This window comes from Eumetopias jubatus, unplaced genomic scaffold (assembly GCF_037043125.1).
Source record: "Eumetopias jubatus isolate StellerSeaLion01/CBP00866 unplaced genomic scaffold, mEumJub1_p1.0 scaffold_86, whole genome shotgun sequence".
In the NCBI taxonomy this organism is placed as follows: Eukaryota; Metazoa; Chordata; class Mammalia; order Carnivora; family Otariidae; genus Eumetopias; species Eumetopias jubatus.
This window is the reverse complement of record NW_028274892.1, coordinates 443052-515140: the sequence shown is the minus strand read 5'-3', so window position 1 is coordinate 515140 and position 72089 is coordinate 443052. Positions and strand designations below refer to the sequence as shown.

The following is a 72089-nucleotide window of genomic DNA, read 5'->3' as shown; positions in this document are numbered from 1 at the left end:
AGCATGTCAGAAGCATTATTAGCTTCTGACAACTTAAGTACTGAGAAGACTGGTCTTTTGTAAATCAAAAATGATGAACAAGAAATAGGTATGGAGTAAAGTAAATTTCCTAAGGTAAACATTAACTCAGATCCCAAAGAAATCACCTCCTATTTTGAAAAGGTAGGAAGAATAATCGCTGTTTGCATGTCTTTTTCATAGAACTACCATCGTACCTACAAAGAAATCTCAAAGTGTCTCACTGTTACAAGACAAAGGTAATTTTCAACAAATAACTTGCTTTCTCATGCTTCAGTGTACTGGGAGGCATTTGAATATTTGATGGATATTTTGAAAACAAGGTTTTCAGATATAATCTAGAAAGACGTGAGTCAAAACCAGAAAAGCTTATCACAGACATGCTATATATCAATTCGCTAGAAATGATACTGGGAACTGTATCTTAGATTCCATTTAATCAGAGAAGAAAAGATGGAAATTAGTGCTTGATTTCAAGTAGGAGCCTCAGCCTTAAATAATGTTGTTTTAAAACATCATATGTCTTGGGCGGCCTGGGTGGCTCAGTCGGTTAAGTGTCTGTCTTCAGCTCAGGTCATGATCCTAGAGTCCCGGGATGGAGCCCCACATCAGGCTCCCTGCTTGGTGGGCAGCCTTCTTTCTGCTCTACCTCTGCCTCTCCCCCTCCTTGTACTCTCTGTTTCTCTCTCAAATGAATAAATAAATTCTTTAAAAATAATTATATGGCTTTATTAAAGTATACTAATCAGAGTGTTCTGTGGAGGGAGAAACTCTGCACTACAAATACAATTTCTGAAAGATTTAGTAATTATTCAAATCATTTAAAAGGTAATTCAAAACAGCAACAGAATATTCCTTTAGATAATTTTTAAAATTTTTATTGTTATGTTAATCACGATACATCATTAGTTTTGGATGTAGTGTTCCATGTTTCCTTGTTTGTGCATAACACCCAGTGCTCCACGCAGAATGTGCCCTCTTTAATACCCATCACCAGGCTAACCCATCCCCCCAACCCCCTCCCCTCTAGAATCCACAGTTTGTTTCTCGGAGTCCATTGTCTCTCATGGTTCGTCTCCCCCTCCGATTTCCCCCCGTTCATTCTTCCCCTCCTGCTATCTTCTTCTTCTTTTTATTTTTTTCTTAACATATATTGCACTATTTGTTTCAGAGGTACAGATCTTTGATTCAAAAGTCTTACACAATTCACAGACTGGAAGGGCTGTTTTGTTGTGTCGTTGTTATTGTTTTTTTATTAAATGCCCAAATCTCAGTAAAACTAAAAAAAATCATAGGATATAGAGACAAATACGACTTTATGAAAGAAATAAAGCTCAGAAAGCAAACCCTGAAGAGTTCAATTTAAAACTTCCTGTTGAAACACTTTTTAAACTGAGACAATCTGAGGCTTACAGGACCTGAGAGGAGCAATGCTCCAAAGATACAAAGAGGAGAAAGATCCTTAGTGGGCAGGTGGGAGGACGTGTTTTGAAAATGTTGTCCTATTACAGAAATATATTTCTTACTTATAAAGAAGAATCTCCTTAAATGCTCTCTTCCTGGTACAGACAGGCAGTTGAGGGGGGAGGTGAAGAGCTTTTCTGAATGTGCTGGGTTTTGATTGCTTTTAACTCAAAATATTGTTCATGCTAAAGTGTGCTATTGGGATAGCCTGCCCTTGGTCCCTATAGGCAACTGAGGAAAATCGGAATATCAACAAAGAATTACAGTACATATAAATCTAACAGATCCACACAAAGGCACACTATAATCACACTGTCAGAGGAAAAGAAAATATCAAAAGGTGAAAGAGAAAAATAACTCATCACAAACAAGGGAACCTATGCAAGGATTATCAGAAATTTCTCAAGCAGAAACTTTATACAGCAGAACAAAGTGTGATGATATATTCAAATTGCTGAAAGAGTGTTGTCAAATACTTTCTGCATCAGTTGAGACTTATGTGGGAAACAAAGCAGAAGAAAAACTATTAAATTTCCTTACTACCTAGAGCCCACTGACAAGTCCTTGAAACAGGCAGAGTGACATTCCTCTAGGGACTCAACTGCCTCGATGCTGACACTTTGCTAAGGGCCAGAGGCAATGTTAGCCAGACCCCCAGGATCCTGAAAGTCTACTTACTGTATAAAAATTCCTTTGGAAACTTCCTTTATCTCTAAACCCCCCAAGATAGCTGTTGGCAATCATCCCCCAAGCATATGACCCACCAACATATAACTGAAGGGTCTCATGATTAAGGTTTTATTAGATGGTAATAAATGACCTTTTCCCAACAATAGCTAGCCTCCTCAAGGTCCTGGAAACCTTGCTTCCAAAATTCCTTAGAGACATGTGCTATCCCTAACCCCCTCCTAACCTGAAAGTATATAATGGACCACTCCTCATGACCCCGGTGCAACTCTTTCTGACCACGGGTCCTGTCCCTGAGCTTCAATAAAATCACCTTTTGCACCAGACGTCTCAAGAATTCTTTCTTGGTCATTGGCTTTGAACCCTAATGTTCCTCCTACATCATATGGCGCCCAACATGGGGCTTTGAATTCACAGTCTCATCTGGACTCTGAGCCTCGGTGCAAACTTGGTGAGTACTTTCTGTTCTCTTCCTTTACTCTCATTTCAGGGGCCCTTCAAGGAGTACGGTCTTATTGGAACACTTTCATGTTGACTGCTCAGGCTGTAATCCTCTAGCTCATGGCTACTGTGCCCGAAGGAGAAAGCCTGCCTTTTGGCTGGAAGTTACTACCCTGGCCAGAATGGTAGTAAGACCCAGAAACTTGATCCCTCTCTATTCCTGTCCTTATACAAAGGTGTGGGTCTCGGGCACGAGACAGCTACCTAAGTCACCTGGATGGCTGCCAGTCTTAAGACTCCCCTGTGAGGATTCCTCCTGACTGATTTAATGTGATCCCCTTCATGTCCTTAGTCTAGCCGCTTCTGGCTGCTGGACCTCCACTGGGAGCTGGCTGAAACCAGTACCCAAGTGAATTAACATCCAACCGTGGGCCACTTCCTAGGGAAGTTGGCTGTAAAGACTACATGTGTTGCAATGTCGCTTAGATCTTGATGGATTTCTACCTTTACTTTTTCTGTCAATGTCCTCTAACTACTTAAAGTAAAAATTGGGTAATTTCCCGCTTGTAAAACTTTTCTAGTATTTTTCATGGGTTAAAAATGGCAGGGCAATAATGAAAACTTCAGGGCATATGACAGCATGGCAAGGATATTTCAGTCCATTCACCAGGAACCTATCAGCAGCCTAGGAGGCAATGGGGTAGGGGAGGGACGTTGGCATCCCTCCTATGGGGCCTTTTATGATAGGAATGCCTTAATGTGAAGGCAGGATTATGATCAATAGTGATTTCTTCTTTGAGGGATGCCTCTGGTCACTTTTGACACACTGGAACCTCTGACATATCCTGCGTGGGAAGCCACCCGGGATTTGGGGGTGATTTGATAATGGACCTTCTTCACTTTTCTGGGAGCATGGCCTCAGTAGGCTTTGGTTCCCAAGGACTCTCTCGGGTGCCTTTTAACCCACTGGAAACAATTTGTATTGCAAAACTTAGGATAGGACTGAGCTCCTGTAACACTGCATGGCCTCAGTGGGATCTGTCAATTACATCTTTTCTGCAGGAAACAGGGGCAGAAGGTGTTTGTCCAAATGAGCCTGGCTGGTAAACGCCCTTCTGACATACCGGATGATAATTATCTAAGTAGGCCTCCTCCAACCAAACCCAGGTTGCTGGAGGAAACACAGGCCATTCCTAGCAAAGGGGACTCTGACTCTCTCTTTCTCTCTGTTCCTCCTAGTAGATGTGGGGGCTTCACCCTCCCTCATTTCCTGGGTTAATTGTTATAACTGGAGCCAACTGTGGTAGTCTCCCTCAGGAGGGGGACGTTAAAGAATAATCCCAACCAGCTGCCCAAACTCCCTTTGTTTCAGGGAAATTCCCTGTCACCTCTGGCCCCACATGGATGGCCCAATCCCTGCCCTCTGGTTGGCGGGAAAACATGGCATCTGAGCCTCTCTTGGAGCTGATGAGCTCTAAAACCGGAAGCTGGTTCTCTGCCTTCTGGCAGCACTTTGCCTCTTCTCTCTCCCCCTCCCCCTTCTGTCTCCACACCACCTTGGGGGCGGCCTGAATGACTGGCTTCTGTACCATCCTCAGTACCTTCTCCCTTCACTGTCAAGGAGCACGAAGAGCAACTCCTGGACCTAACACCACCCACTCCAGATTTCCCCACCAGCATCTCAGGTAAAAATTAACAATGAGGAGGATCCAGGTTGAACATAATTCAGTATTTAAACTAAGTTAACTTTGTTGGTTTAATTAATATAGACATGTCTTTAAAGTTATCACCACTAAATGTGAAACTGGTATTCTATACAGGTTTATGGAAGGTCAAATAAGCTTGTGTTATCTCTGTTAAAATTTGTTAGCAAAAAAAAAAAAAAGACTAAAATGGTGGTTAAACTTCTGAATCTCAAAATTTTCATAGGATATTTAAGATAGCTTTCCTCAAAGTCTTTGGTGACCTGACCTCAAACTGTTGTTTCAAATATAAATGGGATTAAATTCATTAGACCACTAGGGCTTTTCCAAATACGTTAAAGTGCTAAATCATTGATAACTGAATATAGGTTTGTGCTTTTTCACTTCTTATTGCAAAGAAACAGAGGATATTTGAGTCTCTTGGTAAGCATGCTTTGTGCTTAAACGGCTAGTAAAATTGTTGTCTAAGGAGTTCTGGTGTAACAGTTCACAACTGGTTACTACTTATCTTCACTGGACACTTAGCTTTCTAACACTGCAAAATTCTGTCAAACGTAACTAAGACCGATGGAAATAAGAGAAACAACTCTGTAAGTAGAAAACTAGAAGATATGTAAGAAAGATATAAGGAATGGGAATACATTTTTGTTGAAGGTAAAAGAAGGTAATTTTGTCCCAAATAAGACTGGCTATTTGGAAAGAAATGACTGGGGATAAAATCTGAATGCAAAGGAAAGTTGTAGAAAGTCGTGAAGGAAAATCTTGGGAAAGGAATTTTAGGTGTGGGCAAGAAGGACTAAGATTAAAATAAGTGGACTTTAAAGAACATTGGTGTAAGATTGAAAGTCTGCTTTCTCTCTGTTCAAAAAGACAAGTTTCCTTGAATTGTTGGTCTGCTCTTGATAAGAAAATGTAAACAGCTGTTTTCTCTTTGCCTGCCCAGAAAAACCAGTTTCTATGTTTTGCCTTTATGAGGTCTTTAACATCCCTAATCCTACTTAGGCATATGCTTTAAAACTTTCTAACTTTTTTTTTTTTAACCAACTTCCCTAAGATTTAAATCGTTAACAAATTCTCGTTGACTATTAGGCTTGTTTGTTTTGGTATGTTGTGTTACATGCTGGTATAAGATCATCATCATTCAATATTCTGGCTATTGAAGTGTTATGTAACACAGAAATAACTGAGTTTCCTCATCAATTGCATCATAATGAACTCTAAGATCATTAGCAATGTCTATTTCTGAGATTTCTGTCATTTATAGTTGTTTTATTCTCTTGCAAAATGAGTTTCAACTTCAATGATGTTCATAAAAAGGACTTTTAGGACAAATACAGGTATTCAATATCTTTAAGATCATAAAACTGAAATAGGTAAGAATTTCCAGAACTAAGTAAAAGCTGCGTTCAAATTAAACAAGCATTAGTAATATGGGACTAAATGAACTAAAATGACAATTATAGTTTTGTGTCTCTTGTTTGCAACATTGATGGTTCTCTAATGTTTACTCTTCCAGATTAAGGAAAGTTTCTCTTAAGATATCTATGACTTACAGAAATGTGATAATTCATTTGTGAACAAATTGAAGCATTTAACTTTTCTACCTGAACCCTCTGAAATTCAAAAGGTCTCAGTAAGTATTTTTCCTTCCAGGGCAATCATAATTATCTGTATAAGTTCAAGAAGAATCTGTTCTCCTTGTAACAGGATGTCATTGGAAATATTGGTTATTTTATCAAGGCTTTGGCTACAATGTCATATTTGAGAGAGACATGGATTGACTCAGATATGATCAACAGTTTTGAGGAACAAAGGGTGACTTTATGAAACTGGGAGCCACAAAGCCCCTTGGAAATGTTGGCATGATACCTTGCTTACAGATTTCTTAGCAGCCTCACCAGATGAGTAAAGAATGTCACTTCCTGGCAGGTGCAGGAAACTCAGGATACTTTGGGGACCTCATGGAGAGGAATCTGCCCACATTTACAGGTGTTGCAGGCATGTCTGATGGCAAGAACCTGGCTTGGCTTCTGGCCTGGACAGGTACTAAAAGTTCAACCTAGAGATTCCTTATAAAAAGTTCCAGCAAAGCAGACTTTTAAAAGATCTATAATCAATCATTATTCTTGCTGAGGCTATATAAATAATTAGGCCAGGTTTGTTAAAATCGGACTTGTTTAGTAAAACAAATTAGTCTTGATTTGGCTATCTCTAAAATTTAGGGTTGTTGGACACCTGGGTGGCTCAGTTGGTTGGGCGACTGCCTTGGGCTCAGGTCATGATCCTGGAGTCCCGGGATCGAGTTCCGCATCAGGCTCCCTGCTCGGCAGCGAGTCTGCTTCTCCCTCTGACCCTCCCCCCTCTTGGGCTCTCTCTCACTCTCTCTCTCTCAAATAAATGAATACAATCTAAAAAAAAATAAATAAAAAATAAAATAAATAAAAATTAGGGTTGTTTTAGAGAGAAAAATTATGTTTCAATATCCCACCCTCGCAGATGTTAAATCCTAGTTCTGATTGCCTTTGAATGTTGTTTACCTCAGCTAGACAACTTGAGGTAAACTTCAGAGAAATTATCACGGTAGCTCATGTATAAACAATCTCCTTGCTTGCTGTTCTGCAGGGAAAATAAAAGGATTGCATGGGCATTAGATTATTTGACCTGGAAAATGGGGCAGATTCCCCAAACAGTTGTACAACTCAGCTATCACCTTGAACAATTCTAGGTGGCTGGGATGATGAAATCATTCCCTAATAGCCATAGCATACCCCCAAACTCCAAAGGGTTAACTATGGATTCATAGAGATCTTGGATGACCCCACTTTCTTTATGATTGGATTGGATGATGCACTTGGGGATGCCCTTATCTCTTAACAAGTTTTCTCCCATTTGCCAGAGATTCCTTAGAATTGGATATTGTTAATGCTGGACTTCAAACAAAAAGGGCTTCTTGATGGTTTTATCCCTCATAGTCATAATTATCCTACTGAGGTACAATTGCAAACAAAGGCCTTCGCCAAGCAAGTAAAAGCCCTCCTGGTAAAAAGAGCTTCAAAGTTCACTATGGGACAGTCCTGACTGTAATGACTTCACTTCAGGTCCAGAGTGTCTTAGAAACCAAAGGCCACCAATGAATTATGGAGGCCGACATATTAAATAAATACCAGGCTACACTTAGAGATATGCCTGAAATAATACTTGAAACTTGTCAGACTTTAAACCCAGCTACCTTTACGCCTGGAACTGACCATCATACTTCTAAAGAGCGTAACTCTTCAGAGGTTTTTGATCTTGTTTATGCTAGTCAACCAGATTTAAAAGATGTCCCTATTGAAAATACATTTGACAGTTGGTTTACTGATGGTAATAGTTTCATGAAAAAAGAAAGGGGGCATAAGAACAGGACACCTGGTTGGCTCAGCTGGTTGAGTGGCTGCCTTCAGCTCAGGTCATGATTCTGGGGTCTTGGGATTGAGTCCCGCATCAGGCTCCAGCTTGCTTCTCCCTCTGCTGCAGCTTCCCCTGCTTGTAGTCACTCTCTCTCTCTGACAAATTAAAAAAAAAAAATCTTAAAAAAAAAGGGAATAAGAAAAGCTGGGTATGCTATAGCGCTGACTTGTACTTTACAACTGCCAAAGCCTTAAAAGTTTATATTTATACTGACTCCAAATTTGCTTCCCTAGTCCTACATGCTCATGGAGCAATTTGGAAGAAAATAGGATCATTATGAAGCCATAACTCCCCAATCAAATAAGGACCTGAAATTATTACTGTTGAGGCTCTACACCTACCTGAGGTGGTGGCTGTGATTCACCTCAAAGGACATCAAAGGATATGACCTTAGAATCTAAAGGAAACAATTCACTAGACTGTGAAGCCAAGCAGGCAGCACAAAATAAAGTCTTTTACCAGCCTTAACTCCAGGGAAGTCCGTATTCAGACCAAGAAATTCACATAGCCCAGGAAAGAGGATATTGAAAAATACACAGGACTGGCTTGTTAATAACAAAGGAAAAATCTTTATACCCAAAGATAACCAATTGAAGCTAATACAGGGTTTACACCAGGCTACGGGATTTAGGTAAAAAGGCCACTGAGGTGACAAAAACTTTGCTAAGAGAAATTGTCCCTAGATTTGGACTCCCTTGCTCCCTACAAAGTAACAAGACCTTTTTATTAGACATTCAAAAGATGGCCCTCCAAAACTGAATAGCCCTTGGTATCTTGACTGCAGTTAAAGGAGGCCCAGAATTAGATGACTCTAATCTAATGGCACCCAGTGGCTATGTGGCTCTAATTTGTGTCCATGGCTTCCCGAGGGCTGGATAGGCCACGGTACTCTGGATTTTGCCTAGATGCACGGACACATTATTAAAACCATTGCCAACCCAGCCAAACTTCCAAATCTAAAATAGTGGTTGACATGTGTGTCTCACTGGTATGACCAATTAACATCCATTTTTGTTCCCTCTTTGGGACTGAAGGGTGTTGTTTGGTACATGGAAGCTCTTCGTAAGTACATGGTTAAAGACCTAAGTGATATTCAAAGTGGTATTTCCCTATTAAATACTGCACTAACACAAATGCATAAAGCAGTTTTACAAAATAGAATTATGGATTAAATGTTTTAACTACTATGTAAAATACAATGTAATGTATGCTAGCATAAAAACAGAATGCTATGTATATGTTCCAGATTACCATATTTCTGGGTTTATGACATAAATACTCAAATTGGCACTTTAAACGATCTCTTTCCTTTAATGATTGGTTAAACTTCTGGACTGGAGAAGAATTCTGTCAACCATCAAAGGACTCAGTTGGGCTTTTATTTATTTATTTTTTTGTTACACTACTTGTGTTTTGCTGTTTTCTCTCCACCTGGTGCAGAGACTCTTTCGCTGCCGTAACTTTAAGCCAACAGATGATCCTTTCCACTTGGGGAGATCCACACATGTCTCCCTTGGATTCAGCGACCTCTGCCTTTTGTAACTCCTGTATCTATGTAAGCCCCCAACTGACCAATGTTGACCCATAGGTAGGGACATCTCTATGCCCCTATTCAGTAAGAGGAAGTTACAGAAGATGAGACCTTCTAACCTCAGAAACCTTAAAGATTTAAGAGTCAAAACTGTTCAGGGGAGAAATAATGTGGGGGAAAAAGGGAAGAAAAAACATTAAATTTCCTTACTACTTACAGCCCATTGACAAGTCCTTCAAACAGGGAGAGTGACATTCTCCTAGGGACTCAGCTGCCTCCATGTTAATAAATTTGCTAAGGGCAAAAGGCCATCATAGTGTGCTCCCCGCCCCCAAGATCCTGTAAGTCTACTTTAACATGTAAAAATTCCTTTAGAAATTTCCTTTACCTCTAAACCCCACAAGATCCATGTTGGCAATCATCCCCCAAGCATGTGACCCACCAATATACATCTGAAGGGTATATGACTCAGGTTTTATTAGACGGTAATAAATGACCTGGTCCCAACAATAGCTAACCCCTCAAGGTCCTGGAAACCTTGCTTCCAAAATTCCTTAGAGACTTATGCTATCCCCAACCCCCTCCGAACTTGAAAGTACATAATGGGCCTCTCCTCATGACCCCGGTGCAGTTCTTTCTGCCCAGGGGTCCTGTTCCTGTGCTACAGTAAAATCACCTTTTGCACCAAAGATGTCTCAAGAATTCTTTGGCCAACGGCTTTGAACCCAAAGGTCTTTCCTACATCATTTGGAATTTCCTGGTTGTGTGGATTCCCATACATATGAAGTTAGTTTTTTTTTTCTGTTAATCTGCATCATATAAATGTCTTTCGTACTTCAGCTAGAAGGTCTTGAAAAGCAGGAATTTCTTCCTTCTCATCAACTTCTAGCTCCATTTAAAAATGAAAAAACTAAAACAAAAAAAAATGAAAAAAACTTTACCAGGAGGTAAGAGAGTCTACTATTATACACTGCTGTCAGTTTAGCACCTATATGCAACAGAGCATGCATATTGACTCTTGAATCAATAAACGCAGGAAACTAGCTGGTGTGGCCTTGTTTCAATGTAGTTTCTAAAGGCAGCTGCTTAGTATGCTTTAAGAGAAACCGGTTTTAGTGACTAGTCAATAACAGAACATAATTATTTAACTTTGGCTCAAAGTTTTTAATTAGGAATTTTATGTTTGCTGATTTTTAAAGCCAACTAATATAAACCATATGTAAGACTGACTCAACATTACAGCTCCCTATATTATGTATGTATAGAGAAAACTTAAAAAAGAGGTCCAATTTAAATAAATTTCTACTCAGGATTTTTCATTCTCTGGATTACAAATAAATTTAACTACCCCCTGAGAATTATGTTCCTGTGAAAACTTTAAGGGGATAGTCTTTCAGCTCTGGTTATGAATTTTCATTCAGTGTTTACTCAGACTTGTTCCGCAGTGGAGGAGAAATTTTATCTTTTGGGTTATTACTCTCATTCCCACATAACTTCTATTACCATAATGACAACATCTTGACAAGAAATCTTCCTGGAGTTCAAAGCCCCCACCCAGATCAGAATGTCACAGATGCTATTTTCTGTCTCCCCACTGTTAAAATAGGCAAGAATGCTGGGAAATTTGTATTCTTGTTCAACCTTCATGATCCTACCTCATTGGTGCAGGAAAACACCTTCCTCACAGTAAAAACTTCACCCATACAAGGATGGCAATGGTTCCTTTGAAAAATATTTTTATCCTATTTGTGGTTAAGGTTTTCAAATTAACTCATCTTTCAAGTATTCCTATTGCTGATCTTCATCATTTACTCATGGAAAATAATCCTTCCTCCTGTTAAGATTAGTTTGTATTTTTTTAACAACTATTTGAGAGAGAGTGAGAGCTCAAGCACAAACAGGGGGAAGGGGCAGAGAGAGAGGGAGAAGCAGACTCCTGGCTGAGCAGGGAGCCTGAGCCAGGGATGGATCCCAGGACCCTGAGATAATGACCTAAGCCAAAGGCAGATGCTTAACCGACTGAGCCACCCAGGTGCCCTTAGTCTGTATTTTTAAGAATCATTAGATGTTAAACATTTGGAGCTACTTGTGAAGTGATTTGTTCAGTTTTCATTTCAGTCCAAAATTTGGGTTTGCTTTTTCCTTTTGTCCCTTTTTACCATTTCAGTATCATAAGGTAGATTTTTAATTTAGTAAACCTTTATGCTCCAGCAGTATGTAAATTTTCGCTTATGCTTTTCCTAAAAAAAAAAAAAAGTAATTTTCCAGTAGTTTTCCAAACTCAATTTGGCAGGCTTATCAAAGCTTTTAGACGCTCAGCTTCCACAACTAAAAGAGTATTTTTTTTCCTATTCATGATTTTCACCTAATTTTATTGATAACTCCATGTTTATAGGAGTATATACGAAGCCTTTGAGTTACATTTTCAAATAGTCCAAGACAGAGTTAATGAGTAATTCCAAAGATAAAAATCTGTTTATCAATATTTTTGTTTACCAATATTTTTAAATCTAGGAGCACTTATTTCATTGTATCTTAATACTCTGTAAAGTTAACTGGTTCAAGTTTTGATCTAGGTGGAAAACTGTTTTCATTACCATTATTCCCACTCTGGTCATTTGGTGCTTTAATCTGGTTAAGAAAATAGATGCTTAATTTATTTCTTAAACTTTTGTATCCTCCTATATCTAATTTTTCTTTTAACTAACACCACTCTTTTAGGAGGACTTTAGAGTAATGAGGCAAACGCAAACTTTTGTAGCCCTTTTGGAGATTTTGTAAACCTTTTATACATTTATGTTTACAAACAACAACACATTAATTGGCTTAGTATGCCCAAGTGGCACAGCTTCCTGTGCAGAAGTACCATACTGCTTTATATTGTATGCTTATATTCAGACATAAAAAGGAAATTTTAGGGAAACAGTGCAATTCACCTTCCACAGAAATTTGGTTTCCTGATTTTTCTTTTGCTTTCACTTTTTTAACCCAATAATAAAATTAGACAAGAAATCCCATTTCATGGAAATTTTTACTCCAAAAATTTTAACAATGCAGACATTACATTCAAGCAACTTATCTAGTTTTCATCAATTACATTAGCAATCATGAAATTACTTTGTATACTTTTTTATCTTACCCATCTTATCCAAAAATTCATGGAGGGCAACTTAACATATGCCTTTCCCCATTAAATAACATTTTTCATTAATTCTATAGTAACAGAAAAAAAGTAGTTAAATTTCCTCTTTGACAAAAAATTGGTACAGAACTTTTTAATATCTGCTACGGTCTCCTCTTTCAGATCGGTTTCCCCCATGACCTCCTCCGGAAGCCCCACAACTTGAGCTATCATATGACTCATGAGAAGGGTACACCCTATCCATAGAGGGTGGGAAGCCTCGTTCTTGTCTGCCACCATGCTCACGACTTATGTAGAGATCACTCCGGCTGCTTGAGTAACTTTCCCGACCTCCACAATATCCATCACGTGTGCTGCTATAATCATAGCGACTGCTTCGACCATAAGTCAGAGGGGGCCCACGTGCAGGCTGTGCACCACGGGAGCTACCTGTAAGGTCAATGATCAAGTAAAAAAACTAACTACATTACAATTTTTGTGGCATCGTTACTCCATGAACCTAATTTAAGTACTGTATTTGGAAGAAATATGTTTTTATTAATTTAAAAGGAAATGTAAATGTAACATGCATGTTTTATGTTAAATAATTTGAAGTAAATGTGCTGTCAGTTTCTGAAAATGGGCTGAAATTATGACCTTCATATTTTTCTTATATTCCATATTGTTAAACACTCTCCCTTGTTAGTTAAAAATGTTAAAATGATTTTGATAAGATGCCAATTTGATGAGACTGCCAATTTACCATTAAAAGTAACCTGTTAGTTTAAATGGCCTATTAAAATAGTAATTCAAAGATCTTCGAACTAATAAAAGGCCATACTGTGGTTATGCCTTTAGAATTAGAAGTAACATTATATACTCAACAATCTGGCTTGTAAAATCTAATTGCATGAGTTTTAAGTAACAACTGAACTTTTTTTAATTTTTTTTTATTAAAGATATTATTTATTTGAGAGAGAGAATGAGAGACAGAGAGCATGAGAGGGAAGAGGGTCAGAGGGAGCAGCAGACCCTCCGCTGAGCAGGGAGCCCGATGTGGGACTTGATCCCGGGACTCCAGGATCATGACCTGAGCCGAAGGCAGTCGCTTAACCAACTGAGCCACCCAGGTGCCCCACAACTGTACTCTTACCATAACTCTCATATGATTCTCTGTAAGAGTCTCCACTTGAAGGTTCAGAATACTCTCTATCACGACCACCACCATAGCCATCACGATCACTAAATTTAAAAAAAATAGGCATTAATGTAACAAGAAGTATAAACAGCTATTTGATAAAAATTTAAATTTTCATAGTACCTATATCCTCTAGAGTAATGTTCATCCCGAGAACGCGAATGGCCATAGTAACGGTATGCATAGTCTCTAGATGGTGGAGCATAATTCTTGGTGTCTCGGGAACTTGGATAATCTCTGCTCGAATAACTCAAATAAAGCAGCAAATTTTAAAAGTGCAGTTTCTTATATCCAAAATATATATAAAAAACTCTGACAATAAAAAGTCTTTTTTCAACAGGCAGACTTGAATACGCTTTTCTATAAAGAAGATACACAAATGGCCAACAAGTACGTGAACAGATGCTCAATCAGTCATTAGGTAAAATTCAAATCAAAACACAAACTAGTCACTGCTTCACCCACCTATTATATTGGCTATAATTTAAAAAAAAACAGAAAATATTAAATGATAGTAATGTAAAGAAATCAGAATCTGTATATTGATAATAAAAATGTATAATAAGTGCAGTTCTTGTGGGAAAGGCTGGTGGTTCCTTAAGAAATTACAGAATTACAATAGGACCCAAAAATTCCACACCTAAGTATATGCCCCAAAGAACTGAAAACAGGTATTTAAATATTTGCAGATCAATGTTCACAACATAATATGGTGGAAATATCCCAGACTGTTAATTGCATATACAAAGGAATATAAAAACCCATAAAAAAATCCATAGTAAGAATTCACGCTACAATGCATGTTTCTTGCAAACATTTGTGCTAAATAAGCCAGACACAAAAAGTTAAAACGGTTTGATTCCATTAGTATAATCTATGCAGAATAGGTAAATCCAGAGACAGAACACAGATTGGTGTTTGTGAGGCCTTGGAAGCAGGTAGAGGTAACATTAAGGGTTATCTGTGGATGATAACAGTGTTTTGGTACTACATAAAGATAGTAGTTGTTTAACACTGTAAATGTACTGTTACTGAATTATTAACCTTAAAATATTTAATTTTGTTAGTGAATTTCACTTCCACAAAAACAAAAATCCACTATAACTTAACAGTTTATATACTTTGTTTTCCTTTACCTATCTTTGGTATTGTAACCATCATCTCTTGGTGAAATATAGTCATCTCTCCGGGAAGACACTGGCGCTCTGCGTGAAGGACCTCTATAATTCTCTCTCCCATGTGATGGTGGCCCTTTAATTTAAAAATTCTTAAGTAAGTATCTCAATAACTTTTATAAAAAAGAAAAATTCAAAACACAGATTTCTTTCCACAATTCTTAAAGATTTCTCCCTTAAGATACTATTTATGATTATTTTTGTCTGCTTTTTACATATTCCTGAATGTCTCATCTTCTGGTATCTTCCCTCCCTATGTAAATTTTGCATAATCTTAAATTACCATCAGTATGTAAAAAAAAAACTTCTAAACATAAACAATTTCAGTAGCTACTTCCACCAATTCAATGATTCAATCTGCCTCTTTACTTTCACTTGTCAGCTTTTCTTCTCTATTTGTCAATGTCTTACTAAGTCCATCCCTTGTCCAGGTTACTTCCGAGTCCATTAGACATGCTTGAGCTGTTCAATATACTCTCCATTATAATGGTCCCACTGCAGCCAATCTATTCTTTTCCATATTCAATAGGCTGGCAGTGACGTCCCATGCTAGTTAAAATGTTTCAATTGCTCCCCAAAGATCACAGTACTTATTAAGCTATCACAATTTAGTGTCAAACTTTTTTCCCATTTACCTTATGTCTTTTCATAACTTTTGTAAGTTTCAAGATTCCCTGTATATTTTGTCTTTTACCCTTGTATACATGCGAACACCATCAAGAATCACTATCAAGAATACTTCCTTATTGTTACAAGTATTAACACAGCAAAGGGATTTATAAGTCACTTTAACGTAATAATTACCCCATTATTCATCACTTTCCTTTGTCTTCTATACAGCCACCTCATTCTAATTAAACATGTTTATTTTATACATCCTTGTTTTTTTTTAAAGTTTTTATTTATTCATGAGAGACACGGAGAGAGAGAGAAGCAGAGGGAGAAGCAGGCTCCCAAGGAGCAGGGAGCCCGATGAGGGACTCGATCCCAGGACCCTGGCATCATGACCTGAGCCGAAGGCAGACGCTTAACCATCCGAGCCACCCAGGCGCCGTTTTCTTTTTTCTTAAAACAATCTCTCTGCTGCATGAAACGAACTGTGCCTCTTCCTGCTTTCATTATTGTCATCATTTTCTATTTACTGCCCCCAACTGCAAAACTTCTAGTACCTTGTATACATGATGTACCTACCCTGCTTTCTCTACCACTCTGCTCATTTACAATGCTGTTTTCCTTTAATTCCTAAATGTTCCTGGTATCACCTAAATATTTCCCATGGCTTTCTATATTCCACTGTTCCTTCATGGCCAGTGTTTCTCAAAAAGCTTAAACAAGAAATTCACATAGAGTGAATCATTCAGTCATTAAAACTGCTCCAGCTGAAAGATATTATTCTTTCCTTTATTTCTTTTTATCTTCATACTGTTCATGAGTATTAACATGCAAAACCTTCAAACTGTTTACTAACGGAAATACATAGGTATCTTTTTTCTGCTAAAAAAAAGTATTGATTTCAATTCACCCCACTCACACCAACAATGTTATCTTTCCTTCGGGCATTAGATGCCAAATTCTTTACATATATTTTCTAATTTATCATACCAAGTGGCTTAGTTTTGTAATGATGGCAGTGATGATGTCTAGTGTTTTATTAGCAATACTGTTTAAGAGGTAATTTGGGAAAGTAATGTACCCCTTCCTAGATATGCAACTTTCTCCCATATGTAATGTTATCTTCACATGCTAAGTAAATTATTCCTAGTTCCTAGAATTAAGCCCTCACCCTCCAATTTTTTTTCTCCTAATTCTTTCATTGGAAACGTGTAGGCTTCTTCTGTATTTAAGACAACAGCAAATTACACTTAGCTTTGTGAAAGGTAAATTTGATAATGTCAACTTCTACCATAAGATTTAAAGAGCAATGTCGAATTAAAAGAACTGAAGTTTTCATTCTCTAAATCTGAAGATATAGTGTTTATTTCTTCACTAAGACGTTCTTTACCCTCTTGATTCCTACTCTGTTCAATCCAAGATCTTACACCTTCTCAAAGTTATCTGTTCTTATATTTGATGCTACTCACCTCTTGCGTTCTTTAAATTCTCTCAAGTATTTTCAGTTCCCTAAGGATTGTTATCTTACAGTTTAAATCATCTCTCCATCAAACTTGGTGGTGAACTTTTATCTTCCACATATGACATAACTAAATTACAATAGCTTCATAAATATATGCACTCCTATGATTTCCAATTTAGATTATTTAAAGTTTATAAGTCTATTTATTTATTAAATTTTATTAAGTCTATCAAGCCTTGTTTAAATAACCAAAACCCACAGTGATCTCTGTTCATCTAGATAACAAAATATTTTCTATTTCTTTATCATGAATACTTAATATTAGATATTTCCTTCCTAATGAGAGAATTCTTGGAAGTAAAGAATGTATCTCACATGTATTTATATATTTCTTAGTATTCTCACAAAATGAAAAGAATGCCTTGCACATAATTATGATTTTAAAACTGAACTTTCTAGTAAGTTTTAGATTAGGACATCACTAGCGCACATACTTTCAAAGAACTCATGCTGAGATTAAGTGTGTATCCATCATCATCTGCATTTAAATCAGATCTTTTTAGTAAAGCACCATCATGGTCCAAACACAGAAAGAAAAAACAATATGGCAAGTTGCATTTATTGTTTATAAACTAATTAATGACTAATAAACCCGGTGATCAAAATACACAGCTACGCTACACATCAAAATATTCTCATAGGACATTGTGATTTTCAAGAATATCTTGATCTTGAAATCATGCAAAAAACAAACAAACAAACAAAAAACCTGCTGACCAAAGCATGTTATACCAGGAACTTTAAAAAATGAAGAGGGGTTCTACAACAAATGTAGACTTAATAGGAATGCTTTTCCCCACTGTTTGTTAATCACCTACTACACCTATAATTAGAAGCTGAAGAATTAGATCCTAACCAAAAATAAGCAGTGATCCATAAATACACCCATATACTTTATTTTCCATTGCGCTTCTTGAAATCAACTTCTTAAAATAGATGATTTTCATTCAGAAGGATTCACAGCATTACCTCTTCCTCCAATTCCTCTGTTGCTACGCCCGGGAGCAGAAGGAGCAGATCTTTTAGGAGGAGGACCTCCACTTCTTGAAGATGGGCCTCTTTTAACTGGAAAGCGTCCCTTGGAAGAACTCACGTTGAGGTTAAGAGTACATTCTCCAACATCTGTGTTTAAATGAAATCTTTTTAGGAAAGTACAATCAACATTTTTTAAATGATGAAGGTTCATTGTTTAAAAATCTTTACTAAACAATGTTATGGTCTTAAGGATTCAGATTTGTATAAATAACCTTGTTTTCTTACATGATATACATAAATACAAATCAAAGGCTTATTGTGAAAGTTATTTTGGAAAACCTAGAAAAACTCAAGAAGCATTTTATATTCACATTAATGAGACACATTTGGGAAAAACTGAAGGGGTGGGGAAAAATGGTAAATAATTGCTCAAGTAATCCTCATGTGAAGAAATCTACTTTAAAATCATATAATACATAGGCACAAATCAAAATATTTTTAAAAATCTAAAGGAGAAGATACATCAAAAACTCATTACCTGAAAGTGTTAACACATACAATTCTTACAATGCACTTAATAGTCAACAAAAATTTATGTTATGTTCAATTTTACTGGTATTTTAAGAAATGCATATTAAATCATTAAAAATCATTTTACTTTTCTAAACTAGAAAAACGTTTAGATATATTCCCATTCCTTGGTATTGTCATAGGTTAAAAAAATGAGTATTCTTATACACGGCAGAAATAGGTAAAATTTTTTCAGTATCAGCTTCGTGAATAAAACAAAATTGCTTCTAAATGGGACAAATCTGAGGCGCCTAGGTGGCTCAGTCCTTAAGTGTCTGCCTTCGGCTCAGGTCATGGTCCCAGGGTCCTGGGATCGAACCCCGCACAGGGCTCCCTGCTCAGCAAGGAGCCTGCTTCTCCCTCCCCCACTACCCCTGCTTGTGTTCCCTCTCTCGCTGTGTCTCTCTGTTTCAAATAAATGAAACAAAATCTTAAAAAAATTAAAATAAATGGGACAAATCTTACAATTCTACTTTAGGAGACAATTTCCTAAATATCACACTGATTTTCAAGAACAGAATCTAAACGTTTGATTTTTAAGGACCGGTTAACAGAAGGAACAAAGTTTATTCAACAAACAGGAAGTGACCCCATTTCATACTGAGTAAAAAGTCTTCTCTGAAAAGTTCATAAATAGCATTTTCAATGACTCATTCTCCCTCCAACACACACAACAAAGATAAATTCGTATTTGTGTAGCAGTGGCTTTTAACCTTTCTCTGAGTAAAGACATCTTCCAAAATCTAAAGAAAGCTCTAGATATTTCCCCAAATGCAAGTTTCACTAACAAGAGACCAAGGCAGAAAACCTTCGCATTGATGTTTGCACAAACATATGTGGAAAATAAATCCTGCAGTCTGAATTTAGTTTGAAATTTATGCCATTTCACTGCAAGGTTATATTTTTGCACACTATTTCAAGCATTTTAGAACTATAATTCCTTAGCCTTTAGAAAATAACATAATAAAAAGAAAAAAAGGAAAGAAAAAAGAAAAAATGTGATAAAATAACACTGTAAAGGAAATATCTATGGAAATATAAATAATCTGAAAAAATCATCTAATAAACAAATTTTCAAAGGAAGCATTACATTCAGTTAAATGAATACATTGATTTTAAATGATTAGGTATACATTTCTAAGGCAGGAATTTCTCTAAATTATCCTTTTGTAAAAATCATAAATTATTGGTCTGGATAATTATTGTAAATTTTCAACTCATCAGTTAGGTCTTGGCAAATGGCAATAAATACAATGATAACAAAACTGAGAAACCAAATTTGTGAGGCCATGTTTTGTCTGAATGGCTGAAGACAAATATAGCAATAAAGTGTCATGTTTTCATCATTAAAAAAGAGTAGTATTTCAATTATGATTGTTAATTCCTCATCTAATGAATCTTAGTTTATTATGCTCATAAAAGATGTAAATAAATACTGATGTATTTCCATACATTCAAACTTACTGTTTTCCAGTGTTCCATCCTTATATTTTAAAACATTACCCAAGTGTCCTCCACATGAGGAACGCCCTCTTGCTCCTCCACTTCCTCCTCTTCCACATCTCACACTTCTTGGATGGCCTCCGTTTCTTGGATGAGGTGGTGGCTTCCATCTTCCACCACTTTCAAAAGATAGTTTGTTGGCTTGCTCCACTTTAATTGTTTTTCCATCCAAAGACTAAAGACATTAAGTAGAATATCGGTAACATTACACCAATTTAACGAATTTTACAAATCTACTCATTACTGAAACTAAAATCAAGTTCAAATAAGAAAATAATGACCAGGTCCTTCACCTGCCAAATATGAGACATTTAACTAATAATTGCCTTCCATTAAGTCATCTAACACAACTGTATTATTAAAACTTCTTGAAATACCATCCAGCATCAAAAAGAAGAGCTCTCACATTTCATGAAAATATACATTTTCTAATGTATAACTCACTTTATTTTTGGATTTCTAGCATTTAAATTTTCCAGTGTCCCGAAGGTATATAAAACAATGTGTACTGTCATTTAGAAAAAAAGTTACTATTACTTATTCAAAATGATTGTTTATATTCTGTACAACTTTTTGGTATCTGTTCTGCTAAAAATTAAAAGGAAATAATCCTAATATGATTGCAGCTGTATTTACCGTAGTTATATTAACTTTCTTTGCTTTTTCTCTTTTAATAGAACATTTATTTGGTCTTTAATGTTTTGCCATACTCTGTTCTTACCCAGCTTTGCTTTAAACATGTTCCTAGAAAACAACTTTTTAATATAGTACTTATTCTCATTTTTCAAATTAAATTTCTTAACTTCCCGAAAATTTCAGAATTGTTTATCTTTCACAGGGGCCAACACGATTTTTAATAACATAACTTTTAATAATTATCCCACATAAAACATTCTGGTCATTTTGTGTTACATACAGAAAAGAGTCTTAAATCCTAAATTCCTACCAAGACTTCTGGTAGGTATGGGCCCTAGGCCAATAGAAATAGCCACAAATAGCAGTCCCCACACCAGGGACTCATTCGGTATTTCTGGGTCCAAAATATTTCCTGCAAAGTTATTCATGGCTGCTTCCTTTATAAAACGCAGGATTCAGCTAACACCTCTTGATCTTCATGGATAAAAACACTGTCCACTACCCGTACAAGTTCTAACTAGATTACTAACTTTATTTCTTATCAAAGTTCTTGTACTAACCATATTAATTCTTATTTAAAGAGTTCTTATCTTTCATCCTCAAATACAAGAAAACAGGTACTTTGATTTACAACCATCACTCAGTTGCTTTATCAAAGGCTAATACCTAAGCACTCAATAAAACGTCTGCTGAAAAAAATTAGAAATAAAGTCTACACAAACTCACGGCCTTGTTCTTAAAAACCAGAACACAAAAGAATCATCAATTGCTTTAAATAATTTACCTCTGTACACAACACAAAAACCTCAGCCAAATCCAACTTCTACATGCTAACAATCATAAAATATAAAAGCAAAGTAAAAAAAGGTCAGTATGTCGTGATAGCCTGCTTTGTACCAGAAACCAATCTACAAGGGAAAAAAGAAAACTAACATATGTATTCCACACTGTGAACTTAAGAAGTCCTGCTAATAATTTAAAAATGAACGTAATCAATACAATAAAAATAAAATAAATTAAAAAATAAAATAACTGAAAAGTTTATAAAATGAACTTAATTTATAGTATTATGAGTATAAAAAGATACTACCTACAGATAAGACATAAAATTTTGGAGTAAATATGCAATTTGAGTTTTTGAAGCTGAAAATGCTAGGGCTGACCCAGGTCTTGACCAGTCCAAAAAATACTGGGAATAGCTTAAAGAATAATAAAGCCATAAAACAGATTAGGATAATCTAAGAAATGAAGAAACCAAAAATTCTAGAATGGAGTGACCCGGAGTGCGATAAAGTATTCAGTATTTTAACAGAATCACTGAAAAACTTAAAAGTATATAGAAGACACGTAACTACTGGATTTTAAGGTCCAGAAAGAAAAAGAGTATCTGCTTTATTCATTAGTACATTAAAATCTGGATCAAAATAAACCCTCAACCACTATAATAAAATAATCACGTACCAAATTTACAAAAAATACTGGTAACTGAATGAAAACTTACTAAAGAAAGAAGAGCAAGATTAGGTGCAGGTGACCAGATAATTATTTTGATCACCACATCAACAGTTTACTCATTATTATTTTTTTTCCTCAAGAATTGAATGCCTGTATGAATGTAAAGTTTCTGCTCAAGTATTAACTTTTTCAAGAATTGTTTTCCCCAAAAAACAGGAATTAATCTTTCCTATTTGTCTTCCTAAGCTTTTATGCTACAGAAACACTTCCATGAATTTCAATAGCTTTTTCTGTTGTATTATTTTGTGCAGGTGTTTTTTTTTTTTTTTTCAATTTTAAATCCTGGAATACTAACATAGAAATACATTAACATACACCGCTAAAGCTAATGTTCATTTCACTCCTTCCAACCACGCTCTCCAGTATTCATGTAACAAAAAGAAGGGTGACAACTAAAGAATTTTGGCATATGCATTATGTGTCGTAAAATACTAGAAAAATAAAAACAATCTAAAAATACTATTCAATGAACTACAGAGCTGGAAAATTTTTAAGAGACTCTCTTACCTTCCAATTCATATCTTTGGCAGCATGTTTAGCATCAGCAGGGCTCTCAAATGTAATAAAATCAAAGCCTCTGGACTTATTTGTTTCCCGATCCTTCATCAGAAGAACTGTAGTGCATATAAAAATTTAATTGGATGTTACATAAAAGTGAACCTTCTTAATATTTTGAAAATTACCAATCCATCCTTGGATGATTTTTTGAAGTCCTTTTTAACTTAACTGATATCCTGGATAGAACAGTAAAAAAAAATTGCAAGTTATTTTAAAATCTTTACATTTTACATCATTATGAGTTGCTAAAAATTAACAGTGAGGAACTCTACAGTTAGCCTATCTTATCCCTTTTCAAAAGCCTACCTCCACAATATACATATTTTATTTATTTGCTCTTCCTTTTTCCCCTTCCCAATAGTAAGAGACTTGTAGGTGTACCCTTTCATTCATTGCTATTATGCTATCCCGATATATAACACAAATACTAATATATTAAAAAAAGGTGCTCAAGAAAGTTTCAAAAACAGAAAAATAATTTTAGCTTAGCTGTTCAATTATATATATTTAATATAATTTACTTTGAACATTTACATAGATGTTGGTTTCAAAATTTACCTTCCACTATGTGACCATATTTCGCAAATACTGCTTCAAGAGTCTTTTCATTAGTCTCGATACTGAGGCCTCCTATAAACAGCTTCCCAGGTGTATCTGCTTCTAACATTTTGCTGTTAAATGCTTGAAAACATATACACATTGCAAAAAATAAATTATAAGCCAAAAAGTTGTATTTTATCAGTGTATGTGAAATTTAGGTGAAATACCGTACATAAGCTCTGTTTTGTTTCTTAAAATGAAACTTGGGTGTCTGCTTGTCTCAGTCAATAGAGCATGTTACACTTGAAAAAAAAAAGATTTTACTTAATTATTTGACAGAGACAGAGCAAGAAAGGGAACACAGGGGGAGTGGGAGAGGGAGAGGCAGGCTTCTCGCCCAGCCAGGAGCCGGATGCGGGGGTCGATCCAGGACCCTGGCATCATGAGCTGAGATGAAGGCAGATGCTTAACGACTGCGCCACCTAGGCGCCTCTAGAGCATGTACTCTTGATGTCAGAGTCATGAGTTCCAGCCCCACACTGGGTGTAGAGATTACTCAAAAATAAATAAAAACTTAAAAATGAATGCCTGGGCAGTTCAGTCGCTTAAGCAGCCGACTCTGTATTTTCCCTCAAGTCATGATCTCAGGTTCTGGCATCGAGGCTCATCCCTCCGCTTCCTCCCGCAACTATCTCCCCTCAACATGCTTAAGATTCTCTCCTCCTTTCCCTCTGTCCCTCCCCCCTTAGAAAGAAATGGAATTTGTAACCTAAAGAGCAAAATGTGCAGTGGCTTAACAAGAAAAATGCTCCACTATCTACAGACATCTGATAAAACCTTGGGTGCAGTATGCAGGCTTCGCTTTTAAAAAATAGTGCGGATTTTTTTAAAGACTTTACTATTTATTTTATTTTATTTGAGAGAGAGAGGGCAGGGAAGAAAAGAAACACAAGCAGGGGAAGCAAGAGAGGGAGAAGCAGGCTCCCCGCTGAGTTAGGAGCTCCACGGGGGACTCCATCACAGTACCTGAGCCGAAGGGAGGCGCTTAACCAACTGAGCCACCTAGGTGCCCATAGTGTGGATTATTTTTAAAACCAAAAAAAAAAAAAAATGCATTTCTGTATCTAAGTTAACATTTTAAGTTTTCTTAAGTGCACATAAATACGTTAATTTTATTTAGTTTCCCCTCGCCCCTCTTTCCATTTATCTTGGTCACATATCAAATAGTCTTTCCTTATAGTAATGTCTCTCTCAAAAGATTTTTAAAATGCTAAGTCATAAAATTAAGGTACGAATTAAAACCTTCGTTAACGGAATTTAAGCCGCGATTATATAGAGAGAAAAGACTTTAGCAAACATTGGCTAAAGCAATTGTGAGATTTTTACCGGATGCTAAAAATTTGAGAATCCTGTGAGGTGAATCAATATTTGGTATCTGATCAGTAAAGTAGAAGTTTGTACTCACAGCGGTTAAATAGTGTGCATATATTTTTCAGTTACCCCCGCATTCAGAGAGAAAACTCGTTACAAAAAAAAAAAAATTCCACATGAATCAAAATGTCGCGCTGGCTATATATCCGACAAACAATCCGCGAGGACGCGCCATAATACAACCGAGAAAAGCCAAGTTAAAACAACAAAACATGTACATCAGGTCATTAAAAAAGCTTCTCAGCCCGACTATAGGGTTCTCTATAGTCGCACATTCCGTCTCAAACTAACATCCACGCATTTTTAACCCATCTCCCCACCATTCACGAACAAACCTCGAGAACTTCACGGACTTTCCACGGCGGCTGCAGGAACACATTGCCGAGCGAATGAAAACCGAAAACGTACCTTCCAATAAAAAGACACCTAACTCCTCTAGATATTCTATGCACATATATTTTTAACTTACATAATGTGTTAAGATACACTGAAAACGCCTGAGAGAAAAATCAAAGTCTGAATTACCACAATTTATCAATTTATAAGACATGATATAGCACTGGCTATTTTTCCTGAGGTATAAATTTGTCTTTCGTCCCTAAAACCCCGAATTCCTCACCTTTTTTATCTCCAGCTCACCTAACGGCTCGCCTCAACCCTCCGCTAAGCGACCACCAGCTCATCTGACCGCTGAGAACAACTGCGCAACCAATTTAACCACGCTAAGGAACCCGGATGTGACTGGATGACGAGCCGCAGAGGAAGTAGGGAATAAGGAGGGTGGGTAACGTGGAAGAGGAGGGAGCCGAGAAACTCCTGAAGGAAAAGCCTGAGGAAAGACAGAAAGAAAAAATGTATTTTCTACTTCCCTTTTATTATTTACTTCTTCCAGTTAAAGTAATCCATGTAAAGGAGAAACTAAATTTTTCCTATCAAATAATCATCCTTATCATTGTCTCAAATATTGGCAGTACACTATCACATGGCGTCTGGTAAAATTTTTAACACTGAAAAGAAAAAAATGATAACAGTGATGAAAAATATAGTAAGAGAAAGGAATAAAAATAGTAACAGTATTTAAGATTTCAAAGCTTCAGTATCTTTGAACTTCACGGATTTGAAAAATGTCATCTTCAATTATCCTCAATAAGTATATACATGTAATGTGTGACCAAACATCTAAAATTAAGAAAAACAACAAATCCCTGAGCTCAGTTTTTCTGACCTCAATCTCTGTGTAATAAACACAATCCTTAATAAATAATTATATGTGGTAAAATGAATTCCTATTCCTGAAAAAAATACTGTTATTAGCTGAGATTATTCCTTCAATTATTCCTTTTAGGAATTCACTTGCAAAATGCAACCTGAGGGAACACACTCAAATAACTACAGAATAAAACTAAAACTTATTTTTGTGAAATACTCTAGAATTTGTCAACACGTATTTTTTTACTTTTTTTTTTTTTTTTTTTACTTCAGTACTTTCACTAATAGTGTGCCTTAAAAAGCAATAGAAAGGAATGACAAAACACCAACACACATGACTGGAGTGGAGAGTAAATTAACAATAGAAAAAAATTAAAAAGAATTATAAAATCTTTGCCATCCTCTTGTAATAATTTATCTCATTTCAAAATGAGATGGCAGATGATTTAAAAAACATAATATTTCAAGAATTATCCAAGAAGAAATAGAAATCCTGAGATAATTATTTCATCGTGAATTCTAAGGGCTAGTCTGAAAAATTTATGCTGTTGATAAATGGAAATAAACACACACACATACATACAATTTTTATAGTATTTTGCTTTTCATATAACTCAGGTGACAAAATCTAAGTATGTCAATTCATTTTACAAACATAACCTCTAAAAATAAGACAAAAGAACAATATGATAATACAAATTATAAATTATGTCAACATAGACATAATTTGTATTTATCTCAAAATTTAGAACTTAAATGATACTATAGATACCAATTTCAGTGCTCATATCTATTTTAAGAAACTTATGTCTGCTAATTTTTATAATATTTCTCAATTATGAAGTACTGAGAATTTTGATGTGTACTATTATAATGAATATACTGTGGATTATATTTGGACCAAAACCTTAATTTCTCATTTCAGTATTTTTCCTTCAGGTAAAACCCGCCAATGAATTTATGCACAAAAGGTAAAGTTATTTTTATACCTATATATTATTTTAGAAAATTGTTTTTAATGACAGATTGGTAAACCATTATTTTTTTTTAAGATTTTATTTATTTATTTGATAGACAGAGACACAGCGAGAGAGGGAACACAAGCAGGGGGAGTGGGAGAGGGAGAAGCAGGCTTCCTGTGGAGCAGGGAGCCCGATGCAGGGCTCGATCCCGTGATCCTGGGATCATGACCTGAGCCGAAGGCAGACGCTTAACAACTGAGCCAACCAGCTGCCCCTTGGTAACCATTCTAACATTATATCCCCACATGTATTATATTCTTACCAGAAATACATTAATTTTCCCATAGCCAGATCAACATTAACAATTACTTTTTTCTCATTTTGTATAGTTAATATGTGCCCTTTCTTGGAGAAATGGATTTTATTCATGAGTTTTACTAATAATGCTATAAGTAATTAAATAATGTATCACTACCAATTGATAATTAATACAAATGAACAACTACTATATAATGCAGTGAAAGGACCTCATTGGGAAAGCACACATAGAAATAATACAATGTGTTTGGTGCCATAAAAAGCATGAGAAAATGCTCCAGTTATTTTTAAAAGGTTATGCAAATAATAGTGACTGTCTCTTTTTTTTGGCTTTTACAACAAAGTTTATTAGCTGTTCTACTCTTTCTCATAAATGGAATGGATAATGTGGATAATCCTTTACAAACCAGTACTCATTTAAAAAACTGTAATGAGGAGGCTGTGAAAAACACATATTTAATAAACAACAACAGTGACTGTCATTTTGTAAACAATTATCAGGATCAGTTTTTTAGATAAAACATCTAAAGATACTGTCTTAGCCGGTTAATGTTTGGAACTCCTATAACATGTTCATTTTGCAAGAAAGGAAACAAAAAGAACTTCAAAACTTTTTCACAATTTCAGGGATCTATCTCTAGAAAAATTATGATTTAAATCTAATGATTAGAACCAGATACTTTGTTGTAAAAGAAAACTGCTAAATCATATATATGGTAAAAATTTACCGAGATGTGTTTTGAGCAAGACTTGAGAAAACGGATTATAACTTATTAGACATGGGGTGCCTGTGTGGCTCAGTTGGTTAAGCGTCTGCATCAGGCTGAGTTTATGATCCCAACATCCTGGGATCAAATCGTGGGGCAGGCTCCCTTGTCAGTGGAGGTACCCCACTCATATTCTTTCTCTCTCTGTCTCAAATAAATAAAATAAAATCTTAAAAAAATAACTTATTAGACATACGATATAAGGAGGATCTTAGGCAGAGACAGCATTTGGGGAGTTGCGGGATTACTAAAAATAGCGCGGAAGAAGACGAAAAAGGGAACATTGTAAAATGTGATTTGCCTGGAAAAAAGTACAGAAGCATGCAATGTTAAAGGCAAAAGACAACCTGCAGGAAAATACTTTTGACCGGAAATATGAATGTCTACAAAATAGAATGCGTCTGTTGATTAACACAACATTATAAAGTAGTCATGCTGACCAAGAATCTAAGCTTCAAAATGTAGGAGTTGTGTGAAATTGAATAAAATACTTAACCTCTTAAATTCACTGAATCTGCAAAACAGAGATAATAATGGAATTATCAAATAGGACTGTTGGGGTAAAGTTAAATAATGTCCTGAGCATACCTTGAGCACAATACCTGAAACATAATAAAGACTCAAACAAAACAAAAGAAAACAAAGGGTGGAAATTATATGATTACCTTTCTATTAAGTGGAGGCCTAAAAGCAACACATTATTTAGGGACTGGTAAACACCATCGAAACTAAATAAGATGAGAATTGAGAGGGAGGCAAACCGTAAGAAATGCTGAACTCTAGGAAGCAAACTGAGGGTTGTTGGAGCAGCGGGTGAGGAGACGGTGGGTAACGGGAATGGGCGTTAAGGAGGGCATTTGATGTAATGAGCACTGGGTGTTAAATGTAACTGATGAATTACTAAATTCAACCTCTGAAACTAATTTTAAAGAATTATATTTTAAAAAGAATTAGCTGCTTTATGGGTGCCTGGGTGGCTCAGTACTTTGAATGTCTGACTTCGGCTGGGGGTCGTGATCCCAGGGTCCTGGGACTGAGCCCCGCGTAGGGCTCCCTACTCAGCGGGAAGCCTGCTTCTCCCTCTCCCACTCCCCCTGCTTGTGTTCCCTCTCTCACTGTGTCTCTCTGTCAAATAAATAAAATCTTAAAAAAAAAGAAAAGAGAAAAAGAATTGGCTGCTTTGGTTGTTTTGCATAAAATGAATCATTATTATGTACTTTCACTAATAATATGGATAAAAAAGCGATAGAAAGGAATGACAGAACACCAACACACATGATTGGAGTGGAGAGTAAATTAACAATAGAAAAAATTAAAAAGAATTATAAGAAATATTTGGCACCCTCTTGTAATAATGGATCTCATTTCAAAATGAGATGACAGATGATTTAAAAAACATAATTTGTCAAGAATTATCCAAGAAGAAATAGAAATCCTGAGATAATAAATTCATTGTGAATTCTAAGGGATAGTCTGAAAAATTTATACTGTTGATAAATGGAAATAAACACACACACATACATACAATTTTTATAGTATTTTGATTTTCGTAGAACTCAGGTGACAAAAGTTAACTATGTCAATTCATTTTAAAATCATAACCTCTAAAAATAAGACAAAAGAACAAGACAATAATACAAATTATAAATTAGGAAGAGGACCAGTTCCTAAATGGAAATAAATACTGCATACCCAATGTTAGAATAAAAGTAAAAATATAATAATTATTTTCTGCTGGATGTTAATAGGAAATGTCTTCCTTTACTTTTAACTTCGTTAACTCAGTTGATTATTGCCACTATACTATGAACTACTATCCTTTTTTTTAAAACGAATTCTTATTCTCATTATAATCATTTCTTCTGGTTTGAAGAAAAAACCTGAAAAATCCTTGGAAATACATGAAGAATGTCTTGAGTATGTGGAGATGAGTATTATAATGTGCCTTCAGTATGACCTTAAATAATGTGAAAATAATATTGAAAATGTGACTGGGTGTGCCTTGGTGTCTCAGTCAATTTAGCTTGATTTCAGCTCAAGTCATGATCTCAGGGTCTTAATATCCAGCCCCACGTTGGGCTCCCTGCTCGGTGAGAGTCAGGTTGGCCCTTTCCCTCCACCCCTCCCCTCACTTGAGCTCATGCCCACGCCTATGCGCTCTCTCTAAAATAAAGAATGGGTTGGGGCGCCTGGGTGGCTCAGTCGCTAGGCGTCTGCCTTCAGCTCAGGTCAGCACCCCAGCGTCCTGGGATTGAGCCCCACATCAGGCTCCCTGCTCAGTGGGAAGCCTGCTTCTCCCTCTCCCACTCCCCCTGCTTCTGGTCCCTCTCTTGCTGTGTCTCTCTCTGTCAAAAAATAAATAAAATCTTTAAAAATAAATGAATAAATAAAATAAAGAAGGGGTGCCTGTGTGGCTCAGTCAGTTCAGCATCTGCCGTCACCTCAGGTCATGATCCCAATGTCCTGGGATCGAGTCCCACATCAGACTCCCTGCTCATCGGGGAGCCTGCTTCTCCCTCTCCCTCTGCTTGTGCTCTGTCAAATAAATAAATGAAATCTTAAAAAAAATATAAGAAAAACAAATCGTTTAGAAAAAGGTGATTGAAAATATTAAAATTGTCACATATATACACCTAATATGAATGTACATGTATTTACTTATATACATTTCTATGTGGGGATATATATGTTATGTCTAAGTATATGTGTACATACAGTTTTTATGCATAATAGTTTTTATGCATAATAAAAATATATAGGGGTGCCTGAATGGCTCAGTCATTAAGTGTCTGCCTTCGGCTCGGGTCATGATCCCAGGGTCCTGGGATCGAGCCCCACATCGGGCTCCCTGCTTGGCAGGAAGCCTGCCTCTCCCTCTCTCACTCCCCCTGCTTGTGTTCCCTTTCTCACTATGTCTCTCTCTGTCAAATAAATAAAATCTTTAAAAAATAAATAAAATAAAATAAAAAATATATAATAACTCATATATATGTATGTTGCATTTCCAGTCAGATTTTACAGTTTGTTTAAAAAAATCAACATTTCAAAAAAAATCAACAATCAAGAATAGTTTATTTTCTTATTTTTTATTTTTTTAAAAGATTTATTTATTTATTTTGAGAAAGTGAGAATGAGAGAGAGAGAGAGTACATAAGAGCGGGGAGGGTTAGAGGGAGAAGCAGGGCCCTCGCCGAGCAGGGAGCCCGATGCGGGACTCGATCCCGGGACTCCAGGATCATGACCTGAGCCGAAGGCAGTTGCTTAACCAACTGAGCCACCCAGGCGCCCCACAATCAAGAATAGTTTAGAGAACATTGTGTATTAAGGAGGATTATAGAGTTATAGTAAATGAAATGACTTGTGTGTACATTATCAAGAGTGACAATCAAAAACTGTGTACATAATAATAAAAGAACAACTGATATGTTACATTATTAGAAGATAAAGCAGAATCAATATATTTTGCTAGGGATTTTGAAGAAATATTGTGAGTAGAGGAAGGTGTTGAATTATATTACATGAATAAATATAAGGAACAAAATTCAAACAATAAGGAACTATATAGGATAATTAACCTGGCTTAAAATCAAATAGAAAAAAATAAGAATTGAAGGGGAAGCTTTTTTAAAAGACTCTTTCTTAATAAAATATTTTATTTATTTATTTGACAGAGAGAATGGACAAGCAGGGGGAACTGCAGGCAGCGGGAGAGGGCGAAGTAGACTCCCCACTGAGCAGGGAGCCTGATGTGGGACTTGAACCCAGGCCCCTGAGATCATGACCTGAGCCAAAGGCAGACACCCAGCTGACTGAGCCACCCATGTGCCCCTTAAAAGACTCTTAAACGTATACAAGCCAATAACAATGTTCAATTCTTATTGGATTCTATTTCAAAGAAACCATTGAAATGTTTGCCATGTATAAGAAAAAAATAATTTGAGTACACATTATATTGAATGATGTTTTAGAAATTATAGTTTATATGTTTTCAGGTCCTCTTCTGGTCATGCAATAACCAAATGCCTACAGTTTCCCATTACTTACCTATGTACTTGGCTTGGTGAACTATATATAATCAATCTTTTCTCCTGCTCAGAGTCCCTTAAACTTTGGCTTGCCCGTTTTGGTCAAGCACTAACATATCAAGGTCAAGACATATTTCCTAACAGCCCATTCTGAGTATCAGCTCAGAAACATTTCCTATTAAAACACCCCTATTTTGCTTCCTGCTCATCAATCTGCTTATCCCCCAGGAAGTTCCTATGAGCTCTGTTTATCCCTACCTCTTTTTTATTTATTTATTTTTTATTATGATGTTATGTTAATCACCATACATTACATCATTAGTTTTTTTTTGTTTTTTTATACACCACATCTCTTTTTTTAAAATTTTTTATTGTTATGTTAATCACCATAAATTACATCATTAGTTTTTGATGTAGTGTTCCATGATTCCTTGTTTGCGTATAACAACCAGTGCTCTATGCAGAACATGCCCTCTTTAATACCCATCACCAGGCTAACTCATCCCCCCACTCCCTTCCCCCTAGAACCCTCAGTTTGATTTTCAGAGTCCATCGTCTCTCATGGTTCACCTCCCCCTCCGATTTCTCCCCCTTCATTCTTATCCCTACCTCTTATGAAAAGACTTTTTCTGTTTGATTTTGAGATACGTGTGGATTCTAACATTGGAGCATTATTATATTAAGCAGTTTTGTGCTTTCTTAAAATGAAGTCTTTACTTACATAAATCCCAATTTGTTTTTTGTTTGTTTTTGCAGTTTTCTGCTGTTTTGAGTTAGAACAAAATGCTTATGGCCTTTTAGTCTTCATCCTCCTGACAGTGCTGCCAAACTTTCAGGACCCAACTTTGGATTTATGGTTCTTAACTGAAAAGGTATAAAACTACTCTGAGTGGAAGGCCACTCCAGCTGGAAACCTTAAAACTGAGTGCCCGTGAAGTAAACAGCTTTCTCAAAAAGTTGGAAATGAGTGGATGACGTCAAGAAGGGCTCAATTTCTACCCCAGGTACCAGAACAAGCGCACACACCACAGGAGACTCTTCTCCTCCAGTACTCACTTTTTATCTTTATTTGCTGTTCTTTCATCTCTATTCACTCCAGCATCCCTTTGCTAGCCATGTAATTTTTCCCATTGCAAATGTAGCTTCCCATAATGACACTTACATTGTACCATCTCTGGCTCTTCCTGCTCACAATAGCTGCTTTCCCCTTAAAAATTCCTAAAAATTCCTCTGTCGCTCCAAAGATGCCCAAATCTATGGAATGCCTTTACACAACACAGAGCAAAATCTCACAGTCCTACTTCTGATTCCTGTTATTACTTTGTTTCAGGAACCTCCATTTCCCCCCAATCTCCTACACCCATATCAGATTTAAAGGCATCCATTTTGTTGACACTTGAAGGGGGCTTCACATTTTCTCTCTAGACTTTGAAAGGAACCTCCATAAACCTCAATACTTTTTAGAAAGGGCAGTGTATACTTCCACTGTAATATAACCAAGAGTCCTTTCAGAGATACAGGCATTTTCGATTACATTACTTTGCCAATACAAATACTTACAAATGCAATACAGATACACTCTTATTATGGGGGGCAAAAGTACATATTCCTTGCATTTTTATATTGTCTAATATACCCAGATGACCTTAAGTATAATTTCACCTTTCCTTGAGACTATGTTCTAAAAACAAAACCTCTAGAAATTTCTCTCCCTAATTAGATGGGATAACATCCATCCAGAGGAATCAGATAAACTCTAAAATACAAATACATTGACAATTTTTCTTAGAAGCCCTAAGTAATTGCTAATAAGGTGTATCTGCCTACTAATTGGGCTGCCATCTATTATTGTACTGATCCTATTTGTTTCTATGAAATCTTTAACAAGACTGCCTTTTTTTCTTACTTTAACAACTTGTTTACTTGCGGTTTAAGTTTTCTAGGCACTAGGTTATAAAAAAAATAATCTGCAAAACGTGTGACAATTACAAGTTAGGTACAGAAACCCACCTAACTTGGATATGACCTCTGTTGCTTACCTTGTTTTCAAGAAGCCGTAGGGAAAGAGAACAAACGGGGACACCTGGGTGGCTGAGCCGGTTAAGCTTCTGCCTTTGGCACAGGTCATGATCCCAGAGTCCTGGGATTGAGCCCCGCATCAGGCTCCCTGCTCCGTGGGAAACCTGCTTCTCCCTCTTTTCTCTGTCCTGCTCTCTGTCAAATAAATAAATAATATCTTTAAAAAAAAGAAAAAAGAATGAGTGAGTGCATGTAAATCTAAAAGAGTTCACTGCACCAGCATATTATCTATGGGCCACCTTTGGAAAGAAGTCCTTTCATCTTCCGTGGTCTGATTCAGGAAATAACTATGACTGTGAGCAATTTTCCAAAATCACCAATATCATCATCATAAAATTCCAAAACCTCAGTGAAGGTCCTTCATAATTGTCTGGCATTGGACATGATTCTGCCTTCATGAGTTGGAGATAACTGCTATATAAGTTTCCTGAAACCACTCTGATGTCTGCCATCAACCACACATTCACACGGCAAACTCGGAAGTTCATTATAATAACCATTACTCTCCTCGTTCTGCCATCTAACACTTTGGGCTTCATGTCCTAGGATTTTCTTCTTTGGCTCCCTTCAAACTCAGTTGTTACTTTTACATGCTTTTCCAGCCTTAAGTAATAGTCCTGTTTCATTATATTCCAAGGTAACCTTATCAACAATTGTCAGTCTAGCAATACACACCACAGAAAGTAGAGCTAGTCTTTTGAGGACAACAAGAATATGAAGACAAATGTATGTTCCCCTGAAATGAGTCTGAGATCTCAGGTTGACTCTGGATGAACTGAACTGGGTTGGGGACTTTTAAAGTGGGTTTAGGGCTGCTTGAGGTGAGAGGGGGATCTTATTGAAGTTGGTCTCATGTTCTGTGTTGGGCCTGGGGTCCCCTAATTCCCTATATATCTCTTTGAGTAGAGTTTGATTCCGTTGGAATGGGTTTATGCTCTTCTGGGGAGGGTTTGGCAAATTAAGAATTTGTTCTGGGTTCTCTGGACTTAAGTCTGGGTCTCCTGATGTATCTGGGGTCTCTGGCATGTTTCCTGAGATGCCCAAATGTATCTAGTTTACTGATATGAGTCTGTGGTTCCCAATAATAGGTTTGAGGGCTCTTGAAATGGTTCTGGATCTCTTGAACTGGAACTTGGGTCTTCTAAGCTGAGGCTAGTTCTTTTGCTTTTGTCTAAGCTTAGTTTGCACCCCTTTCTTAAGATTTTATTTAAATTCCAGGGTGCCTGGGTGGCTCAGTCGTTAAGCGTCTGCCTTCGGCTCAGGTCATGATCCCGGGGTCCTGGGATCGAGTCCCACATCGGGCTCCCTGCTCCTTGGGAGCCTGCTTCTCCCTCTGCTTCTCCCTCTCTCTCTCTCTCCCTCTCTCTCTCTCCTCCTCTGTCTCTCATGAATAAATAAATAAAATCTTAAAAAAAAATAAATTCCAGTTAGCATAAAGTAAGATTAGTTTCAAGTATGCAATATAGTGATTCAACACTTCAGTACAACACCTGGTGCTCATCACACGTGTACTCCTTAATCCTTATCCCTGATTTAACCCCTCTCCCCTCTGGTACCCATCAGTTCTCTGTAGTTAAGGGTCTGTTGCTTGATTTGCCTCTCTCTCTCTCTTTTTTCCCCATACTCATTTTGTTATGTATCCACATATGAGTGAAATCATATGGTATTTTTTTTATCTGACTGACTTATTTTGCTTAGCATAATACTCTCTAGTTATATCCACATTGTTGCAAATAGCAAGATTCCATTCTTTTTTTAATGGCTGATTAATATTTCATTGTACATGCATACCATGTTTCCTTTATCCATTTATCAGCAGATGTACGCATGAGCTGTTTCCATAATTTGGCTAATATTGATAAACATCATGGTGCTTGCATTCCCTTGAATTAGTGTTTTTGTATTCTTTGGGTCAATTCCCAGTAGTGTGATTGTTGGATCATTGGGTAGTTCTATGTTTACTTTTTGGGGGGAACCTCCACACTGTTTTCCAGAGTGCACCACTTTGCATTCCCAACAACAGTGTAAGAGGGTCCCCCTTCCTCTACATCCTTGCCAGCGTCTGTTGTTTCCTGTGTGGTACCTTTTAGCCATTCTGACTAGTGTGAGGTGGTATCTCATTGTAGGTTTGATTTGTATTTCCCTGATGTTGAGTGACGTTGAGCATCTTCATATACCTAGCGGCCATTTGGATGTCTTCTTTGGGAAATGTCTATTAATGTCTTCTACCCATTTCTTAACTGGGTTATTTGGTTTTTGGGTGTTGAGTTTGATAAGTTTTTTATAGATTTTGAATAGCAACCGTTATCAGTTATGTTACTTCCAAGTATCCTCCCCTATTCCATCGGCTGAATTTTAAATTTGAGTTTGATCATTTCTTTATAGACTTTGGATACTACCCTTTATCAGATATGTCATTTGTAAATATGCTCTCCCATTTCATTAGTTAACTTTTTGGCTTGTTGATTGTTTCCTTCATTGTGCAGAAACTTTTTATCTTGATGAAGACCCAAAGTTCATTTTGGTTTTCTTTCCCTTGCCCCCAGAAATGTGTATAGTAAGAAGATGATATGGCCATGGTTCAAGAGGTCGTCGCTTGTGTTCTTCTCTAGAGTATTAAGGAGGGCAGGTGTGATGAGCACTTGGTGTTATATGCAACTAAGGAATCATTGAACACTACATCAGAAACTAATGATGTACTATATGATGCCTAACCGAACATAATAAAAAAGTAAACTTAAAAAAAGAAATTGATCCCATTTACAATTACACCAAAAACTATAAGATACCTACGAACGAACCTAATCAAGAGGAAAGAGATCTGTACTCTGCAAAAGTTGAACACTTCTGAAAAAAAATTGAAAGGGAAACAAAGAAATGGAAATGTTCCATGCTCAGGGATAGGAATAAAAACCATTGTTAAAAGGCCCATATTTCCCAAAGCAACATACACATTTAATGCAGTCCCTATCAAAATACCACCAGCACTCTTCACAGAGCTAGAATAAACTAAACTAAAATTTGTATGGAACCGGAAAAGACTCCCAAGTAGCCAAAGCGAGCTCGAAAAAGAAAAGCAAAGCTGGCAGCATCACAATACCGGACTTCAAACTCTATTACAAAGCTGTCACCAAGACAGTATGCTACTGGCACAAAAACAGACACATAGATCAATGGAACAGAATAGAGAGCCCAGAAATGGACCCTCAACTCTGTTGTCAACTAATCTTCGACAAAACAGGAAAGAATATTCAATGGAAAAAAAGACAGTCTCTTCACTAAAGGGTGTTGGGGAATTGGGCAGCCACATGCCGAAGAATGAAACTGGACCATTTCCTTATACCATACACAAAAACAGACTCAAAATGGAATAAAGACTTAAACGGAAGACATTAGATTTTGCCTTTGCCCTTCTTTCTCTGTTTTTAATTGCTGTTCTGAACAAGGACATGGTAGAGATAAAGCATTTTTTAGGCATTGTCAGAATGGAATTCAAATAATAAAATTGCTGACCAGAATGATAGAAAGAACTCAGATAAATTCATGAAGCCGAATTCACAGGTATCTCACGACTCCTATCATATGAAATATATATTTATTCTTATATAATTGATTTATATTTTCTGTCTAGTCCAGCAGAAACTAACCTTAGCTAATATATTCCTCTACTGAATTAAAAAACTTAGGAAGGCCAAGGCTTCTTGTCCTCAGATTTGTGTGTTCAACTTATGGCACACTCCATGAGAGTAGGTAAGTATTTATTGAATTGTTGCTCTTTGCCCAAGATTGTCGTCAGAGAGAAGGGTTTGGAGCTCTTGAGTTAATTTTCTACAATTGTAGTTTCTATCATTTTCATACTGATTTGTAAGTTATTTTAAACTATTATTGATCGGTATTTCATAACCTTCTGTGTTAGATCATTTGGAACTAATTCTTTTATTTAGTATGTATATGTGGCAGGTACGTAAAGCTACATGGTAATGCCAGATAGATTATATTCTTTACAAAGTGTGGGAATGGGATATTTCATTGTCTCACTCCAAAAAATGAAAGTTAACATTGAACTAAATAAAGGTTTGTTTCATTTTTAAGTTACATTTAACTTGTGTAAATATGGGTAACATTTCTAGTTGGGTGATCATGATAGAAGAATGCAGTTATCTCATAAGTAGGTATTATGATATCAGACATTCTATATGCTATAATTTCAATCCCAACCCTGGCATCTACTCGACTAGAACCCTATCTTGCATTCATATCCACTTGAGCCAACATGAGATCTCCACTTGGCTTCTATCAGTTTTGGGGACTGTTTTTTCACTGCTGTGGTGGTAAGTTACAGACAATTGGGAATTTTTTTCTCCTCTGTTTGTCTTATCACTGGGGAAATAATTTTTATTTTCCTTAACGTTTTAAAATATCTTCTGTTTTTGTCCTTGATGTTTATTTCATTTCCTACTTCTTATCATGTTTGTCTTTCATCTAATCTTACATTTTGCCACTTTTATTTATGTTTCTCATTCTTCTCTATATTCTCTTATTTCACATCTTCAACAAGTGAAAGTTAGGATGACAAATCTCAATAATCATTCAGCAAGATGAAGTTTTTCATGTTATATTTACCTTTTCTCCTCCCTAGCTGGCCTTTTAGTATCCAATTCTCAAAAGCAGTTGTTAATCTCATTGACCCCAACGATTGCCCCATTGACAGCATCCAGCAACTTCCCATGGCTAGTGTCCATGGCTGAAAACTGCCAGGGCATTATTCTGAGTCAGTGGTGGATCCTCTCCACAGCCAGCTGTCTGAATAAACTGTAAGTACAGCTAGAATCATGGTAAAGGGATCATAGTTACATATACATTTTATATTTTTTTGTCAAAATTAATTTTATTTGCATTGGATAATGATGCATTCAAGGGACATTGTCTTTGGAAAATAACATATTAAAAATGAAGCTTGGAGTTCTAAAAGTCAAATTCTATTCAGTGTGCAATGTAGAGCATCATTTTACAGGGATGTAAATAGAAAATTGTTGGATTACATTAACATTTCAGGTTAAATGAAGTTTAATGAAATGTTTTTCTCAGTCCAATTTCATTATGCTCTTCTGCACTTTTCTATTCCTTTAGGAAACATTTGGACTCTGACATTTCAGCAGTCATTGACCAAGAAGATATCTTACTTGGCCATACAATATGCCTGCACCCCAGTTTTGGTCCACAAGTTGGAATGGATCCAGTCAAAGGAGACATAGGAGTCATCCTGCTACAGTACCCTATCAGGGTGGGGGGAATACCACTTTATCACACTTATAACATCTCTGGAAGAGCTGTTATAACACTGCAGGGTATACCAATATCAGAGTAAGCTCAAGTGTCATGTTCTGTCATATCATAAATGTAGCTCATATAATGATATAGAAAAAACAAAGCAAAACAATGCAAAAATAAAACAGGATGTTAAAAAATCTTGTAAATAATTAAGGCCGTATTATTCCACTTCACATCGTGTAAAGAAGGAAAAGTGACAATATCCTGGGTTATAATATTCTGTGTTCTATTACTTAAGAGGGATTTAGGAACAGCTAAAAAATACAAGAAAGTATGAAATAAGTGTGTATGAGATTAGATGGAAGGGAAGGAGGAGTCAGAGTATCTCAGTAATTTTGTGTGATTAAAAGATTGAAAGTTATACCAACCTAGTAGTAAATCATAATAATATAATAACCCATATCTCATAGTCCTTTCTATCTCTATTCCCTCAGACCACAGTAACTTTGGAACCAGTATCAAAAAGCTGTCAGTTAAGCTGCTGGACCTCTCATTCTGCCACCATCAACATATCCACCTACCTAAAAGTAACAATTTATGCATCTGGAGTCAGCCACAAGGAGACTGCTGGGTACTTACTGTATAAGGGCAGAGTTACCATTGGGGGGAGATGTAAAACTATATGCAAAATGTAAAATGGATACAATTTCATTTATGCAAGATGAATAAGTTCTGGAGATCTGCTGACCAACCTAGTGTATATAGTTAACAATCTTACACTGTACACCTAAAAATTTAAGAGGGTCAGATAACATGTTGACCCTTACTCCCTTAATAAAAAAAGAAAGATTCTTTCCTTTCACATGCAATCCACCGGTGTAATGTTTATGTGATTATATAATCATACGTACATTATGTCAAATAAAGATTCAAAGATATATTTATTCTTAAGGTGACAAACAAAGCAGGAATATTTTCATCAATAAAATTTCAGAATTAGAAATTTTGCTAAAATATATTCGAAGCAATGGGAAGAACAGGTTATCTTTGGATTGGGTTGTTAGAATACAAATAGAACTCAGTTTTACAAAAACAAACCGAGTACTAAAAAGTCTTTGGTTATGAGGTATAATTATTATCTCTCCATCCTGAAGCTACAAAAATATTGTAACTGAACTAGTGATGAGGAGTACCTGCTACCAATATATATTTTTAAAGACTATTGTGACCTTATATTCCCAAAGCTCAACCTAGAAGATATGTAGTAATATTTGTGTTATATACTACATATAGTAATATTTAGTTTGTAACAGATAAAATTTAAGAAGTCACAAATGGCTACAAAGAAATTTAAGGCAAAAAAAGTGAGAGGCAAAAATAAAAACGTTTGAAATTTACAAATAAGGAAGATGCTAAAATCTGTGATGCAAAAGGAATATAGGTGATATCAAATTCTTCTTAATACACATATTGCCAAAACTTTGTCAAGCCCAAAAGAACAAAGAGCTGAAACCAATATTTGAGAAATTTGAAATTAAGAAAGACAAGGTAACCACAGCGTGGTAGATTACAAATTGACAGGGTACATAGAGGAAACAGGCCTGGTCCCCGTTCTTAGAAAATCCCGATTTTCTGGGCCCGGTCACCGGAGTTTATGATTTGATACGAGAGATTAGTGCAGTAATTTAGTAAAAATAAAATTTTGTTAATCTTATAGAAATCTTTATTGTGAACAGTGGAGATAACAATTATATCTACATTTGCATAGATGAAGGCATACTTAAAATTTTGAGAGGAAAGTAGCTCTTCACAATAGAAATAAGATGTGCAAATGTAATGAACATTTAATGCATAGAAAATATTTGAGTTTTAAAATTTGTAAGGGGCACATGATGGTAAAAAATATTTAAAAAATGAGAAAAGAAAATTCCTTTGGACCAATTATGAAGTAATGGTGCCTGGAGTTAGTTGTTGAAGTCCTTGGAGTCACAGAAAGATTTTAATGCAAAAAAAATATATTTTAGAAGAATCAAATATTTTCTGTTCTGGAAGGTGGGATGAAAGATGGCCTTTAAAATTAAATTAAAGAAGTCAGATTTATTTAGGTATCTGACCAACAAAGTCTATTAAAGTACCTTTGTACTCTTCACATTTATTCCTACAAAATGGTATGGCATGAACTGCAAAAACAATAAGGAATCATTCATTCATTAAATATTGATTGCCTAAACATGATTTGGTGCTATGCTAAGATGCAGCAGTTTAAAAAAGCATATAATTATCCTTATCCACATGAAGCTTACTCAAAAGCTAACAATTGTTTCCCAAGAAAATAATGAAGGTGTGCTATTAAAATAGGAGAAATGCAGAAGATCTTTAAAAATGTTCTATTTGACCAAAAACCTAAAGGCTTGAGAAATCAACCCAAGTAAATCCCATGAGGGAAGCCAATTCCAGGCAAAGGATACTACTGTGGAAAAATTTCCGTGAAGAATGAAACAAATATGATGGTAGCAAAATGAACAAAGGAAAAATGTTGAGCTGAGATCAGAAACTAATTAACAACACCTTTGGATTTTACTCTGAGTATCATCCTGCCTGCCAGGAGGAACAAAGCATGGAATAAGTTTGGGTATGAGAGAATAGCAGAAATGAGAATGGTTTGAAAACAAATGAGGACAACTTGAACCAGAGTAATGACGTGGAGTGATAAGGATAAACACAGTCATTACATATGATTGTGTAAGATGTGCCCTGCCTAGAAATACTCAGCAAAGGGAATAAGTGATATCCAAATAAAGAATGTTGAATATGTAATTGCTATTTAGAGCACGGGAGTTTTCTCTAAATATCCTTTGTGATTTGGTTTTTCTCCTTTAAATGGAGTTACAATTATGTGTGTGTAAGTTATTCTGGAGCTTTAAGAAGTATGTACCAGGTAACATTTATTATTTTTCACCATGTCATATGGATATATGGTAGAAAAATATATAAATCTTATGTATTTCAATGTATTTATTGATAATATGTATATAATATACAAATATTATTTATGAAAAAAGTGTAGCCATATATTTTATAATTTATATATTATATATTTACATATAACTTATGTTACATATATTTTAATATATTCTTACGATTTATGTTTGTCTGCCCGTTTGTCCCATATAAATACGGCTTATCTTTTTTCCTCATTCAGGTACAGCAGGGTAGTCCTGTTCTCTGCCTCTGTGGCAACCACTGGGAACTGGTAGGCCTGGTCAGTGAATCCTCAATGGCCTGTTATGACCCTGTTCTTGTCATCAAGACAGCCCCATATTTATCTTGGGTGAAATGGCTTATCAAGACATCTCAGAAGCCACTGGATCCTATTTTTTCCCTACCCTGCAATTTTACTCCTGGGGTAGAACATCGTCCACAAGACAGGCTTAGCCTGAACAGGGGTACTGCCATTTTGACCTCCCACAGACTCTCTGTACAGTCACGGAAGAGAAGATTAGGCACTTTCCCACTGAACAGACAACACCGGAATCCTCCTCCAGTATTTTTTCGTTTAAATAATAGAGACTCTTTTCCTGGCAGTAGACAGTTACACCTTCAAGCTAGTCAGCTCTCCTCAACTAGCAAATTCCCAATGATACAATCTTGGACGTCTCTTGTTATCAAACAGCGGGATCCTTCTGATATTTCTGAGCCCTGGAATACCCCAATAGCTGGTACTTCTGAAACTTTGGTTCTTTCTGGACCCCCAAAGCCTCCAACACCTGATAAATCTATACCCTTGGACCTTCCTCAGAAAGATACAATGAAATATCAGTACCAAAGGATGACCAATTCAGTAAACCCCTGGGTTAATCCTTTAGCTGGTATCATTGGGCTTCATACTCTACCATTAGTTAGTTCTGCTATATCCTGGGTTTTGTTTTCAAGTGGCATAGATGGATCCCACCTTCTTTCTGGGGTTAATACTGTACAGTTTCAAGTTCAGTCTAGTAAGGTTCCTTTCCATGGTCAACTTCTAGCTAGACCCTGGCTAGAAATTACCCCTGACATTGGACCTTGGACACATTCTGTACCTGATAAAACTGGAACAGTGATGCAGATACAATCAAGTGAAGAGAATATTGGAAGCCAAATACACCATGTAGTCGGTAGAGTTCACACTGCTTTTAAACCAGTAACTTATAACTTGAATGCATGGGTTCCTTTAACAGTTAATAAAAATGAATTCTGGACTCATTCCACGCTAAATGCAGATGGATCTCAGTATCCTACAGTAACTCTTAGGTTGGAACCCTGGTTTCAGTCAGTCTTAAATTTAGATGGATCCCAAGAACTTACAGAAAAGACTAATGAATACTGGATTCTCCCTGAATCTAAGTCAGCTCAATTGTGGACTTCTTCAGCACTTAATATGCCTTTCACTTGGATACCATCTGCAAGCAACACTATTAAGTCTTGGGCACAATATAATACCAGTCTGGGCAAAGCCTCAAGTCAAATGGAGAGAATAAGTCCATTGAGTAAACGTGAATCTGTTATGGTCAAACCCCAGATTCAAACTGCAGATACAACCTGGTTTTTGATACATACTATTACAGATGTAATTAAGCCTTTTTTTCAGTCTAAAGCTGATACAACCAGGCCCTGGAGTAAACCTGAAGCTGCCATAATCCAAACCTGGAACCAGCCAGAAACCCAAGCAAGAAAACCACTGACTCAGCTGAAAGCAGAAATCAGACCATGGTTACAGACTGAAACTGAAAGAATCAGATGCTGGATTCAGCCTAAGTTTCAAATAGTCAGACCTAGAGCCCAGACTGAAAATGGTAAAGACAAACATTGGACCCAGTCAGAAGCACGTATAATTAGATCCGTGACACACACTGAAATTGAAACCTTCAGACTTGGGAACAAGCCTAAAGCTGGTACAGCCAGATCCTGGTTTTGGACTCAGTCTAATCAAATGAGAGCAAGGTCTCAGCCAGACTTGCAAACACTCTACCCTTGGACTCAGCCTGAAGTTGACATAGTGAGACCATGGACTCAGTCCGAAGCTAGTAGCATCCAACCATGGATGAAGCCTGAAGCATTGACATTCAGAATCTGGTCGCAGTCTAAAGTTAATACAATTACACCCTGGACAGGGCCTGAAGCTGATGTAGCTAGACTTTGGTTGCAAATACAAACCAATACATTCAGAACATGGAACCAACTTGAATCTCAGACAACCATTGCCTGGTCTGAGCTTGAAGCTGATAGAGTCAGACCCTGGTTGTATACTCAAATGCATACATTCAAATCTTGGATTGAGACAGAATTTCAAACAGCGCATTCCTGGACCCAACCTGAAGGTGATATACCCAGGCTTTGGACTAAATCTGAGGCTGACAATGTCAGACATTGGTTCCAGACTCAAGTGGAGACACCCACAATGTGGACAGAGCCAGTATTCCAAGTAGCCCACCACTGGATTCAGTCCAAAACAGAAATAGTTAGGCCCTGGAACCAACCTGTGGCAGACAAGCTAAGAGCCTGGATACAACATGACATTTACACTGTGAGGCCCTTGGATGAGCTTGAAGGTGATAAAGTTAGATTCTGGACACAATCTGAATCTGACATAAGACCTTGGATTCAGCCAGATGTGGGTATAATCAATCCCAGGGCACAAAATGAAGCTGATACATCAACACCATGGGCATGGGGACAGGCTGAGACTCCAGAAGTTAATCCCTGGGCACAGTCTGAAACCGAAACAGTTATACTCTCAACACAGTGAGAAGCTTCAGCAATTAATCACTGGACAGATATTTTAGCTGACACTGTCACAACATGGGCAAAGACTGAATTTCCAGGACAAAGGCTCTTGATGTATCCTCTGTCTCATATAGTCCCACACTGGACTCAGCCTGAACTGCCAGTGGCAAATCTCTGGACACAGACTATAGATGATACAGTCACTCATTGGAACCAGGGTGAACCTTCAGAAATAAATTCCTCAACAAAAACTGTAGCTGACACAGCCATCTGGACACAGGCTGAATCTCCAGCAGTGAATCCCTGGTTACAGTCTGAAAATGATACAGTCATATCATGGACCCAGGATGAGTCCCTAGCGGTAAATCCCTGGACAAAGCCTATGGCTGATACAGTCACACAATGGGCCCAAGGTGAACCTTCAGAAGTACTTCCTTGGGTGAAAATTATACGTGATACACAATGGTTGCAGGCTGAGTCCCCAGCAGTAAATCCCTGGATACAGTCTGAAACTAACACGCTCCTACTGTGGACGCAGCCTGAATCTCCAGCAGTAAATCCCTGGATCGATACTGTAGCTGGGACAGGCACACAATGGACTCAAGCTGAATCTCTAGCAGTAAATTCTTGGACCCAGCCTGTAGCTGATACAGTCACACTATGTACTCAGAATGAGTCTCCATTATTACATTCCTTGAAAAAGTCTGAAACTCATACATTTATAACATGGACTCTGACAGAATCTTTAGCAGGAAATTCCTGGAGACAGTATGAAACTGATAGTGCCTCAATGTGGACCAAAAAAGGAAATCTAGAAGTAAATCCCTGGGCACAATCTGAAACTGATACAGTCACAACTTGGACCCAGGCAGAAACTCCAGGAGTAAATTTATGGCCACAACCTATAGCTGAAATACTTCCACCATGGACCATGGCGGAGTCTCCAGCAGTAAATCCCTGGACAGAGACTGAGACTGTATTTGATGGTGTTATACCATGGACCCAGGTTGAATCTCCAGCAGTAAATCCTTGGACACAATCTATAGCTGATGTAGACACACTGTGGACCCTGACTGATTCTATAGCACTAAATTCTTGGACAGAGCCTATATCTGATAATGTTATACAATGGACCCAGAGTGAACCTCCAGCCATAAATCAGTGGACACAAACTGTGTTAGATACAATCACATCATTTACTGAGGATGAATGTCATGCAGTAGAGACCTGGACAGACCCTTTGACTGATGCCACACTGGGGACCCAGACTGAAACTCCATTAGTAAATCCCTGGTCAGAGACTGTAGTTTTCACTGTCACACCATGGACCCAGACAAAATCACCAGTAGTAAATCCACTGATAGAGGCTATAGCTGCCACATTATTACCATGGAATCAGGCTGAATCTGCAGCAGTAAATCCATGGATAGATGCTGTAGGTTTCACAGTAACACTACTGACTCAGGATCAGTCTCCATCAGTGAAAACCTGGACAGAGGTTGTGGCTTTCACAACTGCATCCCTGACTCAGGCTGAATCTCTAGTAATAAAGTCTGTGTCACAGGGAGTATCTGATACAATCTTACTGTGGAACCAAGCTGAATCACCTCTAGTCTATCCCTGGACACAGTCTGAAACTGATGCAATTACACAGGGGACTCAGGGTGAATCTCTAAAAGTAAACCCTTGGACAAAACCTTTGGCTGACACAATCACACCATGGACCCCTGGTGAGTCCCCAGTAGTAAATCCCTGGACAGATGCTGTAGGTGACACAGTAACACCAATGAACATAGTTGAATCTCCTTCAGTACATCCATGGAAAAATTTGAAATTGATACTGTCACACTCTGGACACAGGCAAATTCTGAAATCATAAATCTCTTGACACAGACAATAGTTGATATAGTCACACGGTGGACCCAGGCTAAATCTCCTGCAGTGAATCCCTGGACACAGTTTGAAACAGACACAGTCACACCTTGGACCCAGGCTGAATTTGCTACAATAAATTCCTGGACCAAGCCCAAAACTAATCTCGTCACACTGCAGACCCATGGTAGATATCCAGCATTAAGTCCCTGGGCACAGCCAGGACCTGACACATTTACATCATGGTCTCAGGTTGAGTCTCCAGCAGTGAATCCATGGACACAATCTGAAACTGACACAATCACAACATGGACCCAGGCTGAATCTCCTGTAGTAAATCTCTGGACACAACCTGAAAATGTTACAGTCACACCTTGGATCCAGGATGAATCTCTTGCAGTAAATACCTGGACACAGACTGAAAATAACACAGTCATACCATGGACTCAGAATGAATCCCCAGAAGAAAATACCTGGACAGAGGCTGTTTCTGAAACAGCCATACCATGGACCATGGGATTTTTTCCAACCATGAAGCCCTGGATAGAGACTAAATTTGATAAAGTCACACCAGGCACCAAATCTCAATTTTCAGAAGTAAAACTTTGGACACAGCAGTAGCCCCAAACATTGGACACTGAAACTGGTACCGTCAAAAGGTGGACTCAGTCTGAATCTCCACCCTTAATTCCCAGGATAGAAGCTATAGCTTCCATAGTCCCATTATGGACCCAGGCTGAATCTCTAGCTGTAAATCAGTGGACACAACCTATAGCTTATAGAGTCACAGAATGGACACAGACTAAATGTCCATCAGTAAATACTTGGACTCAGGTTCAATTTCTGGCAGTAAATACCTGGACACAGTCTGAATCAGAGTACAAATCTCCAGCCCTAAAACCATCAGTTGAGCCTGAGGCTAGTATAGTCATATTGTGGACTCAGACTGAATCTCCAGAAGCAAATCCTTGGATAGAGCCTGTAGCTTCCTTAGTCATGCCATGGACACAAGCTGAATATCCAGCAGTAAGTTCATTGACACAGGCTGTAGCTGATACAATTATCCTGTGGCCTGAGGCCGAATCTCCAGCAATAAATCCCTGGACAAAGTCTGTAGCAGATACAGTCACAGTGTGGGCCCTGGATGAATCTTCAAGAGCAAAACCTTGGACACAGATATTAACCTCATCAGATATATTTTGGACCCAAGCCAAAACAGTAATTCCTTGGTCTACTTTTGAAATATTCCCACAATTCACTCTTATTCAATCTGTAGTGGTTAAAACTTGGACACAATTTGAGAGTGACACAGTCACAGCCCTAACTCAGGGTCAGGCTCTTGCTGTGAAACCCTGGACAGAGATTATCACTTCCAGAGTCACACCATGGTTCCAAGCTGAATTTCCAGCAGTAAATCCCTGGACAGAGGCTGTTGCTTCCAGAGTCACATCATGGACCCTAGCTATATCTGTAGCAGTAAATCCAGGGACAGAAGCTGTCACTTTGAGAGACATACCATGGATCCAAGTAGTATTTCCAGTAGCAGTAAATACCTGGACAGAGGCTGTCACTTCCAGAGTGATGCCATGGACACAATCTCCTACAGCAGTAAATGCCTGGATAGACACTGTCACTTCCAGAGTCATTCCATGGACCCAAGCTGTACCATCCTGGACAGAGGCTGTCACTTCCAGAGTCTTGCCAGGGACCCAAGCTGTACTTCCAGTAGTAAATCCCTGGACAGACACTGGTGCATCCAGAGTCATTCCATGGACACAAGCTGTACCTCCAGCAATAAATCCCTGGACAGAGGCTGGTGCATCCAGAGTCACATCATGGAACAAAGCTCTTCCTCCAGCAATAAATCCCTGGAAAGAGGCTGGTACATCCAGAGTCACATCATGGACCCAAGCTGTATCTCCAGAAGGAAATCCCTGGACAGACGCCGGTGCATCCAGAGTCATGCCATGGACCCAAGCTGCACCTCCAGGAATAAATCCCTGGACAGAAGCTGATGCATCCAAAGTCACTCCATGGACCCAAGCTATCCCTTCAGAAGTAAATCCCTGGACAGAGGCTGGTGCATCCAGAGTCACTCCATGGACCCAAGCTGTACCTCCAGCAGTAAATCCCTGGACAGAGGCTGGTGCATCCAGAGTCACTCCATGGACTCAAGCTGTACCTCCAGCAGTAAATCCCTGGACAGAAGCTCTTGCTTCCAGAGTCATGTCATGGAACCAAGGTGTGTTTCCAGCAGTAAATCCCTGGACAGTGACACTTGTTTCTACCGTCACAACATGGACCCAGGCCTCCTCTCTTCTAAATCCTTTGACAGACACTAAAGCTTCTACAGTGAAAATATGGACTCATAATGAATATTCATTAGTAAAAACCTGGACACATTCTGCAATGTCCACAATTATATCCTGGACTCAGTCTGAATATCAAGCAGGATATTCTTATATACCGAGTGTAACTGATACGGTTATATTTTGGACTGTACTTATATCTGAGTCTAAGAAATCATGGATACTGCCTGAAGCTGGTATATTCAGTATTTCATTGCATCCTCAAAGTGATTCTACTCAATCCTTGATTCAAGGAGAAAATCAAGCATCTCTTCTGTCGACACAACCTGGAATTAATAATGTTAATACATGGCCTTTGCCTGAATTTGAAACACTGGTATCATGGAGAGTGCCTTTGTCACAAGCAGCCACACTCTTACCCCTATCTGAAACTGATATTAGCAGATATTGGTTTAAACCTGAAACAGAAAGAGTAAGTACCTCGGCCTGCTCAAAACTTCAAACAGTGAGAACTTTGACCCAGTTTGAAACTGATAGATTTGAGCCCTTGGCCCAAAATGAAACTCCTACAGTCATATCATGGATTCCAACAAAAACTGGTATATCCTACCCATGGAATAAGTCTGAAAAAGACAAAGTAAGAACCTGGACCCTTTCTGGAGGTGATGCCTTGCGACCATGGATTCACACTGAAGCTAGTATATTCAACCTCTGGATCCAGTCTAAAAGCAGTACAGTCACACCCTGGACCAAGCCTGGGTCTCAGTCAGTCAATATCTGGACTGAAAGAAATACAGGCACATTTTGGTACCTGAATCAAAATGATGCAGTTAGGCCTTGGTCCCAGCTTGAATCTCAAATGACATCTTCTGGGACCCAAAATGGTATAAGTAGCTCTTGGACTCAGTATGAAACTAGTACAGTCAGATCCTGGACCAAGCTTGAAATCAGTACAGTGCAACCCTGGATTCAGGTTGAAACTGCTACAATTAGATCACGGACCCAGTCTGAAAATATAGAAATATACCCCCTGACCCAGTTAGAAGCTGGTACAGTAATAAGACACTGGTTCCAGACTAAACTGGATTCAATAAAACCTTGGAACCAGCCTGAAGCCAATACAATTAGATCATGGACTCAACCTGAAACTGAAACAATCCAAATTTGGACCCAGACAGAGGGCAAAGTAGTAAAACCTCCAACTTCATTGGAACTTGATACAATTACATCTTGGTTACAGACTCAAAAGTGATACAGTTCAACATGGATTAAATCTGACTCCCAATCTGTCAGTCCCTGGAGTCAGGCTGACAGTATAAATCACCCCTGGATTCAGCAAAGTGGTACTGTGAATCAACCCTACTCAGAAATCCAAACAGTCAGACCCTGGATGAAGCTAGAACCTGATGCACTTAGATCTTGGTTCTACATTCCAATGAATAAAGTCAGACCATCGACCAATTCCGAATCTCAGATCTTCAGCTCCGGGTTGCAGCCTGAAGTTGGTATGTTTCACCCTTGGATCCATCCTGAAACCCAAGCAGTGAGATCCGGGGCCCACCCTGAAACTGGTATGATTGCATCATTTGCTATTCAGAAACATGACAAAGTCAGAACATGGATCCATACTGAAGTAGAAATCAGACCTGACAGGCATTATAAGCCGATAGAATTATATCATTTGTTCCTTCTGAGGTTGAGCCAGATAGAGCAACTCCCTTAACTAGCCATTTCAGTTCCTGGTCTAAACATGTACCTTTTTTAAACAATAGAAATAATTCCTTCCCCACATCAGTATTTTATAGCTTTGTCAACTGAGATAGGTACAACAGAAAGCCAATATCAAATCAATTCTCTCCGTTTGAGTGAGCTCACAAACATTCCCTTTCTTCCCCTTACAAGTACTTGGCTCCCTGAAAGACTTCATTACCTGAAGTTTGTCAAATTACAAATTACAAAAACAAATGGAAGCCCTGGTGTAGCATCTACATCTCTTAGCCCCCTCTCTCCATCATTTTCCTTTCTTATTCCTTGTTCTCTCCCATCACCATGTGCATTGCCCCATTCCTATTTGGTCATTTCTTCTGGTATATTGCCTTTATTCTATATTTTCCCTTCTTGCTCCATTCTTTCTCCAGCAGCCTTCTCTCCTGTTCTCCTGCTTAGCCTCCTCTTCTGATAGCTCTGTCAAGGAACTGTCTTCCTTAAAATTTACTGAAGAGAACATTCTTTCTCATACTTTTTCATATCTGCTTGCTGCTCCAGCCACCCTTTTAAAAAAAGAACCTTCTCTGATGCCTGGGTCTCAATCTGGAACCAAGTCTCATCAGCCTGAACAAGATCCTCTCAAGTATTCACAACTCAACGTTTCTTTGGCTGAGTGTCACCTAGGTGTGGCCTGGAAAGAGAGTGTCCAGGCTTTCTGGCTCTTCAAGACAGCTGTTATTTCTCATGAAGCCACAGGCAAGTTCAGGGTAGTCATCTATTTGAGTTATTATCCTTAGCACCAAGGTCTTTGTTAGAGCCTAATTACAAGAGTTTCTCTATAGGTCAGAAGTCATGCCCTCATACTTGGGCAGGACACAATTCAAACCATTATTTAGATCAGAGAATGGGGAATGGATAACAAAATCTTAACAGATGTCTACATATTCAGAGAAGACTAATTTTTGCTAGAAACAGTTTTTTTATAAGTATAGTTCCTTTCAGAGCATATTATAAAAATGCTTTTAGTGCTTAGAAATGGTTTACTCTTCTATTTGAGAAGTGAATAAACATATGTTTTTTCAGAGAGGTGTATTCAGACAATCTCTGTTCCCATCCCCAACTATATAGGGTTAAAATTCATATTTCCAAGCACTTTCCTAAAGTTGAAAATTTACAAGCACTTTGATAAAGTCAAAAAATAGGAAATCAAACTGTTCAGGTAAAGGAGGTAATAATACTTCCTTCACCTATTGAAAATATGGATTCCTTCTGCAGAGTGTGGATTACGACCTGGCCTTGTGCCCCACTGTCCCAACTGCTGGGAGGCAGACGTGGGTGAATTTCCTTGGATGCTTTCCCTGCAACTCTCTTTCTCCCATTTCTGTGCTGGCTCTGTACTGAATGAACAGTGGATCCTTACCTCAGCTAGATGTGCAAATTTCATGTCAGTCTGAGTATGTCGTTTCAAGATTCTTTAAAGACGGTACATATTCTTTGTTACAGAAATCAAATTCTGTGTATCTTCCTGCAGTAGTCACATCTGATACATTTCCTTAACTAAAGAGAAAGCATCTCTTCTTGCATCTTGTCATATCTCAAGTATCCATAAATGGGTGCTTTACCTGTTTTTCAGAGATAATTTCAGGATCCAAATCAATAGAACTGTAAAAAGATACCCTATTTTTGTATAATTTTACCTATAATAAAATGATGGAAAGTTTAAATAGTAAGGTTCACAGTTTTCCACTTTCTGACTTCAAACATGTTATCTCTTAAATATGTGGATCTGTAGAAGAATTATAACTCTTTGAAAAATATCCTTTTGAGCATAGTTTTATTTCTTCTTTTAGCATAGTGAAGTAAATCTTTGGACAAACAAGGAAAACAAAGCCCCCAGAAAGGGAGTAACTGTCCAAAGTTATTCATATTATTACTATACAATATTTCAACTCCTAACTTTCAAAATGTATTTCACTAAGTGTTTTCTTTTTTATTATTATGTTATGTTAGTCACCATACAGTATATCATTAGTTTTTGGTGTATTTCACTATTTGGTGTATTTGGTGTATTTTAGTTTCATGATAAATATTAGGATGCCTAATAATTTAAGTTAGGAATTTTCAACAAAGAAATTGTTTGCATTGTAAAACTTAACCTCATCATTTCTGAAGGTGTCTAAACATAGTGTTCCTAATAAGACAGAAGTAGTGAAGGGAATAGTAGCACTTTAATGCTCACCTGGACTAAATTTTATTCATGTTAACTCTAGAGTCCTTTTCTACATTGAAATATGTAATAATAAAATGCTTGATAAATTTCCCTCCCAGAAAGAACTCAGAAGCACTAGCCCTGGTCCAAGTGGGGCTTACTGATCTTCAGGAGCCTGCTCAAGCTCAAACTGTAGGCATTCACCGTGCCATGCCCTAACTAGGTCCCAAGGGAGCTTTGGGTCCTGGGCTAATCTTCCTGAAACAGCCCCTACATTTTCAACCCTTGGTGCTTCCTATCTGTCTAGAGGAGAACCTGGAGCAAGAGAAAAATATACAGCTGTATGACTGCTGGCTACCCAGTTGGTCCCTCATGAGAGGTGAGTAATGCAGCATATTTACATGAGCATAAGTATGATATATTTGAAAAGAAGGAGTAGTATGCTTTCATGTAATAGAAGGTTTGTGATTATCTTTTCCTTCAGCCATATTTCTCCCTCTAACTAGGGTAAACCTAAAATCCTCTCTGTTCTCCCTTTTCCACTAGGAAGTCCTGGAATTCTGCAGAAAAGGCATCTAAGAATACTGCAAGTCAGCACATGTGCCCAGTTTTGGCCCAAGCTGAATGAATTCATATCATTTGTTCCTTCTGAGGTTGAGCCAGATAGAGCAACTCCCTTAACTAGCCATTTCAGTTCCTGGTCTAAACATGTACCTTTTTTAACCAATAGAAATAATTCCTTCCCCACATCAGTATTTTATAGCTTTGTCAACTGAGATAGGTACAACAGAAAGCCAATATCAAATCAATTCTCTCCGTTTGAGTGAGCTCACAAACATTCCCTTTCTTCCCCTTGCAAGTACTTGGCTTCCTGAAAGACTTCATTACCTGAAGTTTGTCAAATTACAAATTACAAAAACAAATGGAAGCCCTGGTGTAGCATCTACATCTCTTAGCCCCCTGTCTCCATCATTTTCCTTTCTTATTCCTTGTTCTCTCCCATCACCATGTGCATTGTCCCATTCCTATTTGGTCTTCACTTCACTTTCCTAAGTTGCAAACCTGAAAATCATATTTAAAGTAACAACTGCACATCACACTAAGGTTTAATTTTTTAAAGTTGTTATTTAAATTCCAGTTAGCATACATGGTAATATTACTTTCAGGTGTACAATATAGCGATTCTGCACTTCCATACAACACCATGTGCTCATCACAACAAGTGCATTGCTTCATTCCCATCACCTGTTTCACCCATCCTCCACCGAGTTCCCCTTGGTAACCATCAGTTTGTTCTCTAGAATTAACAGTCTGTTTCTTGGTTTGCCTCTCTTTTTTTCCCCTTTGCTCATCTCTTTTTTTTTTTAATTTCAAATGTGAGTGAATTATATGGTATTTGTCTTTCTCTGAATGGCATATTTTGCTTAGAATAATACCTTCTAGTTCCATCCTTGTCATTGCAAATGGCAAGATGTCATTCCTTTCTGATGGCTGAGTAATATTCCAATGTATATATGTACCACATTTCTTTATCCATTCATCTGTCGATGGGCTGCTTCCATATCTTGGCTATTGTGGACATTGCTACTATAAACATCAGGGAGCATGTACCCCTCTGAATCAGTATTGTTTATTCTGAGGGTAAATACCTGGTACTGCAAATGCTGGGTCATAGGGCAGTTTTACTTTTAATGTCTTGAGGAACCTCCATACTGTTCTCCAGAGTGGCTGCACCAGTTCTCATTCCCACCAACAGTGCAGGAGGGATCCTCTCTGCATCCTTGCCAACATCTGTTGTTTCTTCTTTTTTTTTTAATTTTAGCCATTCTGACTAGTGTGGGGTGATAACTCATGGTGGTTTTGATTTGTAGTTCCTTGATGATGAGTGATGTTGAGCATCTTTTCATGTGTCTGTTGGCCATTTGGATGTCTTCTTTGCAGAAATATCTTTCATATCTTCTGACCATTTCTTAACTGGGTTTTTGGCTTATGGGTGTTGAGTTTAACAAATGCTTTTTATATTTTCGATACTAACTTTTTAGCACATATATTGTTTACAAATATCTTTCCCCATTCTGCAGGCTGCCTTTAGTTTTGTTGATTGTTTCCTTTTCTGTACAGAAGCTTTTATCCTGATGAAGTCCCCATAGTTAAATTTTGCTTTTGTTTCCTTTGCCTCAGGAGATGTGTCTAGTAAGAAGTTGCTGTGGCTTATGTCAAGAGAAGTTACTATCTGTGCTCTCTTCTAGGATTTTAATGGTTTCAGCTTTCACATTTAATCCATTTTGAGTTTATTTTTGTGTATGCTGTAAGAAAGTGGTCCAGTTTCATTCTTCTGCATGTGGCTGTCCAGTTTTCCCAACACCATTTGTTGAAGAGACTGTCTGTTCCCCATTGGATATTCTTTTCTGCTTTGTCAAAGATTAGTTGACCACAAAATTGTGTGTTTATTTCTGGATTTTCTATTCTGTTTCATTGATCTATTTTTGTGTGTTATGTAACTGTATATTCTGTACCAATGCCATACTGTTTTGATCACTACAGCTTTGTAATATAAATTGAAGACTAGACGTACTGCTTCCAGCCTAGCTTTTCTTTTTCAACATTGCTTTGACAATTAAAGCTCTTCTGTATATGTTCACTAACTGAACATAATAATAAAAATATATATGTAAAATAATTTAAAAACAAAGTTCTTCTCTGGTTCCAAACAAATTTTTGGATTGTTCTAGCTCTATGAAAAACCCTGGTGGTATTTTGATAGGATTACATTAAATTTGTAGATTGCTGTGGGTTAGAGATATTTTCACAGTAATTTTTCTTCCAGTGCATGACTGTGGAATGTTCATCATTTTTTGTGTGCTCTACAAATTCTTTCATCCGTGTTTTACAGTTCAGAGTACAGGTATTTCAACCCTTTGGTTAGATTTATTCCTAGATATCTTATTGTTTTTGGTAAAACTGTAAATGGGATTGCTTTCTTAATTTCTCTTTTTGCTGCACATTAATTGGTGTATAGAAATATAACAGATTTCTGCACATTGATTTTGCATCCTGAGACTTGACTTTATCAGTTCTACCTGAATTTTTGTTGGCGTCTTGTCAGTTTTCTGTATGTAGTGTCATGTCATCTGCAGGTAGTGAAAGTTTTGCTTCTTTCTTGCTGACTGGATGCCTTTGATTCTAGTGCTTGTCTGATTGCCGAGGCTAGGACTTCTAATACTATGATTAATAGCAGTGGTGAGAGTGGACATCCTTTTTTTTTTTTTCCTAAATAGGGAAAGAGCTCTGTTTTTTGCCATTGTGGTTGATGTTATCTGGGGTTTTCATATATGGCCTTTATTTTGTTGCAGTATGTTCCTTCTAAATCTACCTTGTTGAGGATTTTTATCATGAATGGATATTGTACTTTGTCAAATGCTTTTTCTGTGTCTCTTGAAATAATCATATGGTTTCATCCTTTGATTGATGGTATATAACATTGATGTGTGATAATTGAACCACCTACAACTCAGGAATAAATCCCATTTGAGTGGGTGAATGATTTATTTAATGTATTGTTCTATTTGATTTGCTAGTATTTTCTCAGGAATTTTATCATCCATGTTCATCAGATATTGGCCTATTGTGTTTTTAGTGGAGTGTTTCTCTGGTTTTGATTTTAGAGTAATTCTCTCCTCATAGAATGGACTTGGAGGTAATCCTTCCTTTTCTGTTTTTTGGAATAGTTTGAGAAGAATAGGTATTAACTCTGAATGCTTGGTAGAATTCATCTGGGGAGCCATCTCGTCCTGGACTTTGGCAGTTTTTTTTTTCATTATTATTACTGATTCAATGTATATGTTCGTAATCAATCTTTTCAAATTTTCTATTTCTTCCTGTTTCTAGGAATTTACCAATTTCTTCCAGGTTGTCCAGTTTCTTAGCATATAGTTTCTCATATTTTTATAATTATTTGTATATCTGTTTGTATTTTTGTGGTGTTGTTTGTTATTTCTCTCTCATTTGTAATTTTATTTATTTTAGTCCTTCCTCTTTTCTTCTTGATAAATAGCCTGGAGGCTTATCAATTTTATTAGTATTTTTCAGAGAACCAGCTCTTGGTTTCATTGATCTGTTCTGTTGTTGTTGTTTTTAGTTTGTATATCATTTATTTCTGCTTTCATGTTTATAATTTCCTTCCTTCTCCTGGTTTTAGGCTTTGATTATTGTTCTTTCTCTAGCTCCTTTAGGTGTAAGGTGAGGTTATTTGAGACCTTTCTTGCTGGTTGAACTAGGTATGTATTGCTATGTACTTCCCTTTTAGGACCACTTCTGATGAAACTCAACAGTTTTGGACAGTTGTGTTTTCGTTTTCATTTGTTTCCATGTATTTTTTATTCCTTCTCTGATTTCCTGGTTCACTCATTCATTATTTATATTTAGTTTAACTTCCATGTATTTGTGGTCTTTCCAGATTTTTTTTCTTGTGGTTGACTTCTCATTTTATAGCATTGTGGTCAGAAAAGATGCATGGTATGACTTCCATCTTGAATTTCTTGAGGCCTGTTTTGTGGGCTTACGTGTGATCTATTCTGGAGAATGACCCATGTGCCCTTAAAAAGAATGTGTCCTTTGCTCTTTTAGGTTGGAATGTCATGATTATATTTGTTAAGTTTATCTGGTCCATTATGTCATTTAAAGCCCTGTTTCCTTGTTGATTTTCTGTTTGGATAATCTGTCCATTGATGTAAGTGTGGTGGTAGAGTCCCCTACTATTATTGCATTATTACCAATGAATTCCTTAATGTTATTAACAGCTTTATGTATTTGGGTGCTCCCATGTTGGGTGTATAAATATTTACAAGTTTTAGATCTTCTTGTTGGATTGTCCCGTTTATGATTATATAGTGCTCTTCTTTGTCTCTTGTTAATAGTCTTTGTTTTAAAATCTAGTTTGGGGTGCCTGGGTGGCTCAGTTGGTTTGGCGACTGCCTTCAGCTCAGGTCATGATCCTGGGATCCGGGGTCCTGGGATGGAGTCCCACATTGGGCTCCCCCAGATCCGTGGGGAGACTGCTTCTCCCTCTGCCTCTGCCTGCCACTCCCCCCGCTTGTGCTCTCTCTCTCTCTCTCACTGTCAAATAAAAAAAATTTAAAAAATCTAAAATCTAGTTTGTACAATAAAAGTATTGCCAATCCGGCTTTCTTTTTATAGCCATTTGCATGATAAATGATTTTCATCCCCTCATTTTAATCTGCAGGTGTCTTTAGGTCTCAAATGAGTCTATTATAGACAGCATACAGATGGGTCTTCCCCATGGAAGGACACAACCATTGTGTCACTCTTTGTCTTCCAATTCGAATAGTCAGTCCATTTACATTCAACATAATTATTGATAAATACATATCAGTGTATTTGTTTTGTGGTTGTTTATGAAGATTTTCATTGATACGTTCTTGTCTTCCTTTAATGGTTTGCTGATTTTCTTTAGTGATATACCTGGGTTATTTTCTCTTTATTCTTTGCATATTTATTAGTGGCTTTGATTTGTAGTTACCATTAGGTTTGTATATAACATCTTCTACATATAGCAGTCTATATTAAATTTTTGATCATTGAAGCTTGAAACCATTCTTTACTCCTTTCCTCCTCTCATTTTAATATCTGCTGTTATTTATCTATCTATTTATTTATCTATTTGTTTATTTTTTGAGAAAGCATGAGCAAGAGGGGAGGGGAGGGACGGGGGAAAGGGAGAGAGAGAATCTTAAACAGACTCTATGCCCAACATGGAGCTGGACTTGAGTTCAAACTCAAAACCCTGAGATCATAAACCAGGCCAAAATCAAGGGGCTTAACCAAATGAGCCACCCAGTCCCCATATGGTGTCATATTTTTTTTATTTTTTAAAGATTGTATTTATTTATTTGAGAGAAAGAGAATGAGAGATAGCACGACAGAAGAGGGTCAGAGGGAGAAACACACTCTCTGCCGAGCAGGGAGCCCAATGCGGGACTCGATCCCCGAACTCAAGGATCATGACCTGAGCTGAAGGCAGTCGCTTAACAAACTGAGCCACCCAGGCGCCCTGCTATCATATTTTAAATCCTTTTATTTTCTGAGTTCCTTGCATGACATTTTATAGAAGTGTTAATTTTTACTGCTTTTATGTTTCCTACCTTCATAATTTTGGTCTCCTGTTTCCACTCAAAGAGTCCCCTTTCAATATTACTTGCAGAACTGGTTTACTGGTCATCCACTCCTTTAGTTGTATTTTGCCTGGAAAACTCTATTTTTTCCTTCTGTTCTGAGGATAGCCTTGCTAGATAGAGTATTCTTGGCTGCAGATTTTCCGCATTTAGCACTTTGAAAATATCATGCAACTCCTTCTTGCTGGAAATCCACTCTTATTCTTATGCATTTTTCCTTGTATGTAACTGTCTTCTTTAGTCTTGTTGCTTTCAAAATTTTGTCTTGTCACTGTATTTTGCTAGTTTAATTACAGTATATCTTGGTGTCAGTCTACTTTTGTTGATTTTATTGAGGACTTCTGTTCTGCCACAGTTCATCAATCTGCCACAGCTTCAGTGTAAGGCTTCCAGCCTGGTGGGACAAAACTTGCCCGCATGGAAGCACCCCCCTGGATGTGTGCTCTGAGTTCCCCCAGTTTCCCTTCCACCCTTCCCACTGCTACCTGGGCCAGCTGGGGCCCAGTCTCCTCTGAGCCTCAGTTTCCCCAGCGCTAATCTGCTTGTCCCCCGGGACCTTCCACACACACACGTCAGGACACAGCACCCCGGCTCTTCATCAACAGACCCTCTTCTCAGTTCATTCCCTTCAGCTGCCTTCCTGCCTCAGGTAGTACTGCAGGGGATTTTGCCACAGGTCCTCCCTGACGACCTGGTAGGGGAAACAGGCCAGCTGAGCACGGGGCCCCGGCCCCATTCCCAAGCAGCTGGGGCTCAGGCATCACCTCTGCTGACGAAGGCTGCAGGGGCCCCACCTCGGTGATCCCCGTTAGACCCGGGCAGCTGGGGTCACACAACAAGTTGAAGAAGTTAAGCCTGGTGATATCGTGCCTGCGGCTGGCAGCTCCATGTTCATAGTCACAGAACCATGGGACTGGAGTAGAATGAGATGCCCTCTATCCTAGAGGACGGGAAAATTTCGAAGAGGCTGTCCACAGCCTAGGACCCACGCCCTCTCACCTTCTCTCCCCCTCAACCTCCCAGCCTCTCTCCATCCTGAGTCAGGTCCCGCCCCCATGATGGGGACCCCGCGCACCTCCCCTCCCGATCCCAAGTGCCCCCTGCCTGCCCCCCAGCATCCTCGAAGCTCAAGCCCACTCTTAACGGCAAACCTAAGCTGATAATCCTTAACAATCACTTTGTTCTGGAAGTAGGGTTTGCTCCCAAAGAAAAACATCAACCTGCAGCAGTACTTGGGATAGCACAATTCCTCCACCTGCCCCGCCGAAGAAATAGGAGGGGAAGGGAGAACATATCTTCTAGTTGTCCCGAGCTGCTTGCCTGGCTGCAGCACTGAACCACTTTGCCGGGCCTCCTCCTGCTCAAACCCTGCTCCCAACGGGCCCCCCAAGGCTCCGTCTCCCAGGACTGACCTCCAAATTGGTCATGTAGCTGAGCACGTCTCTGTCCTGATCACCCGTCACGGCTGATATCTTGGGGTGATTCAGGATCTGCCTTGGGTCAAGGAGCCTTGCCAGCACGTGGTATGGAAAGGGACCAGGAACAACCTGAAAATTCCCAGCTGAGAGCAGCCAACTGAAGGTGCAAAAGTGCAGAAACAACAGGCACTGCCGCCCTTCCAAACTCGTCAGCTCCTGCCCTTTCTTCCCACCTGCTCCACCCTGGGGAGTCCCTTGGCTTCCAGCACCTCTGAGGCTGCCTGCACCGGACAGGGAAAGGCTGAGGGCATGATTGCTCTTTGTTCCCATGTTTCCCTGGCCAGTGCGGGCAGCCGGCAGGCAGTCACTACTTTGGATGGCTGGATGTGCTCCGTCCCACACTGACAGCTGTGTTTGCTTGTGTGTTTGCCTGAAGCCCTGTGACTTTGAGGGGCCTCCTGTGCACAGGAGGGGGCCGCTCGGGTCACCTGGAGCATGGCTGCGCACCCACGGCACAAAGGGTGGTCCTGGCAGAGTCAGCGCAGGAGGGAGGGAAAGCGGTAGGTGGGGGCAGGGGGAAAGCAAAAGAGAGAGAGGGACAGAGAGACCCCACACCGGGAGGAAGGGACACAGGGGGAGGGCAGAGAGGACAGAGCGAGGGGGCGGGTGAGGACACAGAGGGGGAGAGACAGGCAGGGAGGAAAGGTGCATGTAGTCGCCTGGGCCTGGGGCCTCGGCCTGGCTGTGTGGGGCCTGTGGAGACAGAGTTTGCAGCAACCCAGCAGCACCATGTCTGTGTTCCTGGGGTCGGCCCAAGCAAGGCGGCCCACTGACTGACTTGGCAACCCGAGAGTGGACGACATTGTGGGTCTGCCCTGAACTCTTTGGAAAACCACAAAGGCTCTGAGGGACAGGGAAGGGGGGAAGGCAGCCTCTCCGTCTGCCACATTTCCCCAGCAAACGTTTCCTTCCAATACTGCTCTGAGCCAAGGGTGCTTTGTGCTACACTACTTGTCTAAGCGTGTTGACCCGTGTTCCCTGAACCCTGCAAGGCTGTTGGGAGTGCTGCAGCCCCAAAGCTTCGGCCCGCAGCTTCTGATCACACACGGTCTGCACAGGTCTCAGCCCCTGAGTTCAAACCATGCCCCGCCCCGCCTTCCTCTGCTGTTCATTTAGGGATCGGGGCTCACTCCCAACACAGAATGGGGCAAAGAGCTTTTCCCCCCGCGCTCATGGCCGTGGCCATGGCTCAGCTGCTGCCCTCCTCCCGGTGCTCCTCCACAGCAGCCGAGCCCCACCAGCCAGAGGAAGGATACGGCTTGGGCCCAGAAGCCAGAGATGCACTGGATGATGGCCCTCCGGCGAGCCAGGTGAGAACTCCGCTTCTGATTCATCCTGTGCTTGTGCCACAAGTAGGCCCTGGTAGCTTGGGCATCCACAGAGCTGAGCGCTAACAGAACAACATCCAGTGTGGAAAGACGTGCTCTGGGTGACTCGGGACCTGGCACTCGCTCTTCCTGCAGCAGCTACTGCATCTTCTCTCTGGCTCAGGTCGCGCCACCTCCTCATCTTCCACCACCACGACCTCCACCACCGCCATGATATCCTCCCCACGATGAACAACTCCTCCCCCGGGCCGCCCTTGCCCTGCGCTGCTGGTCTCAGCCCCCTGCACAGCCTGTGCCACCATCCTCCCTCACTTAGCGCCTGCGGCACCTCCGCCTCGCCCAAGGCGCCTGCCTCCCCATGCCCTCCCCATCCTCACGGCCCCCTCTGTGGACTAAGGTGGTCCAGTATTTCAGGGCAGTCCTAGGGTCCCCTGACAATGCCTTATTCTCCATTTGGACGTGGAGCCAATCCTCAGCACTGAGCCGTGAGAGCGGCAGAGGGGGTGAGCTGGAGGTGAGAGCACGTGTGTCCCGCTAACAGCCGGGAGGTGGAGATCTGGCGCCCAGGCCTAGTGGCAGGAACCTAATAGAGGCTGTGCGCCTGCGGGATGCATGCACAAAATGGTTTGGGGCCAGGTTTTTTCTGGGTCGTGGGAATGTGTTCTCCTGGCACTCGGCCTTGGCTGGTTGGATCCCTATGGCCAAGCCCAGGATGCTGACCAGACCCTGGAAATACCAGTGGCAAGGCGGTAGTGCATGTGAGCAGAAATCTGCATGGCTGTGTGTGCTAGTCCATGGGTGTATGTCATGTGTGTGTGTTTTCAGGTGCACCTGGGTGTTTGACTTTCTGCAGGGCTACATATGTATGGACGTGTGCCAAAGAACTTTCATGTGATTGTTGAGTGTATGTGTGCTTTCATGCGCAAGGGTGCCTATTGTGTGTCTGTGTTTGCAGGCCTTTGGTTTATTGTGGGGGGGGGCGATGTGTGCGCACATCTTTAGCCACCTGCTCATGCCTCGGTTTTGGAGACTGTGTGCATGCTTGGTGGGTGTCTGTTGTCGTAGCACATGCGTGTGTATTTGGGTGATCATGTGTGCAAACTTGTGTGCTGAAAACACGTGTTGGTGTGTGTGCGTTGCATGTATATGTGTTGGCATGAGCTCATATGTGTGTGCGTGTCTGTTGGTGTGGAACCAGCGGTGTATGACTGTTTACTGATGACCGTGTGTGTTCCATGAGTGTCTCTGTACCATAGGGGCCAGGAGGTGGAGGGGCTGTACCGTAGGGGCTTTGTGTTTGTGTGTGTGTTTGTGTGTTTTCCTGGGGCCAATTATGTATTCTTCTGTACTGGAGAAGTTTTGTGTATGTTGTATGTGTCAGACTCTACATGCAAAAGTGTGTGTGTGGGTTGGGAATGTCAGCTCATATGCCAGTGAGCCAGTGACTTTGTGTGGAGTGCATGGGTGGGTGTTTGCGTGAGCAGTGAGTATGTTGGTGCGGAGCGGTGTGTATTTCTGTGTGACATAGACCATGTGTTTCTTTTTCCTGTGGTTATCCTGAGGGCAGGTATGTGTGTTTTTCGGTGAGGAAAAACTGTGTATGTATATGTGTGTAAACCCGTGTGTATTTGTTGTACGTGTGTTTGCGTGAGTTCTACGGTGGAGGAGCGTGTGTGATAGTGCTGGGTCATGAGTGTATGGCTGTGCCAGAGACCTTCTGTGAGTGTTGTGTGAGTTTTTGCGAGCGCAGCTATGTGTGTTTGTAAGGGCAAGTGGGCATGCATTTTTGCGTGATGCGTGTGTTTGTGTGTTATGTGATCTGAATGTGTGGACATGCATAACTGTGCATTTAAGTGGGTGTGTGTAGCCGCATGCATGCCTGTGGGCCACAGAGTGTGTGCATGTGTGTGTATGCACGTACATCTGTGGGAGAGAGAGAGAGAGAGCGGAGCCTGTCTGCATGGGCTTGAGTTTGCATGCGCGCGTGTGTCCATCGTCTTTCCTGTGTGTCAAGCCTGGGTGTGTGGGTGTGTGTTATGTTGGTGTGTATGCATAAGCTCATGTGTGTGTTGCGTGTCTCTGTGTGTTTCCAGTCTTGTGATTGTTAGAGTGTGTGGCAACCAGCGCATGCCTGTGTGTGGAGACCGTATGCGTGTGTGTCTTGTGTCTACACATTTGCATGTGCACACGTGTGTAGGAGGGTGTGTGTAGGCCCCGGGGAAGAAAGGAGAGGGACTGCGGGATTTCAAGCTCCGCTGATCATGGAGAAAGGGGCTAGAGGCCGAGGGCAGCCACGTCCCTGCAGACACACAGGCCTCGTGTGCATTCCGTGGTTCTTCAGTGGTCTGTCTCCCCTCTCGATGCACAGACGCACAGGGGCCAAGGCAAGGAGGGAGGGGTGGGAGTTATCAGGTGGGTGTGAGGCACACCACCTATCTGTGCTGCTTGCACGGATGGTCCCAGGTGTGGGAAATAGCTAGGGGTTTCAGTCTCCTTCCCGGGCAGCACACCTCTTGTCATGTGGTCCCTCTCATCTTCCCTCCCCGACAAGCACAATGCCAGAAGTCTGTCATTGCACGAATATCACCTGGGAGTGGGAGTGGACGTGGACAGCATCCACATGAAGGCCGAACAGATGGAAACCAAGGTCCAAGACTGGGGACGCATATGAAATCCACACTGGGGGATAAGCGTAGAGAACTGGTTGGGGACTATGCATGGATAAATGTGTATGCTTCCCCCGACTGAGACGGTGGGGTGGGGGGCATGCAAGGAGACGCTGCTTGTCGGTGATGCCTGGAGAGACTGGCTTGCATTGGGGCCAGACCAACAGCCCCACGCCTAATCTGCTGCCTCGAAACCACATGGGCATTCTCTCACCTCATTTGTTGGCCAGCTCTGTGGACCTGATTGCCCGGCTAGTTGTGCTGCTCACGGTATCACCCGGCTGGCCTGGAGTGGGGAAGTTGAGAGTGGATGGGTTCTCCTCTAAAGGCCAGATGAGCCGGGAAACCCTTCCTGGTCATTCGTGCTATTGGCAGCATGCAACACAAGATCCTCTGTCTCTGGTGGTGAAGGCATTCGTGCTGCCTGTCCCCTGGGTGCTGTCTGAAGCTCCTTGCCACCTGGCCTTCCAAAGAGTGGGCCCGGAGGTCACTGACCCGGCGGACAGAAGACAACCTCAACATGCCTTAGCTATCCTTGGCATTACGCAATTTTATGAATCCCTAACGTGTATGTGTGTGTGTGTGTGTGTGCGTGCGTGCACGCACGTGCGTGGGGCATGGCAGCTGTGTGGGCAAGGACCCCACAGAACATCAGAGTCTGACCAACCACAAGAAGTCGGGAGACATTCACCACTGGTGAGAGATGGGTAGACGAGTCTACGTGGTGCATTGCCTGCACAGGACAGAAATGGGGGAAAGGATCACCAGTGGCAGCTCTGGACAGTATCCAGCACATATCTGAAGGGACAGGAAAGGAGACATAAACAAGTTAAGAAGGGCTTTGTGTCTGTGTGTGGGTTTGTCCTTGGAGCCAGGACATGGCGAGGAGACAGTCTGCCTGTTGGGACCCTCCAACCTCTGATGTTTGGGATTGCCTGTGTGGTGTTGGTGTTCAGTATCGGGCAGGGTAGGGCAGGGCATGGCATGGGAAGACCCGAGGCAGGCTCTAGGAGGGGGCGGAAAAGGCAGACCTCTGTTCATGTGTGCCTTATTCTTCAGCTCATGGTACACAGGTGGCAAAGTGTCCTGGTGAGCGGGGCCTCCGTCGCTTCATTGGCTCCTGGTCCCGGTGCATTGACACTGCTTAGGGAGCTTGGCCCAGTACCCTTGCTCCTGGAAGCGGGCCCCTCACTGCTGTGATGCGGTCTCATGCATGCCTCCAGTCAGGAGCACCGGAAAACCCACGTGTCCCAGGAGGATGAAGGAGGAGGCCATCCAACACGGTCCCTGTGGACCGTCGTCAACCCACGCCGCAACCCTGCCCACTGGGGACATGTTCGAGGAAATGTGAGGGAAGATAGATGTGAGTGGTGGAAGGCACCGTGGCTTTTTGAGAGGGCTGTGCCGGGGATCATGTTGTTTGTGTAGTGTGTGTGAGTTTGCATGGGCTCGTGTGTGTGTGTGGCAAGAGTGCATGCCTGTGGACAGGAGATCAGGTGTCTTGGTGTGTGTATCAGGAGGGTGTGTTTGCAGGTGCACAGGTGTGTGTGTTTGCGAGGCCATGTGTGTGTGCCACTGTGTCGGGACCCTGGGTATTTATGTGTTGCCTGGTTGCATGCCCAAGTATGTGTTGGGGTGTGTGGCCAAGTGTGCATTTTTGTGTGCCACAGACCTTGTGATTTGGCAGGTGTTTCCTGAGTGTTTGTTTGCACATGGATGGGCATGTGTGTGTGCGTGTGCGTGGCCAAGTGCACATAGCTGTGTGCGGGCACCGTGTGTGTTTCTGTTTCATGTATGTGCGTGTTTGCGTGTGTGCATATGTGTGTATGAGTGTGGCCATGTGTGCGTGCCTGTGTGCCAGCGATAGTATGTACTTCCCAGTGTTGTGTGTGTGTGTGTTTGTGTGGCACCAAAACATTGTGTGCCTGCATCCCGCAGGCACCCAGCCTCTGATACGAGCCCGCCTCTAGGCCTGAGCGCCAAATTTCCAACTGCCGGCTGCTTGAAGAACCTATGTGCTCACACCTCCAGCTCATTCCCTATGCTGAGACCGTGGCTCGGTGCTGAGGCTCGGGTCCACGTCCAAATGGAGAGCGAGGCGTGGTCCGGGGAACCTCAGGCCACCCTGGAATCCTGGACCACCTTAGTCCACAGAGAGGGTCATGAGGAGGCAGGGGCCGATGGGGAGGCAGGCACCTGAGGCGAGATTCGGGTGCCGAAGTCCCTATTTTAGGGGCGATGGCGGCAAATGCTGTACAGGTGCGCGAGGCCTGGCAGCGCATAGGCGAGCCTGGCCCAGGTGAGGAGTTGGTCGTCGTGGTGGAGTATATCATGGCAGTGGTGTAGGTCTTGGGGGCGGAAGACAAGGAGGTGGCACTTACCGAGCAGTACGAGAAGATGCAGGAGCTGCCGCCGGAAGTGCCAGTGCTGGTAACCGCGACAGCCGGGCTCCCTTGTCCCATCCCACCCCTGTGCCGAGAATCCCCCACTTCCCTCTGTGTTCCCGACCACTCCGTGGCCTCCCACAGCCACATGACCATTCTTGGAAATGGTACTGGGCCATGGGCTGGAGGCTCCTGAATCTCTAGGTGAGGATGAAGAGGGATCCCACAAGGACAGAGGACACCCTCATCCCAACTCGGCTATCTTTGCATTAAGCAATTTCATGAGTTCCTAATGTGTGTGTGTGTGTGTGTGTGTGTGTGTGCGCGCGCGCGCACGCCCGGGGCACGGCAGCTGTGTGGACGTGGAACCTGCAGAGCATAGTATGCTATGAGTATGACCAACCACAAGAAGTCGAGGAGGATTTCACCACAGTGAGAGATGGGTGGACGAGTCTTCGTGGTGCTTTGCCTGCACAGGACAGAAATGGGGGAAAGGATCACCATTGGCAGCTCTGGAGAGTATCCAGCACGTATCTAAAGGGACGGGAAATGAGACATAAACAATTGAAGAAGGGCTTTGCGACTGTGTTTGGGTTTGTCCTTGAGCCAGGACATGGTGAGTAGGCAGTCTTCCTGGTGGGACCCTCCAACCTCTGACATGTGGAATTGCCTGTGTGGCAGTGATGTTCAGCATGGGGATAGGGCAGGGTAGGGCATGGCATGAGGACACATGAGGCAGGCTCTTGGAGGAGGGCGGAAAAGGCAGATCTCTGTTAATGGGTGGCTTATTCTTCAGCGCAGGGCACACAGGTATGGTAGGGTCCTGGTGAGCGGGGCACTCGTGGCCAGGTGGCTCCTGGTTCCGGCGCTTTGACACCACTTAGGGAGCTTGGCCAATTACCCTTGCTCCTGGAAGCGGGCCCCGTGTGGCTGCAATGCGGTCTCATGTATGCGTCCGGTCAGGAGAACCGCAAAACCCTTGTATCCTGGGAGGACCAAAGAGGAGGCCATCTCACACGGTCCCTGCGTACTCCTGTCATACCGGGCTGCAAAACCCACCCCCTGGGGACAGTTCGAATGACGTTTGAGGGAAGGCAGGTGTGAGAGGTGGAAGGCACTGTGGCTTTTTGAGTGGGCTCTGTGTGAGGGAGTTCTGCGTTTGGCTGTGTTAGTGTGCGCGTGTGTTCGTTTGTGTGTCTCTGAGTGCGCGTGCGACCACCTGAGTATGCCTCTGTGCCAGGGATCATGTTGTTTGTGTGGTGTGTGTGAGTTTGCATATGTGCACGTGTGAGTGTGGCAAGAGTGCATGCCTGTGGACTGGAGAACATGTGTCTTGTTGTGTATATCAGAAGGATGTGTTTGCACGTGCATGGATGTGTGTGTTTGCGAGGCTACATGTGTGTGCCACTGTTGGGGATCCTGGGTCTTTATGTGTTGCCTGGTTGCATGCCCAAGTATGTGTTGGGGTGTGTGGCCAAGTGTGCATTTTTGTGTGCCACAGACCTTGTGATTTGGCAGGTGTTCCCTGAGTGTTTGTTTGCACATGGATGGGCCTGTGTGTGTGTGTGTGTGTGTGTGTGCGTGGCCAAGTGCACATACCTGTGTGTGGGCACCATGTGTGTTTCTATTTCATGTGTGTGCGTGTTTCCCTGCATGCATTTGTGTGTCTGTGTGTGGCCATGTGTGTGTGCCTGTTTGCCGGTGAGAGTGTGCTTCCCAGTGTAGGGTGAGTGTGTGTTTGTGTGTGTTTCTTGTGCATGTCAGTGTGTGTTCCTGTCAAGTGTGCATGCCTGTGCACTGGATATTCTATGTGTTGGGTGTGTGTTTCCTGTGTCTTTGCCCACGCATGGTGGTCTGTGTTGTGCGGCCAAGAGTGATTGCCTGTGTGCAGTGACACTGTGTGTGTGTTGCGCGGTGTGTGTGTTTCCCAGTGCATGTGAACATGTGTGTGCATGTGAACAGAAATCTGCCTGGCTGTGTGTGCAAGTCCATGGGGGTATGGCATTTGTGTATTTTCAGGTGCACCTGGGTGTTTGACTTTCTGTGGGGCTACATATGTATGGAAATGTTTCAGAGAACTTCCATGTCAGGGTTGAGTGTATGTGTGCTTTCACGCGCAAGAGTGTCTGTTGTATTTCTGTGTGTTTGCAGGCCTTTCAGTGATTGTGTGTGGGGGGGTGGACATTTCTTTAGCCAACTGCTTATGGCTGTGTGATACTTGGTGTGTGTGTGTGTAGCATGAGCACATGTGTGTGTATTAGGGTAGTCATGTGTGCACACCTGTGTCCCGAAAACAAGTATGGCACTGTGTGCATTGCATGTATGTGTGTTTGCATGAGCTCATGTGTGTGTGCATGTCTGTTGTTGCGGGACCAGCAGTGCATGCCTGTGTAATGAGGACCCTTGTGTTCCTTGAGTGTTTCTGTGCAGTATGCGCCGTGTGTGTGTGTGTGTGTGTGTGTGTGTGTTTTCGGTGACAATTTTGTATTCTTCTGTACTGGAGAAGGGTTGTGTATGTTGTGGATGTGGGATTACCCGTGGCAAAGTGTGTGTGTGTGTGTTGGGAATCTCACCGCATATGCCACAGAATAGAGAGCCCAGAAATGGACCCTCAACTCTATCATCAACTAATCTTTGACAATGCAGGAAAGCATGTCCAATGGAAAAAAAGACAGTCTCTTCAATAAAGGGTGTTGGGGAATTTGGACAGCCAAATGCAGAAGAATGAAACTGGACCATTTCCTTCCAACACACAAAAAAATAGAGACTCCAAATGGTTGAAAGACCTAAATGTGAGACAGGAGCCCATCAAAATCCTAAAGGAGAACACAGGTAGCAACCTCTTCAACCTCAGCCGCAGCAACTTCTTCCCAACAACATCACCAAAGGCAAGGGAAGCAAGGGCAAAAATGAACTATTTGGATTTCATCAAGATAAAAAGCTTTTGCACAGCAAAAAAACAGTCCATAAAACCAAAAGACAACCGACAGAATGGGAGAAAATATTTGCAAACAACTTTTCAGATAAAGGGCTAGTGTACCAAATCTATAAATAACTTATCCAACTCAACACCCAAAGAACAAATATCCAATCAAGAAATGGGCAGAAGACATGAACAGACATTTTTCCAAAGAAGACATTCAAATGGCCAACAGACACATGAAAAAGTGCTCAACATCGTTCGGCATCAGGGAAATCCAAATCAAAACCTCAATGAGATACCACCTCACACCCGTTAGAATGGCTAAAATGAACAATTCAGGAAACAACAGATGTTGGCGGGATTGCAGAGAAAGGGAACCCTCCTATACTGTTGGTGGGAATGCAAGCTGGTGCAACCACTCTGGAAAAGAGTATGGAGGTTCCTCAAAGAGTTGGAAATAGAGCTAGCATAGTATCCAGGAATTGCACTACTGGGTATTTACAAAAAGATACAAATGTAGGGATCCGAATGGGGATGTACACCCCAATGTTTATAGCAGCAATGTCCAGAATAGCTAAAATGTGGAAAGAGTAAAGATGTCCAACGACAGATGAATGGATAAAGAAGAGGTTGTATATATAACAATGGAATATTATGCAGTCATCAAAAGGAATGAGATCTTGCCATTTGCAACGACGTGGATGGAACTGGAGGGTGTTATGCAGAGTGAAATATGTCAATCAGAGAAAGACATGTATCATATGACCTCACTGAAATGTGGAATTCTTAACGTCATGAAACAAACTGAGGGTTGCTGGAATGATGGGGGGTGGGAGGGATGGGGTGGCTGGGTGATAGACATTGGGGAGGTTATGTAATATGGTGAGCACTGTGAATTGTGCAAGACTGTTCAATCACAGATCATACTTCTGAAACAATGCAATATACGATAAGAAAAAACCAGAAATAGATAGCAGGAGGGGAAGAATGAATGGGAGCAAGTTGGAGGGGGAGACAAACCATGAGAGACGATGGACTCTGAGAAACAAACTGAGGGTTCTAGAGGGGAGGGGGGTGGGGGGATGGGTTAGCCTGGTGATGGGTATTAAAGAGGGCACATTCTGCGTGGAACACTGAGTGTTATGCACAAACAATGAGTCGTGGAATGCTACATCAAAACTAATGATGTAATGTATGGTGATTAACATAACAACAAACAATTAAAAAAACAAAAAGAAAAAGAATTTAAGGCTGGTGGTGTCGTGCCTGCGGCTGGCAGCTCCATGTTCATAGTCCCAAAACCACTGGACTGGAGTGGAAGGAGAGGCCCTATATCCTGCAGGAAGGGAAAATTCAGGAGTGGCTCTCCACGGCCTAGGACCCATGGCCTCTCACCCTCTCTCCCACTCAACCTCCCAGCCTTTCTCCATCCTGGGGCTGGTCCCACCCCCACCCCCACGCAGGGACCCCCACGCACCTCCCCTCCCGCTCCCAATTGACCCCCTGCCCGCCCCCAGCACCCTCGAAGCTCAAGCCCACTCTTTCCGCCAATGTTAAGGTGATACTCCGTAAATATCACTTTGTTCTGGAAGTAGGGGTTGTTCTCAATGAAAAACATCAACCTGCAGCGGTACTTGGGACGGCACAATTCCCCCACCTGCCCGCTGAGGAAAGAGGAGGGCATGTGGGAACGTGGCCTCTACGTGTCCCGAGCTGCTTGCCTGGCTGCCACGCTGAACCACTTTGCTGGGGACCTCCTGCTCAAACCCCGCTCCCACTGGGCCTCCCCCAGGCTCTGTCTCCCAGGACTGACCTCCAAATTGGTCATGTAGCTGAGCACGTGTCTGTCCTGGTCACCCGTCACGGCTGATATCTTGGGGTGATTCAGGGTCTGCCTTGGGTCAAGGAGCCTCGCCTGCACGTGCTACATAAGATGAGCCAAGAGCAACCCACTCCTTCCCGGCTGAGAGCAAGTGTC

The 72089-nt window shown here is 40.2% G+C and overlaps 3 protein-coding genes across 3 annotated transcripts; 2 read left to right on the top strand and 1 right to left on the bottom strand.

The window, feature by feature from the left end:
• Positions 1-12569: 12569 nt before the first annotated feature.
• Positions 12570-23346, bottom strand: LOC148161720 (RNA-binding motif protein, X chromosome-like). The gene is made up of 8 exons (XM_088020618.1): positions 23238-23346; positions 22629-22735; positions 19971-20145; positions 17892-18044; positions 14750-14864; positions 13737-13862; positions 13569-13657; positions 12570-12865 (listed from the first exon to the last, which is right to left on the bottom strand). Exons 1-8 carry the CDS (start codon positions 23344-23346, stop codon positions 12570-12572), a joined length of 1170 nt encoding a protein of 389 aa, XP_087876744.1.
• Positions 23347-38283: 14937 nt separating this feature from the next.
• LOC148161719 (uncharacterized) lies at positions 38284-48931 on the top strand. Its single transcript, XM_088020615.1, is given in 11 exon segments — positions 38284-38341; positions 38662-38824; positions 39141-39328; positions 39331-39345; positions 39348-39374; positions 39776-39912; positions 42484-44307; positions 44368-46347; positions 46609-46873; positions 46876-48074; positions 48359-48931. Coding segments are annotated over 11 exon segments (6429 nt in total).
• A 394-nt stretch (positions 48932-49325) lies between these two features.
• LOC148161718 (uncharacterized) lies at positions 49326-66871 on the top strand. Its single transcript, XM_088020614.1, is given in 11 exon segments — positions 49326-50886; positions 50889-50989; positions 50991-51386; positions 51388-51688; positions 52208-52376; positions 53261-53520; positions 53688-53794; positions 62035-62120; positions 62302-62430; positions 66028-66151; positions 66836-66871. Coding segments are annotated over 11 exon segments (3270 nt in total).
• The last annotated feature ends 5218 nt before the right edge of the window (positions 66872-72089 follow it).

Excerpts from the sequence above, each read along its gene's own strand:
- LOC148161720 (XM_088020618.1), bottom strand. The coding sequence starts at position 23,346 with ATGTTAGAAGCAGATACACCTGGGAAGCTGTTTATAGGAGGCCTCAGT. Across the intron at positions 18,045-19,970 it reads CTCATGTGGAGGACACTTGG|ATGTTGGAGAATGTACTCTT; the intron begins GTAATGTTTTAA and ends ATTTAAACACAG. Across the intron at positions 14,865-17,891 it reads CAGAGGAATTGGAGGAAGAG|GGCCACCATCACATGGGAGA; the intron begins GTAATGCTGTGA and ends TTTAAATTAAAG.